General features: G+C 40.9%; 4 protein-coding genes across 5 annotated transcripts in view; 3 read left to right on the top strand and 1 right to left on the bottom strand.

Moving 5' to 3' along the window:
- Window positions 1-35,934: 35,934 nt before the first annotated feature.
- On the top strand, window positions 35,935-40,588 carry LOC122006679 (auxin-responsive protein IAA14-like). Its single transcript, XM_042562269.1, has 8 exons — window positions 35,935-36,018; window positions 37,246-37,371; window positions 37,468-37,580; window positions 38,899-39,019; window positions 39,585-39,804; window positions 39,937-40,078; window positions 40,194-40,255; window positions 40,369-40,588. The coding sequence occupies exons 1-8, from the start codon at window positions 35,935-35,937 to the stop codon at window positions 40,404-40,406; spliced, it is 906 nt and encodes a 301-aa protein (XP_042418203.1). The 3' UTR covers window positions 40,407-40,588.
- Window positions 40,589-46,082: 5,494 nt separating this feature from the next.
- On the top strand, window positions 46,083-48,871 carry LOC122006671 (uncharacterized protein K02A2.6-like). The gene is made up of 3 exons (XM_042562258.1): window positions 46,083-46,385; window positions 47,115-48,454; window positions 48,823-48,871. Exons 1-3 carry the CDS (start codon window positions 46,083-46,085, stop codon window positions 48,869-48,871), a joined length of 1,692 nt encoding a protein of 563 aa, XP_042418192.1.
- Window positions 48,872-59,228: 10,357 nt separating this feature from the next.
- LOC122038393 (putative disease resistance protein RGA3) lies at window positions 59,229-66,490 on the bottom strand. 2 transcript variants are annotated; one of them, XR_006127861.1, is made up of 4 exons: window positions 66,216-66,490; window positions 60,342-63,900; window positions 59,701-59,783; window positions 59,229-59,590 (listed from the first exon to the last, which is right to left on the bottom strand). XR_006127861.1 is itself a non-coding variant. In XM_042598124.1 (2 exons), exon 2 carries the CDS (start codon window positions 63,802-63,804, stop codon window positions 62,095-62,097), a length of 1,710 nt encoding a protein of 569 aa, XP_042454058.1. In that variant the 5' UTR covers window positions 63,805-63,900; window positions 66,216-66,490; the 3' UTR covers window positions 60,194-62,094. The 2 variants fall into 2 exon arrangements, 1 of the variants encoding a protein (XP_042454058.1); XM_042598124.1 differs by lacking the exons at window positions 59,229-59,590; window positions 59,701-59,783 and having other exon boundaries at window positions 60,194-63,900.
- Window positions 66,491-71,063: 4,573 nt separating this feature from the next.
- Window positions 71,064-72,089, top strand: part of LOC122012380 (RNA demethylase ALKBH9B-like) — a 1,320-nt gene continuing 294 nt past the window's right edge. The window contains exons 1-4 of the mRNA XM_042568898.1: window positions 71,064-71,281; window positions 71,370-71,455; window positions 71,551-71,862; window positions 71,980-72,089. The exon at window positions 71,980-72,089 is cut by the window's right edge and continues 294 nt beyond it. Coding sequence (XP_042424832.1) covers window positions 71,448-71,455; window positions 71,551-71,862; window positions 71,980-72,089 — 430 coding nt within the window. The 5' untranslated portion in view covers window positions 71,064-71,281; window positions 71,370-71,447. The remainder of the gene's footprint in view (window positions 71,282-71,369; window positions 71,456-71,550; window positions 71,863-71,979) is intronic.

The following is a 72,089-nucleotide window of genomic DNA, read 5'->3' as shown; positions in this document are numbered from 1 at the left end:
GGGTACTGTCTCATCAGCTCTGGTATTACGTCTTCTAGCCATGCTTATCTTCATCAACAACAACAAGGCTAGCATAAGATTACCATTCTAACCTATATCCATGCATACTTAGACTAAAGTATTTCTTATCATAATTAAAAGAATAGAGTAAGCATGCATACTAAAGCATTCCTTATCATAATTTAAAAGAAATAGGGTAGGCATAGAAATTCTTACTTGGAGCGGCAGGATGGAGGCTTGATGTGTGTGTAGTGGAAAGGCAGACCTGCTCTGATACCAAACTGTAACGCACGCCCTCCCCACCACTTAGAAAGGTGGGAGAAGGGCGGGGTTACTTGAAACATACATACATGCATATATGACAGCGAAAGTATATAAATCTTTTTAATTTGTACTTTTTTTAAAAAACAAACTAGACTAACTAAAGTATATAATCATGTTATCATAGAAGCATGTCCATTATCATAGAGCATATATCCAAACATATCATGTGAACCATGTATTAGCATTCATAACTTGATCTAACATCTACTACTTGCTACGTGATGCATGATGTTTTACTTGAATAAAGCATACTAACATGGAACATGAAAACATAAGTCTATAGTGGGCAACCACCAATAAGTATCATCCATCAACATTATGTAGCAAAATAAGATCATACGTAAAGTTTAGAATATATAAGCAATAAGCAAATCTATTCCACCATGCCATTGCCACACACATTCTTGCCCTTCCTGCTGCTCCCTTTTAGTTCAACCATTCTTTTCCTTTATCTGCAGTACAAGGGAAATTAAACTATAAGCACATAGGCTTAGTAAGATTCTTTCCTACTCACAAAACATAAATCATGCATCTAAACATAAAGTGGTGACATGTTCATTTAACCAACATCTAGATATAAATTTTTCTGCATGCTAGCCTAAAGTAGAGTCATACTCATGTAAGTAAATCATAACATAGCATGTGAGAGCTCATACATAAAATAGTAGCATGATCATCTAGGCATCATAGACATATTTTTCAAAAAACATCTTACTAAAACATAAAGAAAACATTTAGCATGAATAGTTATATGCAAGATGTCCTTTTGAAAACATGTATCATGAAATAAGCATATGCAAGATGTCCTTTGAAAACATATATATATCATATAAATACTTAAACATAATCTCATCATGAGGGTCCGACTTTGTACCGCATACATGAATTTACGCGCATCCTAAATAGATCCGAGGTAGCTAATCCCGAACCTATTAGGAACTATGCTCATTTCCTTGACCATCGACCTAGGGACACTTAGGAGCTCATCCCTTACTAGGCCCGTTTCTTTGACCATCGACCTAGGGGCAACTTAGGAGCTCATCCCCGGTACAAGCCATACAAAGTAAAATAACATATCATGTTTCTTATCATATCATAGCATATCATGTTCTTGTCATATCATATCATATCATGTTCTTGTCATATCATGAAGAGTGCTTTTAATCCCAACTTAAGGGAAACATCTTTTAGGCTTTTCATCATACATAAGTCTTGCATAACATAATGACATAAAGTGCACATAACATATAGCATATCATAGAAAAAACATACATGATGACATAAGTGCACATAACATTTAGCATATCATAGAGAAAACATATATGATGGTACAAGTGCACATAACATACAACATGGTGACAAAAAAATCCATATCACATCATAAGGAGTCATTATCATGCATGGTTGGGGTTTTGATTTTCCTACAAACCCTAAATCATAACTTGGCCGAAACTTGTAAGCATGATTCTAGTTTTCTTCTATCAACTTAAAGCATGAAACTTTCATACCATACTTAGTATAGCAAGAGAGACTCCTAATTGTTGGTGTGGGTAGCACTAACGGTCTAACCCAGGTTTTGATGAATGACAAATAGGTTAAGTTAGTTGTGTTGTTGTCTGACACTTTGATCAAGTATGCAGGAAAAGTCCAGACAGGTCGACGGGCTGACCGGATGTTTGGCACGAAGTCCAGCTAGGTCGACGGGCTGACCGGATAGCTAGCGAGAAGTCCAAGCGGGTCGACGGGCTGACCGGACGCTTGGCGAGAAGTCCAAGCGGGTCGACGGGCTGACCGGACGCTTGGCGAGAAGTCCAGCTAGGTCGACGGGCTGACCAGATAGCTGGCGAGAAGTCCAAGCGGGTCGACGGGCTGACCGGACGCTTGGCGAGAAGTCCAGACGGGTCGACGGGCTGACCGGACGTCTGGCAGGTAAGCAAGGTAAGTCACTGGAAGGGAGTGACTGTGAGGACGCGTTCCCGGGAAGGGAACATTAGGCGTCGATCCGGCTTAGATCCATTTCAGATATCTAAGTCGAGATCGTGACTAGATTCCGGTCTCGGAAAGACGGAATCTAAGTCATACTCTTTTTAATTATTTGTTGAACCTTAACTGTGCTGACAATCTGTTTTACAGGATATACATTTGCCTCAGACTAACTTTGTTTTGCAGGAAAAAGGGAGTTTTCTGGAACAAGGTGGTCCGGGCGCCCGGAGGGGATCCGGGCGCCCGGAGGTCCGGGCGCCCGGAAGGCGAATTCTATCCAGCCGAGTCGTCGCCACGTGGAACATCATGGTTTGTGCAGCTACGTCACATTCCAGGCGCCCGGAAGGGATCCAGGCGCCTGGAACAGCATATAAAAGAAGCCCCAGACAGGAGCTTCAGAACGAATCAATCAAGCTGAGAACTCTTCTACTGCTGGTCTTGCTGCTCAACGTTCAGTGCGACGCCAACAAAGCTCCGACACTACGCTCCGTTCTTTTCCCTTTTGTCGGTATTTGTTTTCAGTTTTCATTAGCATCTTTTTGTACTTAAATTGTAATTATCCGAATTGCTAGTGAATTGCCCAACGAAAGTACTCAAGGAGTACGGGCCTTCGAGTAGAAGTCGTCACAGGCTCCGAACGAAGTAAAACCATTGTGTCTATTTTACTTTTTCCGCTGCGCTTATACTTTGTAATTTTTGAATCGATATTCACCCCCTCTCTATCGAATCTAACGGTCCTACAAGTGGTATCAGAGCAGGTACCGCTCTGATTTGGTGCAACCACCAATCAGACAGGGGGTGAATTGTTTTTGTTCTTTTTTTATAATTAATTTTAAACTGGTGTTTTGTTTGTTGGGATTGCAAGGTTGCAAACATAGTCCCATATTGAAAACACATGGAAAAGATCATGGGTTTATAAGAGAAAGATATCTCCATTGGCATGAGGCCTTTTGGGTAGAGCCCAAGAGCAAAACCATGAGGGTTTAGGCCCAAAGTGGACAATATCATGTCATTGTGGAGATATCTAAATTCTTTTCGATCCTACAATTGGTATCAGAGCCCTGATTGCCAGAAGGTTTAACCACCGACTGTGCACAAGAGCTATGGTCTGATTGAACCATGTGAGTACAATATTGACCTCGAACAAAGAAAGTGGGGGCTCCTATGTTCGGATCAAGAGGACCACACACCAAGCAGGAAGTCCTAGTAGGTCAGGTGGACTGAGGGGCAGGAAGTCCTAGTAGGTGGGGTAGACCGAGGGGCAGGAAGACCTAGTGGGTCAAGGATCGGACGTGGGTGTTAGAGTGTATACTAAAAGCCTAGCTTTTGGTATAAACATTTATCTAGAAATAAGAATTACATTGGTCAAATGTCTACATTTGTGATAAATGTAGTTGTTCAATTAATTTATATTGTAGATAACATGGTGTGTGGTGTCACACACAGAGGATCATGTTATCAGTACCTTATAAATTATAAACAGTAGCTCACGACCAAAATGGAAAGGAACAAACCATTAGAAGGTCGTAGTGTAATTAGGTATCAGTTTATCTTGACTGTATAATTACACTAGTACACTTAGAGTGTATTGAGTAGGACCATTTGAGGTCGTTTCTTTTATACTGATTTTATAAAGAAATAAAGACCTCGGTTATTATGGAAGTGTGTGCTCTTAATCCTGATATAATAACAAGCACATATATTTGATATTTATTTCTTTAATTTATCAATGGGTGAGATTTAGTTTGATGAATCAATAAGCCCGATAAGTTGGGAAATGGTATCACTTATAGTGTGTGTTGTTGATTATAGAAGGAAACTGTGTCCTAGAGATACTAGGTTGAGAATGTCCCCAAGAGGAGCTCATAAGGATTGTCATGTTAAACCCTGCAGGTGGACTTAGTCCAACATGACGATGAAGTTGAGTGGTACTACTCTTGGAACTAGATATTAATTAAGTGAGTTGTCAGTAACTTACTTAATTAGTGGACATTTGTTATCTTAAACACAGGGAGACTAACACACTCATAATAAGAAGGAGCCCAAAATATAATTTGGGATTGGTGCGGTAGTTCAATAATAGTTCTTTAGTGGAATGAATTATTATTGATGAAATTAAGTTGTGTGTTCGGGGCGAACACGGGATGCTTAATTTCATCGGGAGACCAAAACCAATTCCTCCTCTCGGTCCCTATCGTAGCCTCTAGTATATAGAGATTTATACCCACCGCATACCCACCTTCTTACCCATCCAATGGGGCCGGCCAAGCTAGCTTGGAACCCAAGCTAGGGCCGGCCAAGTCCAAGTGGATGAGCCATGTAGGTGGTCGGCCAAAGCTTGGGTCCCAAGCTTAGGTGGCCGACCACTAGAATATTAAAAAGGATTTTTATTAAAATTATTTCTTATGTGGATATCATGATTTTAAAAGAGAGTTTAAAAAATTAAAAATTTCCTTTTATAACTTTCTACAAAAGATTAAGAGAAGAGATTAATCTCTTTCCTTATTTGTAGATTAAAGGATGGTTTTAATTTTTGGTAAAAACTTTCCTTATTTGTAAATCATCTACATGTTTAAAAGAGAGTTTAAAATTTGAAATCTTTCCTTATTTGTTGATTAAAGGAGGATTTTAAATTTTAAGAAAACTTTCAATTTTAATCATGTTCATGATTTAAAAGAGAGTTTAAAATTAAATATTCTCTTTTATAAGTTTCTACAAAATATTAAGAAAAGATTTGATATCTTTCCTTATTTGTAGATTAAAAGAGATTTTAATTTTTAGAGATAACTTTCTTTTTATCCACATGTTTAAAAGAAATATTTTAATTTATAAAATTTCCTTTTTATTAACCACCATGAAGGGAAAAATTATTTGAGAAATTTTTATAAATTTCTGAAAGCAAATTAGGAAGTTTTAATTCTTGTGTGAATTAAAATTTCCTTGATTTGTGGAATGGTGTGGCCGGCCATTGTATTTGTAAAAAGGAAATTATTTTTAATTAAATAAAATTTTCTTTTTCATGGCAAAATAATTAAGGAAGTTTTTAATTAAATTTCCTTATTTGCCAAGACCAATGATTATAAAAGAGGGGGTAGAGAAGGCTTCAAAAAGAACAACCTCTATTATTTCTTCTCCTCTCTTTTCCTCCTTGGTGGCCGGCCCTAGCTTCTTCCTCTTCTCTTCTTCTTATGGCCGGCGGCAACCTCTCTTTTGGAGCTCTTGATGGTGGCCGGTTCTAGCTAGGAGAAGAAGAAGAGAAAGGTGGTTTTGTTTCTTGCATCCCTTGGAGCTTGGTGGTGGTGGCCGGACCTCTACTTCTCTTGGAGAATTGTGGTGGCCGAAACTTGTAAGGAAGAAGAAGGTGCTTGGTGGTTCTCATCTCGGAAGATCGTTGTCCACACAACGTCCGAGGTTAGAAGAGGAATACGGTAGAAGATCAAGAGGTTTTTCTAAAAGGTATAACTAGTAATTTTTCTTTCCGCATCATACTAGTTATTTTTGGAAATAATACTAAATACAAGAGGCATACGATTCTAGAGTTTCGAATTTATTTTTGATATAGTGTTCTTTTGTTTTTCTTGTCCTTGTGATTTGATTGTTCTTTTCGGTTAACCTAAAGTTATTTTAGGAAATTAAATATTAGCTTTCTATAAAAGGTTTTGTCTAGTCGGTGGTGGTTGCTCCCATATCCAAGAAGGTCATGTGCCTCGCCACGTCAGTACTGGGAACCGATTATGGAAATTAATATTTAATGGAGTTAATAACTTAAGGTGACTTAGTCGAGCGTGTTAAGTTCCGCAGGAGATCCAAGTCAAAACCTAAAAGAACAAATAGATTAAGTTTTGGATCAAACGTGTTAAGTTCCGCAGGCGATCCAAAATTTAATTTAAAAGAACACATGGTAGCTAGGAAAAGGTTCAGACCTTTGTACAAAATTTTTGTACAGTGGAACCTCTAGGCTTTCCGAGTAGCAACCAACAATTGGTATCAGAGCTAGGGTTTTGCCTCTGTGTATTTGGTATTAGTTTAATTATGCACATGTCATACATAATTTAGGCAGGATAATAGTAGGATGTGCTAACTTTGTGGATGCAGGATCCAACTATTATGGCTTATAGTTTTATGTGTGTGATTGGACCCTTGGACATGTCAAGGGCATTTATATGTGTGTGCATGATTGTATTATAAAATCCAGGAGCTGTATTTAGTTTTATTAGGATTTTATTTTTGATCTAGATACATGTACATTCCTTTTATGGAATATAGGATCAAAATTGTAAAATTCTATTTATGTCGCGGATCGAATCTTGCAAAGCGTGGAACCTTCTAAGGACCAGAGGCGCAGCGGAACAAGGAGCAAGATGGATGCGACAGCTAGACCCGGTGGCGGTGGCCAAATATGGCAGCAACTTGGGATGACAACACACGGAGGACAACTAGAGATAAAAGCCATAATAGTTGAAAATTAGATTTTCTATTTATTGCTTTTATATTATGCTGTGTGTGCATGTTAGTTTACAAGTTTAGTAGGCTAGCATAGTTAAAATTCCTCATTAATAAATAACTAAGTGGGAGAGGGATTTTTAAGTAAATCCCATGGTCTCCATTACTGGTTTGTAAGTGATGCAAACAAGCTTGCGCGTTGGCTCTGAGTGCCTTCCTCCATAACGGATGAGCTTGTTTGCGGATCACTAGAACAGACTTCCATTTTTGGATGACTATAGGAAGTTAATTAAGAGCGTGTGATCTTCCCCAACGGAAGGGGCATAATCTTATTAATGGACTTAGTGTCAAGTAATGGTATACACTTAGATACATCTAATAGTATCCTCCCCATCGGAGTCACTGTTATTATTTGTGTGACCAAATGAAACCAACTATTAATTTGTCATAAAACTAACAAGATAATAAAATTAAAGGGTTAAAACCCCTCTTACAAATGACTGATTTTGTATACGTCCACACTAACGTGGCATACAAAATTAACGGTGTTTGAGATAATTTTATTTGTCATAAAGTTACGTTGACAAGATAGTTAATGGGTAAAACCCTCCTCTTACAAATGTTGATTTTGTATACGTCCACACTAACGTGGCATGCAAAATTCACGGTGTTTTGAGGTGTTGGTAAATTTAAATAGTATTGTTAGAGGAATCAATATTATTTTAAATTTAGAGTCTTGACCAAATATTTGATTAAAGATAGACCAACTATTAATTTTATTCGTCATAAAGTAAGGTTGACGAGATAATAAAATTAAATAAAATTTCCTCTTTGAATTTGTATACATCCACACTAACGTGGCATACAAAATTCATGGGGATTTTTAAGGAGTTGGTCTTAACCAAATATTTTTGTGATTCTTAGGAAGATGGTCAATCCCTAGCTGATATACTTTAGGATAGACTTAGTGGTCCCAATTATAATTGATTGGAAATAGAATTTGGACATTAAGGTAGACTGTCCTCTTAGAACTAAGAACAATATAGGTGTATTTTATTCATTAGTTGATACATGTTTAGTGGAGTTATCTACCGGTACCTAGTGTGTAGATATGGGAGCCACTGATCATGTCTGCAATTCATTGCAGGGTTCCAGGATACCCGACAACTAAATGAAAATAAAAAACACCGTCCACATGGGCACTACTGCAAAAGTAGCAGCTGTTGCAGCGGGAGAGGTTTATTCTCTAATAGGAATAAAATTTGGATTATTAGGAATTGTCTTTACATACTAAGTTTAGAAAGAACCTGATTTCAGTTTCTAAACTATTATAGAATAGATATTGTGTCTATTTTGATAACAAAGTTGTTATCAAGAAAAATAGGCAAGTTATCTATTCTGGTATGATTGGTTGACAATTTATAATCCAATAACTCCCATGATGCAACAAATGGAAATTAATAACACATCTTCTAACTTAAGAGAAAGCAACCTTCGAAAATGAACCAATTATATCTTTGACATCTAAGGCTAGGTTATATTAACTTAAGTAGGATTCATTGGTAGCTAATGAACTTTTGGGTTCATTGGTAGTGGAAATATTTCCAACCTGCGAGTCTTACTTGGAAGGAAAATAACCAAGAAGCTTTTAAATCCAAGGGGCATGGAGTCAAAGATATGTTGAAATCGGTTCATTCTGATTTGTGTGATCCTATGACTATCCAGACAAGAGGTAGTATTGAATATTTTGTCTATTTTATAGACAACTATTCAATATACAAATAAATTTACTTAATGTACCGCAATACTAAGTACTTTGATTAGTTCAAAGAGTACAAGGTTGATGCGGAGAAATGTTAAAGTAAATGTCACTATGGTAAGATCGTAGTGGCAAGTACCTCTTGGGAGAATTTAGGAGTCACTTATCAAAAGTAGGGATTCAATTCCAACTAACTGCACCTGGTACACCCCAACAGAATGGTGTAGTAGAAAGAAGGTAAAGGACTCTTATGAAATAATTAGATAGATGATGAGTTATTTAGAAAATTACCAAATTTGTTTTAAGGATAAACTCTGATAACGAAAGTGAACATAGTACCTTCCAAGTTAGAACTCTCTACTCATATAGAATTACTGAATAGGTGTAAGCCTATTTTGAAGCATATTCGGATTCGGATAGTCCAACACATATGCTGAAGAGAGACAATGATAAGTTGGACAGGAATTCACTTGTTTGTGGGTTATCCTAGAGAAATGAAAGTAGGTTTATAGTCTTAAAAATCAGAAGGTTATTGTTAGCATCAATAACCGATTTTTAGAAAAGGACTATGTAATAAACCTCATGCCCATAAGTAAATTTGTTCTTAAGGAAATAATAAAGGACATGTCTAATCTAGTACCAACTGTACAAGATGAAATATCACAAGAAACTGCAACACGTATCACAAATGATACACAATTGCAGAAAGTGCCTCATCGTAGTGGGAGGGTTGTTAGGCAACTTAAAAAGATTTATGTTTTGGGAGAGTTTTTGGACTTGATCCCTGGAGGACATGAACCTGATCTCCGGTCATATGATGAAGCACTCCAAGATAAAGATGCAGCATCTTGGCAAAGAGTAATGAATAAAAGAATTAGAATATATGTATTCTAATAAAATCTGGAAGCTTGTAGAATCACCAAATGGTGTAAAAGTCGTTGGGTGTAAAAAGGTCTATAATAGGAAAAGAGGGATAGACAGGAAGGTAGTAACTTTCAAAGCAAGGCTTGATGAAAAAAGAAACTTTTTCACTGGTAGTCATGCTTAAGTCTATCCGGATTCTTTTATCTATTTGGCAAGTGGATGTCAAGACAGCATTCCTTAATGGAAGTCTTGAAGAAAACATCCATATAAAGCAACCAGAAGGGTTCATTGCAAAGGGCTAAGAGCATCTTGTGTGTAAGCTCAATCAGTCTATGGACTGAGGCAAAGCTTCAAGGTCTTGGAATATCCAGTTTATCAAAGTAATCCAGATCTATGGATTTAGTAACCGGATAAGTCTTGTGTATACAAAAGATGTGATGGAAACATGGTGGTAATTTTTGTACTATACTTAGATAACATTTTTGGTAGTTGGAAATAATATCAAAATATTGTCAGAAGTAAAGGTATGGTTGTCCAAACAATTCGATATAAAGGACTTGGGAGAATGTATATATTCTTGAGATCAAAGTAATAAGAGATCACAAGAAAAGAATATTTTACTTATCCCAAGCTTCATACATCGGAGAAATCCTTGTTCGTTTTAAGCATACAAAACTCCAAGAAAAGTTTCTTACCTTTTCAGGATGGAGTAACTTTATCTAAAGATATGTCTCTGTAGACATCAAAAGAGATAAAGGAAATATAGGCAATTCTTTATGCTACGGCTGTTGAAAGCCTAATGTATGCTATGCACGAGATCAGAAATCTGTTTTGCCAAAGGCATAGTTAGCAGATATCAAAGTAACCCTGGACAAGGACAGTGGACTGCAGTAAAGCATATATTGTAGTACCTTAGAGGCACTAGAGATTATATGCTAGCTTACAAGACAATTAATTTGGTCCTTGTGGGTTGCATGGATTTTGACTTCCAATCGGATAGGGACAATAATAAGTCAACCTCGGGGTTTTGTGTTTACTTTAGGAGGTAAAGTCATAACTATGGAAGAGTGATAAGCATAGGTGTTTTTCTGGACTCCACCATAGAAGCTTAGTATATGGCAAGCCTCTGAGGTAGCTATAAAAGCTGAATGACTCAATAATCTCAAGATAGACTTAGATATGATTTCTGGTTTGTCCAAAGATTATTACAATTTATTGTAATAATATTGGTGCAGTAGCAAACTCGAAGAAACCATAAGTCTATAAAGGCAAGTAAACACAAAAGAGCGCAAGTACCACCCAATACAAGAAATCGTATAAACGAGGAGAAGTTGTTGCTGCCTAGATTGCATCAGGTGATGACCTATAGATCCTTCCACCGAGGTCCTTAAGGCAAGAGCTTTTGATGGACATGTTGAAGGGTTAGGAATCACCCAGGATGTCACTTGTTAATAAGTGTCGTTAAATGCCATTCGTCCTTAATTACAAGGAATTAAACTAAATGCATGATTATGTTATGGCATACATCAACAGAAAATAATTTTCAAAAGAAAATATCCTATTACTACATGATGTATGAATGTCATGACATGGTATTTTTGGATTTTCCATAATAAAACATGAATGCAAAAACTAGACATGATGTCATGGCATATGATGGGCAAACAATCATGGCAAGATTTAGCATAAATAAAATATACCTAGATTAACTATCTAAGTATCCTTAAAGTCTTATCTAAACTTACACCTTAAACCTAGATTGCCCTAAAGTGCTACAAGAGAATGCCAAAACCTAAATTGGCATTTCTAATTTCCTTGATTTAATGTATGCCAATTGAAAATAAACATGTCCTCAAATGTTGGCATATTCCATGTTTCCTCAAGAGTAGCACTTTTAAATTTAAGGCCCGGTTGCCTTAAATTGCCTAAGAACATACCAAAATCCCAACTTGATAGTTCTTATGGTTTTCCCAGTTTGTGCCATTTTAAGATAAAAACAATTTTCACCATTTGGCACATTTTACTCTTTCAAGGAGTAATCAATAATTCCATTTCATTTTCAAAGGTTAACAAAAACCTTGAAAATGCTCCTTGAGTGTCAATTTCCTCAAAGTTGGGTTAACTACCCTTCTAATCGGAGTTGACACTCTCTAACCCATCTATGGGGTAGAGAAAATGCTCCTAGGAACCCAACACCTATTGGTGCTCCTTGGATGCTCTAGGTACTCACTAGGGATAACTTCCCTAGATACCTTCCTAGTGACCTTGTTGGGCTTCTTAGAAGCCTTGGTCACATTTTCAAGGTCAACTCTAGGGATAACCTCTCTTGTGACCTTGTTTGTGACTTTCTTAGACTTCTTAGAAGTCTTAGTCACATTTATTGCAAAAATACTCTTAGGGATGACTTCCCTAGTATTTTTGGCTTGACCACTAGACCTAAGGTTTGTTCCATAACTATATGGAACTCTATGGTAAGAGGGCACATCCTTCTTAGCCTTTGGTTTGTATCCCAAACCTCTATGGCCATTGGATGGCTTTTGTACCCCTAAACCTAGGTTATGCTCATTTTGCCCTAATAGGATATTTTCCATCCTTTTTAGGGTCTTTTCCATTTTATCAAGTCTTGACCTCAAGACTTGATTTTCTATCACTAAGTCCTTAGTTTTAGATTTTTCATTTGATTCATGAGCATATTTGTTTCTAGGCTTGTATCTAAAATCCTTAGAGTTTTCGCCTAGATTTTTACCTACAATCCTAGCCTTAGGTGTAGTAGTTTTAGCATGAAAAGCTATATGTTTTTCTTTAACGCTATCATGCTTTCTATTTTCATGGTAAATAGCATTAAAATGATATAAATTTGAACTATCATGCTTTTTACCATAATGTAAAGGAGTAGGCTCATCAAATGTTACCTTCTTCTTTACCTTAGAGGCTCCCCCTTGACTAGAGCTTCCTCCATGAGCCTTGACCACCTTCTTCCCCTTAGGGCATTGACTTCGGTAATGCCCCTTTAGATTGCAAGAGAAGCACACGATGTGCTCCTTGATCTTCTTTGTTCCGGGGATGGTCTCCTTGGGCTTCTCCTTGCCCTTTTGTGCCACTTGGCCCTTCTTCTTGGCCAATTTAGGGCATTTGCTCTTGTAGTGCCCACTTTCCCTACACTCAAAACATATTATATGATTTTTATTTTTAATTGACGGATTTATACCTTCTTGTGTAGGGATGGCACTTGCTCCTCCATTTGATATTTCTTGAATTTTGGAGGTGGCACCATCTTCTTCTCTTGACCCGGATGTGGAAGCTTCTCCTTCTTCTTGATCCGGCGTCACCAAGAATTGCTCCCCCTCAATCCTAGAGGTGGAGGCTTCATCATCTTGAACATGAAACAAGGATTATGCTCCCTCCTTGTTCCCTTCGGTGCATTCCCTTGAGGATGAAGCTTCTTGGATTTCCTCTTCTTCGGAGGTTGAGCATCTCTCAACCTCGGAGTCCTCCTCTTGGTCTTGCTCCAAAGAGTCACTCTCTCTGGATTCTTCATGATCTTGTACAGTGGAGGGGATTTGTTCATGAAGCTTAGCCAATTTGCTCCAAAGTTCCTTTGCATCTTCAAATTCTCCAATTTTGCAAAGAATGGTGCTTGGCAATAAATTGACCAAAAGCTTGGTCACTTTGTCATTTGCCTCGCACCTTTGGACTTGCTCCGAGCTCCATTTGCTTTTCTTTAGAGCTTTGCCCTTTGAATTTCTTGGAGCCTTGAAGCCTTCCATTAGAGCAAACCATTGCTCTATCTCCATCATAAGAAAATTTTCGATTCTTGATTTCCAAGAATCGAAACTCGTAGAAGTGTATGGTGGAGCCACCCTTGTGTCAAATCCAAGCCCATCTTGGAATTGCATCTTGAAGTTGAGCTTGATAAAGTCTTGAACTTGAAGAATTTGCTCCAACTTCTTCACCCTCTAGCTTTTCTTGATATGTTTGCCCCTTCCGGCGGTGATTCCGGTGAAGAGCAACCTCGCTCTGATACCACTTGTTAGGACCAAAAGTAGCTGGGGGGGGGGGGGGTGAATAGCTCGTCGCGTTCGCTCGGTGCTCGGCGTTGCTTGTTCCTTCAAAGATGTGCAGCGGAAAATACAGAAACAAATACAACAACGCTAACACGGTTGGTTTACTTGGTATCCACCTCACAAGAGGTGACTAATCCAAGGATCCACACCAACACACACACCCTCCACTAAATAAAACTCTCCTTTATGGTAACTACCGAGGGCGGAGAAGCCCTACAAGACTCTCAGTACGAGAAGAAAGGAAAGGGAAACAAAATACAAGCGCAAAGCTTACAATGAGTACAGAAAACCCTAACCCTAGCTTCTCTTCTTGCCTTTGATCCGCCTCTTGACTTGGAAAGCTTCCAAGATCCTTCAAGAACTGGCGATCTGATCTTTGAGAACGCTGTGGAGGAGCTGGCGAGTAGTCTGGAGTGAATCGGAGAAGCGATGCCGCAGCCATCGAACGCCTGCAGCTATAAACGATGTCAACGGTCGGATCCCGATCGATTCGAATGTTCCCAATCGATCGGGGAGGCTTTGGATCGATCCACGGATCGATCCAGAGCTTCTGAAACCCACGGATCGATCCACGGATTGATCCGGTAGCAGCAGCAGCGTCCCAATCGATCCATCGATCGATTGGGACCTGAATCGATCCACGGATCGATCCGAGGCTCTCTCGGTTGGGGACGGTGCGGATCGATCCGATCGATCAGAGCCTCGGATCGATCCGCGATCGATCCAGTGCGGATCGATCCATCGATCGATCCAGACTTGATTTTGTCCAAATCCACGTCCCAAACCTCCCAACCCAACATCCGGTCAACCTTCTCCTGTTGGTATGTCATGCCTGGCATCGAGTCACTCCCTTGACCTGCTAGGACTCCCTTACCAAGTGTCCGGTCAATCTCTTTGACCCACTTGGACTTTTCTCTGTGCCAAGTATCCGGTCAATCCTTTGACCTACTTGGACTTTTCTTTCATGCCAAGTATCCGGTCAATCCTTTGACCTATTGGACTTCCCAACACCGGATGTCCGATCATCCTTGATCCATCTGGATTTTCCTTGCCCGGCTTCACTCACGGGACTTTCACCTAGCTTCACTCACTAGGGTTTTCCATCCCTAGCTTCACTCACTAGGACTTTCACCGGCTTCACTCACGGATTTCCATCCGCCTAGCTTCACTCACTAGGACTTTCACCGGCTTCACTCACCAGGATTTCCATCCGCCTAGCTTCACTCACTAGGACTTTCACGCTTCACTCACCAGGATTTCCATCCGCCTAGCTTCACTCACTAGGACTTTCTTCTCCTGGCTTCACTCACCTGCCTGGCTTCACTCACGGGACTTTTCTTGCCTGGCTTCACTCACCAGGACTTTCATTTGCCTAACATCCCGTTAGGACTTCCGATCAAGTATCCAATCAACCTTGACCTACTTGACTCTTCTTCAATCAATATCTTATTGTCAAACATCTAAACCCAAACCAAGACTCAGCTTGGTTACAGTCAACCTTGACCTGAGGGATATTGCACCAACAATCTCCCCCTTTTTGATGTTTGACAATACCACAATAACACTTACAATCCCATATGTAAGTTAGGCTAATCCCATAGCCTCCTTCTTCATGCCACTAGGTAATGAAAGCATAAATTAAGCTCTTCATTCTCCCCCAAAGAGGGCAAACTCCCTCTAGGTAATGAAAGCCTAACTTACTCCCTTTCATGAGTCCTTTCATTCTCCCCCTATGACCTTCCCATAGGTAATGAAAGCCTAAACTTAACCATACATTCTCCCCCTATTGGCACACATCAACCCATCGTTGGACACACATCAACCTATGCTCCAATTCTGGGTACACTTCAACAAATCCATTTGTTGAAGACTCTCCCCCTGAAGAGTTGCTCATCGTTGTTCACAACATCACTCGTTGTGATCAACACGATAATGAAGGTCCCAGACCCTTCATTTATCCTTAACTTCTCCCTCAATATAGACAACTACCCAACCTTGAGCATTATCTACCACTTGAGTGTCCACTTGAAATAATGAGGATATCCACTCCCCATTTCTCCCCATTTCAAGTTTCAATGCTCTACCTTGAGCAAATTCACAACAGAAGGTTAACCACCTTCCAAGGTTCATGAAAAATAATTTTCATGTCTTTAAAGAGTCCCTCCCCCTAAAGACATGGTGGTAACTTCTGTCATTGCACCAACAATGACTTGGAATCCCTAAACCTTTAGGAAACCCAAATTTTAGAAGTTTTGAGGTTTAAATGTTCAATATTTGAAACAACCTCAATCTAAACTTCTACTTAGTCTTCGTTAACCAATCCATCCTTGTTTTCAACATGAAAACACCCTTTGTATGTATACAAATGTATTTAAGGGGTTTGGAATGGTTACCTAGACTCAAAGAGGTTCAAAGATGCTGAAATCAGGCCTTCCCAGCCAAAATCAGCAACTTGGATCGATTGGAGTTGGGTTCCAATCGATTGAACCTTTCTGAATCGATCCACTGATCGATTCAGACTCCCTGGATCGATCGGCTGATCGATCCAGCGAGCTTCTGCTCGCGGGAATTGCCGTTTGAATCGATCCATGGATCGATCGGAGCTCTGATAGTTGCTGAAATTCCATTTCAGTCAACTTCAGAAACCCCTAGAAAATTCTACAAAAATCCAAAAATTATGAAATTTCGTGTAGACATTATTTAGGGCATACTTAATCATGGAAAAATAGCTTTCTATGAAAATACATCATATTTTCAAAGATTGACACAAACTTGAAAACTTACAAAAACTTTAGTGGTTTTCTTCAAGTTTGTGTCTAACTATTCAATGGTGATTACTATCAAAAGATAGCCTTCACCAAGGTTTTCCAAAAACATTTTAAAAACATTTTCAAAACCAATATCCCATCACATTCCTTGGGCTTAATGCACATGACTTGTACATTAGCTTTCCCAATGATGGGAAAACACATAACTATGTGTTTTGATGAATTTAAAACTCAAAAGAATGCACTAAATCAACATCTTGAGTTTTGTTCATCATCCTAACATCTCACTTGTATATAATATGGACAAAACACATACAAGTCACCTTAGAGGTCTTTGTGAGATGTAAAATTTGGTTTTGCCCTATTCTAGGGATCATGCATATCTATCTAGGCATTTTAGAGATATTAGACATCCACCCAGGATGTCACTTGTTAATAAGTGTCGTTAAATGCCATTCGTCCTTAATTACAAGGAATTAAACTAAATGCATGATTATGTTATGGCATACATCAACAGAAAATAATTTTCAAAAGAAAATATCCTATTACTACATGATGTATGAATGTCATGACATGGTATTTTTGGATTTTCCATAATAAAACATGAATGCAAAAACTAGACATGATGTCATGGCATATGATGGGCAAACAATCATGGCAAGATTTAGCATAAATAAAATATACCTAGATTAACTATCTAAGTATCCTTAAAGTCTTATCTAAACTTACACCTTAAACCTAGATTGCCCTAAAGTGCTACAAGAGAATGCCAAAACCTAAATTGGCATTTCTAATTTCCTTGATTTAATGTATGTCAATTGAAAATAAACATGTCCTCAAATGTTGGCATATTCCATGTTTCCTCAAGAGTAGCACTTTTAAATTTAAGGCCCGGTTGCCTTAAATTGCCTAAGAACATACCAAAATCCCAACTTGATAGTTCTTATGGTTTTCCCAGTTTGTGCCATTTTAAGATAAAAACAATTTTCACCATTTGGCACATTTTACTCTTTCAAGGAGTAATCAATAATTCCATTTCATTTTCAAAGGTTAACAAAAATCTTGAAAATGCTCCTTGAGTGTCAATTTCCTCAAAGTTGGGTTAACTACCCTTCTAATCGGAGTTGACACTCTCTAACCCATCTATGGGGTAGAGAAAATGCTCCTAGGAACCCAACACCTATTGGTGCTCCTTGGATGCTCTAGGTACTCACTAGGGATAACTTCCCTAGATACCTTCCTAGTGACCTTGTTGGGCTTCTTAGAAGCCTTGGTCACATTTTCAAGGTCAACTCTAGGGATAACCTCTCTTGTGACCTTGTTTGTGACTTTCTTAGACTTCTTAGAAGTCTTAGTCACATTTATTGCAAAAATACTCTTAGGGATGACTTCCCTAGTATTTTTGGCTTGACCACTAGACCTAGGGTTTGTTCCATAACTATATGGAACTCTATGGTAAGAGGGCACATCCTTCTTAGCCTTTGGTTTGTATCCCAAACCTCTATGGCCATTGGATGACTTTTGTACCCCTAAACCTAGGTTATGCTCATTTTGCCCTAATAGGATATTTTCCATCCTTTTTAGGGTCTTTTCCATTTTATCAAGTCTTGACCTCAAGACTTGATTTTCTATCACTAAGTCCTTAGTTTTAGATTTTTCATTTGATTCATGAGCATATTTGTTTCTAGGCTTGTATCTAAAATCCTTAGAGTTTTCGCCTAGATTTTTACCTACAATCCTAGCCTTAGGTGTAGTAGTTTTAGCATGAAAAGCTATATGTTTTTCTTTAACGCTATCATGCTTTCTATTTTCATGGTAAATAGCATTAAAATGATATAAATTTGAACTATCATGCTTTTTACCATAATGTAAAGGAGTAGGCTCATCAAATGTTACCTTCTTCTTTACCTTAGAGGCTCCCCCTTGACTAGAGCTTCCTCCATGAGCCTTGACCACCTTCTTCCCCTTAGGGCATTGACTTCGGTAATGCCCCTTTAGATTGCAAGAGAAGCACACGATGTGCTCCTTGATCTTCTTTGTTCCGGGGATGGTCTCCTTGGGCTTCTCCTTGCCCTTTTGTGCCACTTGGCCCTTCTTCTTGGCCAAGTTAGGGCATTTGCTCTTGTAGTGCCCACTTTCCCTACACTCAAAACATATTATATGATTTTTATTTTTAATTGAGGCATTTATACCTTCATGTGTAGGGATGGCACTTGCTCCTCCATTTGATATTTCTTGAATTTTGGAGGTGGCACCATCTTCTTCTCTTGACCCGGATGTGGAAGCTTCTCCTTCTTCTTGATCCGGCGTCACCAAGAATTGCTCCCCCTCAATCCTAGAGGTGGAGGCTTCATCATCTTGAACATGAAACAAGGAGTATGCTCCCTCCTTGTTCCCTTCGGTGCATTCCCTTGAGGATGAAGCTTCTTGGATTTCCTCTTCTTCGGAGGTTGAGCATCTCTCAACCTCGGAGTCCTCCTCTTGGTCTTGCTCCAAAGAGTCACCCTCTCTGGATTCTTCATGATCTTGTACAGTGGAGGGGATTTGTTCATGAAGCTTAGCCAATTTGCTCCAAAGTTCCTTTGCATCTTCAAATTCTCCAATTTTGCAAAGAATGGTGCTTGGCAATAAATTGACCAAAAGCTTGGTCACTTTGTCATTTGCCTCGCACCTTTGGACTTGCTCCGAGCTCCATTTGCTTTTCTTTAGAGCTTTGCCCTTTGAATTTCTTGGAGCCTTGAAGCCTTCCATTAGAGCAAACCATTGCTCTATCTCCATCATAAGAAAATTTTCGATTCTTGATTTCCAAGAATCGAAACTCGTAGAAGTGTATGGTGGAGCCACCCTTGTATCAAATCCAAGCCCATCTTGGAATTGCATCTTGAAGTTGAGCTTGATAAAGTCTTGAACTTGAAGAATTTGCTCCAACTTCTTCACCCTCTAGCTTTTCTTGATATGTTTGCCCCTTCCGGCGGTGATTCCGGTGAAGAGCAACCTCGCTCTGATACCACTTGTTAGGACCAAAAGTAGCTAGAGGGGGTGAATAGCTCGTTCGGTGCTCGGCGTTGCTTGTTCCTTCAAAGATGTGCAGCGGAAAATACAGAAACAAATACAACAACGCTAACACGGTTGGTTTACTTGGTATCCACCTCACAAGAGGTGACTAATCCAAGGATCCACACCACGCACGCACCCTCCACTATGAAAACACTCCTTTTCGGTAACTATCGAGGGCGGAGAAGCCCTACAAGACTCTCAGTACAAGAAGAAAGGAAAGGGAAACAAAATACAAGCGCAAAGCTTACAATGAGTACCGAAAACCCTAACCCTAGCTTCTCTTTTTGCCTTTGATCCGCCTCTTGACTTGGAAAGCTTCCAAGATCCTTCAAGAACTGGCGATCTGATCTTTGAGAGCGCTGTGGAGGAGCTGGCGAGTAATCTGGAGTGAATCGGAGAAGAGATTGCCGCAGCCATCGAACGCCTGCATTATAGATGTCAGCGGTCGGATCCGATCGATTCAATATTCCCAATCGATCGGAGGCTTGATCGATCCACGGATCGATCCAGCGCCTGTGTCGAGCGCTCCGATCGATCCACGGATCGATCCGGCGCTTATCGCGCTAGCAGCGGCCCCATCGATCCATCGATCGATTGACCTCTGGATCGATCCACGGATCGATCCGGCTAGCTCTCTTCGCAACGATCTTCGGATCGATCGATCGATCGATTGGGCTCTGGATCAATCGATCCGGTGATCATTTGTCCAACCCTAACTTGATTAGCTCAAGTCTAGGGTTCCCAAGCCCAACATCCGGTCAACTCTGACTTGTTAGGGCTATTCATTACCTAGCATCTAGTCACCCTTGACCCACTAGGACTTCCTTACCAAGTGTCCGGTCAACTCTTTGACCCACTTGGACTTTTCTCCTCATGCCAAGTATCCAATCAACCTTGACCTACTTGGACTTTTCGTCTCATGCCAAGTATCCGGTCATCCATGATCCATTTGGATTTCTACTCACTAAATGTCCGATCATCCTTCACCCACCTGGATTTCTACTGCCTGGCTTCACTCACCAGGACTTTCTCACTGCCAGCTTCACTCACTAGGACTTCCCATCGCCTAGCTTCACTCACTAGGACTTTCACCTGCTTCACTCACCAGGATTTTCATCTGCCTAGCTTCACTCACTAGGACTTTCCTATCCACCTAGCTTCACTCACTAGACTTTCACCTGGCTTCACTCACCAGGACTTTTCTTCTGCCTGGCTTCACTCACCAGGACTTTCATTTTGCCTAACATCCCAGTTAGGACTTCCCAGTCAAGTATCCAGTCAACCTTGACCTACTTGACTCTTCTTCAATCAATATCTTATTGTCAAACATCTAAACCCAAACCAAGACTCAGCTTAATTACCCAGGTCAACCTTGACCTGAGGGATATTGCACCAACATCAAGGACATCCTCAACGGGCTTCATGCAATAGACCACCAAATGGAGAACAGAGACTTAATAAGGTACGCTTTAAACGCTTTTCCACGTAATAGTTTGTGGACATCAATAGTGGATGCCTACAAAATTTCTAAGAATCTTTCTAACTTAAAATTAGACGAGCTGTTTTGTGAATTAGAATTACACGAACAAACTAATGCTGGAGCCGAGAAAGGTATAGCACTATTTACAGGTTCCTCCAAAGAAAAGAAAAGCAAGCCTGAACTTGAAGAAGACTCCGATCAAGATTCTGAAGACGAAGAACACCTGGTGAACTTGGTAAGAAAAATGTTCACCAGGAGAAAGAGGAGCTTCAGCAAAAAGGATCTTCAAAAGATCAGCTCTCCCTCAGAACAAAAGAACGTGACCTGCTACGGCTGCAACAAAAAGGGACATTACAAGAACGAATGTCCAAAACTAAAGTTCGACAAACCAAAGCCAACCAAAAAGAAGGCACTCAAAGCAACGTGGGACGACTCCTCGGACGAATCGGAGGAAGAAGAGCAAAAACATCAGAGCCACCTCGCACTGATGGCCCGCGAAGCCGAAACAGATAACGAGTCGGAAGATGAAGACGGGTCTGAACCCGAAACAAGCCACGAGTCCGTACTCGTTTCCGAAGGCCCGAATGAGGTATACTTTAATTTAAACAAAAAAATTTTTAGAATTATTTCCTGTTTAAATAGTAACTAAATTAGAAAATGTAAACAAATCACTTCTTGAGGAAAATCAAAACCTCAAGGAACAATTAAAGAATTCGAATCCAACTCAAGATCTAACACTTGAGGAAGAGAATTTATCATTAAAAAATGAAATAAACAATTTAAAAGAGATGTTAGAAAAATTCACAACAAGTTCAAAAAATTTAGACTTAATCTTAAATAATCAAAAAGCATGTTATAATAAAACCGGACTAGGATATAAGTCGAATTCAAATAAAACCTTCAAATCATTAATAACCCAATACAAGTCAACCAATCTACCTTGGGTTCCGAAAGCGTGTTTGACCACGCAAGTAGGACTTAATCAATATTATATACCTAAAGAAAAAATACATTATATAAAATTAAATAAACCAAACCAAAATCCAAAATACAAACCTAAATCAAATTCAAAATCTAAACAGTTTAAAAAACAACAAAATTATCACCAAGTTAACTATAACTATAAAAAGAATCGACACAAGCCTAAAACGAAAATCTAAATTAATGGCCAATAATTCAGGGGGAGGCTCCAGAATAGCTGGCACCTCCAAAACTAACCTACCCGACAGGGTAACCCAAAACTAACTAACCCGGCAGGGTAATTAGGATTAGTTAAAAAGAGACCAAGTTTAACTTGAATCATGGTACTGGTGAAATTTTTGGATGATAGTACGTTAGGGAAGCTTGGGCATCGCATGTCTAGAAAGATATGGCTTCGATCTGGTGCATTTGGCCAAGTGGAACTGACCGAAGCTACCCTTAAACGAATCCCAACCAGTTAGACCAAGATTTAGTACTAAGTTCCGTGGATAGGACTATTCGGAAAACCTCGAAAGGTTGGTTACTTCTAATGATGTCCTTGTGACTCACCAAGCTTAGAAGTTTATCTGAAGAATGCCTATTTGTGGAAACCAAAGCTAAGTCTGAATCTAACACAAGTTAAACCAAAAGTCTGTAATCAAACCAATTTCATCTCACAAAATCATAAGATTCCCTGATTGATAATATAGATCGGGTGAGATGAATAAGGCGATTGATAATATAGATCGGGTGAGATGAATAAGGCTTAAATTTTAATTTCAAATTTTTTAAAAATTAATTTCAAAATTTTTAATTTTAACTTAAAAATTAATTTCAAAATTTTAATTTTTAACTTAAAAAATTAATTTCAAATTTTTAATCTTAATTTTTAATTTTTAATTTTAACTTAAAAATTAATTTCAAAATTTTAATTTTTAACTTAAAAATTAATTTCAAAATTTTAATTTTAACTTAAAAATTAATTTATTTTTAATTTTAACTTAAAAATTAATTTCAAATTTTTAATGTTAACTTAAAAATTAATTTCAAAATTTTTAATTTTAACTTAAAAATTAATTTCAAAATTTTAATTTTAACTTAAAAATTAATTTCAAAATTTTAATTTTTAACTTAAAAAAAAATTAATTTCAAAATTTTAATTTTAAACTTAAAAATTAATTTCAAATTTTTAATCTTAGTTTTTAATTTTAACTTAAATATTAATTTCAAAATTTTAATTTTTAACTTAAAAATTAATTTCAAAATTTTAATTTTAACTTAAAAATTAATTTCAAAATTTTAATTTTAACTTAAAAATTAATTTCAAATTTTTAATGTTAACTTAAAAATTAATTTCAAAATTTTTAATTTTAACTTAAAAATTAATTTCAAAATTTTAATTTTAACTTAAAAATTAATTTCAAAATTTTTAATTTTAACTTAAAAATTAATTTCAAATTTTTAATGTTAACTTAAAAATTAATTTCAAAATTTTAATTTTTAACTTAAAAATTAATTTCAAAATTTTAATTTTAAACTTAAAAATTAATTTCAAATTTTTAATCTTAATTTTTAATTTTAACTTAAAAATTAATTTCAAAATTTTAATTTTAACTTAAAAATTAATTTCAAATTTTTAATTTTAACTTAAAAATTAATTTCAAAATTTTTAATTTTAACTTAAAAATTAATTTCAAAATTTTAATTTTTAACTTAAAAAATTAATTTCAAAATTTTAATTTTAAACTTAAAAATTAAATTTTTAATCTTAATTTTTAATTTTAACTTAAAAATTAATTTCAAAATTTTAATTTTTAACTTAAAAATTAATTTCAAAATTTTAATTTTAACTTAAAAATTAATTTCAAAATTTTTAATTTTAACTTAAAAATTAATTTCAAAATTTTAATTTTTAACTTAAAAAATTAATTTCAAAATTTTAATTTTAAACTTAAAAATTAATTTCAAAATTTTTAATTTTAACTTAAAAATTAATTTCAAAATTTTAAATTTTTAACTTAAAAAATTAATTTCAAAATTTTAATTTTAAACTTAAAAATTAATTTTAAATTTTTAATCTTAATTTTTAATTTCAACTTAAAACTTAATTTCAAAATCTTAATTTTAAACTTAAATTAATACATGCTCAAAAGACTAACTTCAAAATCCTACTTACTGTAGGAAACCAAGTGGATTTTGGACAGTGGTTGCTCCAAACATATGACTGGAGATCACACCAAGTTCACTCAACTCACTTACAAAAGCCTAGGAACAGTTGCCTTTGGAAACAACGGCAAACTCAAGGTAATTGGTATAGGTAATATTGAATTAAAATTAGACTTTATAATTACAAATGTCTTACTTGTTGAAAACTTTAAATATAATCTTCTAAGTATAAGTCAATTGTATGATACTAGGTATAAGGTCAAATTTCTATCTACAGAATGCTCAATCAAACATCTAGATAATCCTACCATAAGCCTAAAAGGTTTTAGAAAAGACAACATCTATGTCATCAACTTAATCATTTCTTCCATTAAGTGCTATTTAACACAAAAAGAAGAAACTTGGTTATGGCATAGGAGAATGTCTCACACCAACTTTAGAAATATAAGTAAACTAAATGGACTTGTAAAAGGTTTACCGAAGTTACCTAACTTAGATTCAACTATATGTAATGCTTGTCAACAAGGAAAACAAACTAAATCAACCCACAAACAAACAAATCAACCACAAACTAACTCAATCTTAGAACTTCTACATTTAGATCTTTTTGACTCCCATGGAGTCAAATCCATTAATGGAAACTTATATTGTTTAGTAATTATAGACGATTACTCTAGGTTTACTTGGGTAAAATTCTTAAAACATAAAGATGAAACTTTTGAAATTCTTACAAATTTTTGTAAACAGATTGAAAACGAAAAAGATATTAAAATTAAAAGAATTAGGAGTGACAATGGGGGAGAATTTAAAAATCACAACTTTAACAGTTTTTGTCTAGAAAACGGTTACCATCATGAGTTCTCATGCCCTAAAACCCCCCAACAAAATGGAATTGTAGAAAGAAAAAATAGAACCTTACTTGAAGCTTCTAGAACAATGTTAAATGAGTATAACCTACCTAAATACTTTTGGGCAGAAGCCGTTAGTACAGCCTGCTATGTACAGAACAGAACAACAATAAATAAAACTCATAACAAAACGTTCTTCGAAATGTTTTATAATAAACAACCAAATATAAAATATTTTAAGGTATTTGGGTGCCCAGTTTTTATCTTAAATACAAGAGAACACTTAGGAAAATTCACCTCTAAAATTGAAAATGGAATTTTTGTAGGATATTCCCTAAATAGTAGAGGCTATAGAATTTATAAAAAGGTTACCTTAAAAATTGAAGAAATTACTAATGTAAAATTTAAAGAAACTAAACAAGACATAGAACCTACACAACCACCAGAGTTTGTTCCAGAAATCAACCAAACTCTAAGTCATGAAGAAGAGGAACAACATCAAGAGAATCAAACTCCTAAAACAATAAGGGTAAACCCAAATCATCCAACTGATCAAATAATTGGTGACCCAGACTTAAGAGTTCAAACCAGATCATCTTTTAGAAACCTAAGTCAAATTTCATTAATTTCAAAAATAGAACCTAAAACTGTGGATGAATCCCTACTAGACCCAGATTGGATTATAGCTATGCAAGAAGAACTAGCCCAATTTGAGCGTAATGAGGTCTGGGACCTAGTCCCACCACCTAAGAATAAGAAAATAATAGAAACAAAATGGGTATTCAGAAACAAACTAAGTGAAACTGGGGAAATTACTAGAAATAAGGCTAGGCTGGTTGCCAAAGGATTTAGTCAAGTTGAAGGACTTGACTATGACGAAACATATGCCCCAGTAGCCAGATTAGAATCCATTAGAATGTTACTAAGTTATGCAACCCATAAGGGATTTAAACTATACCAAATGGATGTTAAGTCTGCCTTTCTTAATGGACTAATCAAAGAAGAAGTTTATGTAGGTCAGCCTCCTGGTTTTGAAAACTTAGAACACCCTGATTATGTTTTTAAATTAAAGAAAGCTCTATATGGACTTAAACAAGCACCCAGGGCGTGGTATGAGAGGCTGACCACCATCTTACCTCTAAAGGATTCAAACAAGGTCAAATTGACCCAACCTTGTTTGTTAAATCATTCAAACATATTTATTGCCCAAATATACGTGGATGACATAATATTTGGCTCAACAAATTCAAAATTTTTAGAAGAATTTATAATCTTAATGGAACAAGAATTTGAAATGAGCTTAGTGGGAAAACTAACCTATTTCTTAGGATTACAAATCAAACAAACAAATGAAGGAAACTATATTTCTCAACATAAATACACAAAATAATTACTTAAAAATTTTGGAATGGAAAATACAAAAGAAATAAAAACACCAATGGAAACTAACAATCTTAGATAGTGACCCAAATGGAAAACCAATTGATTTAAAATATTATAGAAGTGCAATAGGTAGCCTACTGTACTTAACTGCAAGCCGACCTGATATTTTATTTGCAGTTAGTATGTGTGCTAGATACCAAACTTGTGCTAAGGAATCCCATTTGACACAGGTTAAAAGAATTTTTAGATATCTTAAAGGAACAACAAATGTAGGAATCTGGTATCCTAGGACAAATAATTTTGAACTAATAGAGTATTCTGACTCAGATTATGCTGGATGCAAATTAGACCGCAAAAGCACAAGTGGTGGATGCCAATTATTAGGTGCATCACTTGTTAGCTGGTTTAGTAGAAAGCAACACAACTGTCTACAACTGAGTCAGAATACATAGCTATAGGCGAATGTGTTGCACAAATATTATGGATGATGCATACTCTAAAAGATTTCAACTTAAATATCACAAATGTAAAAGTATTAATTGACAATATAAGCTCAATCAACTTAACCAAGAATCCTGTGCACCATTCAAGAACCAAACATATTGAAATAAGACACCACTTCATCAGGGATCATGTTACTAAAGGCGATATTGAACTCAAATATATTGAGTCCAAATCAAATTTAGCTGACATTTTTACAAAACCTCTCCCTGAAAGTGAATTTAGCAACTTACGACGAAAATTAGGGATGTGCTTAATAGACTAGGATCTTTCAAAAATACTTTCAAAAATGATTTTACCAACTTATAGGCTAAACTTGTTTGTTTTCAAACTTTCCATTTTTAGACTTTCAAAAACAGTTTTGGCCTTAGACTAGTTTTGAATCCTTAGAAAGCATGTACCCATAGGTCTAGTTCTTGAGCATCTCACCAACACCTTAGGCTTACCTTGCTTGTGTTTGATAAACATAGAAAGGGGTGAGATGCATAGGCCAACTGTCAGGATGCTTATTCCAGTGCATCAGCATAAGTCTGGACGTTAAATACAATTCAGATATTAATCAGATTAAAGTTCATCAGTCAAGTCAAACACTGACTGGTTATAATTAACTTAATCTGACTAACCAAGTGAAAGCTACTATCTTCTGATAGTTAGTTAGTACCTAATTGGTTAGACAGCTGGTTAGAGTTAAGCATCAAGTTCAGGGGGAGAATTAACTCAAATTTTGTGTGTTTGAAAAATGCTTTTTAAAACCTAACATATGTTTGAACACTGATTTACAAAAAGTTAAATTTAACTAAATATTTGAAAAATGTGAAAGTTTAATCCCACCTGATTTTCAAACCTGATTTGAAAAGTTAACTATTTCAAAATTTAGTTCTTATCAAATTAGCCTTAAAAATTAATTTTTGACAAAAAATTTTTTCTTGAAAAATTACTTAATTTTTTTTTGGTTTGAAAAATCAAAGTTGAAAAACTTACCTTTTTGAAAAGTAGATAAAAATTTGAAAAACCTATTTTGAAAATTTCCACACGCTTGAGAGTTAAACTTGATTAACTTTAAACTTTTCAAAACTACTTGTCTCCCCCAAGTCAACTTGACTATTTTTTAAACTTGATGTTAAAAATTGCACTTTTATCTTTCAAATTTTGAACCAAACCTAGATATCTTTCAAAATTTGATTACCTGTTACAGTAACTCTTCACTATGATTGTTTACCTTTGTTCATTTTTTTTGATGAATGCCAAAGGGGGAGGAGGGTTAGGTGGTTAAGTTAGCTAAACCAATTTAAAAATACAAACTAACAAACTTTAAAACCACATAAATGTATGTTGTTTCTTGCATATGTTTTCACTAACTTAATCAGGTTGTCATTCCATCAAAAAAGGGGAGATTGTTGGTGCGGGTAACACTAACGGTCTAACCCAGGTTTTGATGAATGACAAATATGTTAAGTTAGTTGTGTTGTTGTCTGACACTTTGATCAAGTGTGCAGGAAAAGTCCAGACAGGTCGACGGGCTGACCGGATGTCTGGCACGAAGTCCAGCTAGGTCGACGGGCTGACCGGATAGCTGGCGAGAAGTCCAAGCGGGTCGACGGGCTGACCGGACGCTTAGCGAGAAGTCCAAGCGGGTCGACGGGCTGACCGGACGCTTGGCGAGAAGTCCAGCTAGGTCGACGGGCTGACCGGATAGCTGGCGAGAAGTCCAAGCGGGTCGACGGGCTGATCGGACGCTTGGCGAGAAGTCCAGACGGGTCGACGGGCTGACCGGACGTCTGGCAGGTAAGCAAGGTAAGTCACTGGAAGGGAGTGACTGTGAGGACGCGTTCCTGGGAAAGGAACATTAGGCGTCGATCCGGCTTAGATCCATTTCGGATATCTAAGTCGAGATCGTGACTAGATTCCGGTCTCGGAAAGACGGAATCTAAGTCATACTCTTTTTAATTATCTGTTGAACCTTAACTGTGCTGACAATCTGTTTTACAGGATATACATTTGTCTCGGACTAACTTTGTTTTGCAGGAAAAAGGGAGTTTTCTGGAACAAGGTGGTCCGGGCGCCCGGAGGGGATCCGGGCGCCCGGAAGGCGAATTCTATCCAGCCGAGTCGTCGCCACGTGGAGCATCATGGTTTGTGCAGCTACGTCACATTCCAGGCGCCCGGAAGGGATCCAGGCGTCTGGAACAGCATATAAAAGAAGCCCCAGACAGGAGCTTCAGAACGAATCAATCAAGCTGAGAACTCTTCTACTGCTGGTCTTGCTGCTCAACGTTCAGTGCGACGCCAACAAAGCTCCGACACTACGCTCCGTTCTTTTCCCTTTTGTCGGTATTTGTTTTCAGTTTTCATTAGCATCTTTTTGTACTTAAATTGTAATTATCCGAATTGCTAGTGAATTGCCCAACGAAAGTACTCAAGGAGTACGGGCCTTCGAGTAGGAGTCGTCACAGGCTCCGAACGAAGTAAAACCATTGTGTCTATTTTACTTTTTCCGCTGCGCTTATACTTTGTAATTTTTGAATCGATATTCCCCCCCCCCCCCCCCCCTCTATCGAATCTAACGGTCCTACACTAATAAGCATAAATGAGGTTCTAACCCTAATATTCAACCCTTGGCCGAAACCTCTAGAAGCATGATTCTAAATTTTAAATGAAACATAAGGCATGGAACTTAAACTAACAATATATATATAAGATCATACATCATGAGGAATCATAAACGAGCATAGTTAGATTTCAAAACTTTTCCTAAGCCTTTCATCCATTCTTGGCCGAAACTTAAAGGGTAGGGTTCTAGGTTTGTTTTTTTTTTTTTCATAACATGAAGCATGAAAATTTAAACTAACCATATATCAAAGATCATACATCATGAGTAAGCATAAACAAGTATAGTTAAGTTTCAAAACTTTTCCCTAAGCCTTTCATCCATTCTTGGCCGAAACTTAATGGGTAGGGTTCTAGGTTTTTTTTTTCATAACATGAAGCATGAAGACTTAAACTAACCATATATCAAGATCATACATCATGAGGAAGCATAAACAAGCATAGTTAGGTTTCAAAACTTTTCCCTAAGCCTTTCATCCATTCTTGGCCGAAACTTAAAGGTAAGGTTCTAATCTTTTTAATACAACATGTAGCATGAAAACTTAATTTAACAACATCTAAGAGATCAAACATCATGAAGAAGCATAAACAAGCATGGCTAGATCTCAAAACTTTGCTCTAAGCCTTATATTCAATCTTGACCGAAACCTAAAGGTAAGGTTCTAAACTTTTTAGTACAACATGTAGTATGAAAACTTAAACTAACAATATATAAGAGATCATACATCATGAAGAAGCATAAACAAGAATGGTTAGATTTCAAAACTTTGCTCTAAGCCTTATATTCAATCTTGGCCGAAACCTAAGGGTAAGGTTCTAATCTTTTTAATACAACATATAGCATGAAAACTTAAACTAACAACATATAAGAGATCATACATCATGAAAAAGCATAAACAAGCATGGTTAGATTTCAAAACTTTGCTCTAAGCCTTATATTCAATCTTGGTCAAAACCTAAGGGTAAGGTTCTAAACTTTTTAATACAACATGTAGCATGAAAACTTAATCTAACAACATCTAAGAGATCATACATCATGAAGAAGTATAAACAAGCATGTTTAGATTTCAAAACTTTGCTCTAAGCCTTATATTCAATCTTGGCTGAAACCTAAAGGTAAGGTTCTAAACTTTTTAACACAACATGAAGCATGAAAACTTAATAACCATAGGTAACCACAAATCCTTATCTTGGCCGAAACTTGCAAGACAAATTCCTAGGTTTTTCAAACAACCTTTAAACACAAAGCATACGAGAGCTACTTGTATTGCAGGTGAGGGAATACTTACATCCTTTCGCTAAAAAAATACCCTTGTTTGAGAAGTTTGCCTAAGAAGAAGATCCCCTTTAGCTTGGTTTCGGCAAATGAAGGAAAATGGTTGGGAATTTCGGTGGAAGAAGAGAGGAGGAAATAGAGAGAAGACAAAATGAACTTTTCCCTTCCTTTCTCTTATTTATGCCAAAATGAAGGAAGAAGGTAAAACCATCTTCTCATTGGGAAGGAAGAAGGAAACTCAAACTTCTCCTTTTAAGTGAAGGGGCCTTCACCTTAACTACAATCTCCCTTCTTTTCCTAACAGCACACCCCTGCTGGGGCTACTGGTTATCACTTGAAATCACTTACCAAGAGGTTCAAGGTTCAAACCTTGCTTATGCCTCTTTTTGGTTCTATTTCCTTTTTATTTTTGAAAAATATACATAAAGTCTATTTTAATCATGGAAAAATTCATAAAATTGCTAGGTATCCTATGGGTGTTACATACGGGTCCCGTCTAGATGAATCGTAAATCGAAAGCGATGAGCCTCCTGAAGTAGCTCATGTAAAACCGGGTGAGACTGAGGTACGCATAATCTTCCTCGGAAATATAATACCCTCCTCATCTCGTGTGAACTCGGTCTGCTGCCCGGAAGTTATCTGGCGGCCTATGGACTATAAATACTGATCTCCGATCTAGGCCTCTTGAATCCTCATCCTGATCGACGATTGAGTAACCATGGTAACCAGAATACCCTGCTCTGTCCGTCCCTGCTCCTCAAGGCCTAACTCGGAAAAACCCTGAATTAAGTCTATAACTGAAACTCGGCGGCAAGCCAAAGTCCCTCTGAACTTCATGCTGAGTGCATCGGCAACCACATTAGCTTTTCCCGGATGATAGCTAATGGTACAGTCACAATCCTTCAGGAACTCCATCCATCTCCTCTGTCGGAGATTAAGTTCCTTCTGAGTAAAAATATATTTGAGACTCTTATGATCAGTGAGAATCTCAAATGTAATACCGTACAGATGATGCCGCCAAATTTTCAAAGTAAAGATAATAACGAACAACCACGAGTCATGTACTGGGTAGTTCTCCTCATGCTCCTTCAACTTCCGAGAAGTAGGAGACTACCCTGTCGTGCTGCATCAAACATCACCCAAACCCTGTAGAGATGCGTCGGTATAGAGCATGAATCCGTTCTCTCCAGAAGGTAAAACCAAAATCGGAGTCGACACTAGTCTCCGCTTCAGCTCCTGGAAGCTGGTCTCGCAATCCTCAGTCCAAGTGAACTTCACGCCTTTCCTGGTTAGGTGTGTAAATGGCATATCAATCCGAGAGAAACCCTCAACATATCTCCGGAAATATCGAGTCAAACAAAGGGAGTTGCGAGCTTCCTCTATAGACTCCGTCTACTCCCAACGGTAACAACCCCTATCTCCTGTGGAACCACGGTATACTCCTACTGGTGATCGTGTGTCTCAAACATCTCATAGAAGACAACCAAAATACGCACGACTGATCTTCATATATAGACATTTCCGTCGAAACATCTCTAGAACTATGCGAAGATGGTGTACGTGACTCACCTCGGATCCGAAATAGATCACAACATCGTCAACAAAGACAATGGAAACCGATCCAAACATCCTAGGAATATCAAATTCATCGAGTCCCTGAAAACATCTAAGGCTCCACAATCCCTAATGGTAAAACCAAGACACATAATGTTCGTATCATAGACATTCCTAACCATAAGATCCCCGACAACAAATCAGGAATCTGATCACCGATGATATAAATCACCAAAGAATAGCTCCTCCAGTGTGAGAGCAACGCTCCATCACACGAAATACCACATATGTGGGAGCAACGCTCTACCATAAGAAATCCTCCATATGTGGGAGCAACGCTCCACTACAAATAATCCGAAATATGTATCTACAATAAATATGGGAGCAATGCTTCGCTACACGCAATCCACAATATGTGGGAGCAACGTTCCACCACAAACGATCCATAACATGTGGGAGCAACGCTCCACCACAACAATCCAAAATATGTGAACAAGACCTCAAACTATCCAACTAAAGACTACACGAGATCACTCAACCACATATCACTGTGGTAGCTAGGGGTATCACAATCTAGTAAGCAAATCAAATCCATCGTCAACTCCATCAACATCGTAGTGGGTCCCCCCACTAATAAAAGAATTAGTTGACAGAGCAATACTACAATGACATAGTGTAGACACTGCATATAAGTAGAATCATCATAACGCTACCAACAATACACCTGACACACGTGCACACACAACATAGGTATGATCAAAATAATCCTCCAATTAGTACACACCAAACATACTCATAACATAGGTAAAAATCAGTGTGATACCTCCAACATTACATATCGAACCCGTGTGCATAAATCATCATAGGTATAATCGACAATACACCTCAAACAACACTCACATGACATATATACACCTATGCCAAGAGTATAATCAACGTAATACTTCCAACAAATCATAATCGACACAAGTGTACACATAGAACAAATATAATAAACAAGATACCTCGAATATTACACCAAACACATCTGCACATATCACAACATAGATTTAATCGACAAAATACCTCTAATAAACCAATCAGACCACTCAGGTATAATCTACTAGAAACCCACAACAATCATAACTGGAAAAATATACACCCACTACATGCAATTAGACCGTCCATCATAACACTCCTACAACACATAATAATCATATGTACACACCACATAGATATGCAGAATCAGCATATTTAATCCAATCAACCTGATATTTCCTATGCTACCTTTTATGTTATCCAACTAGGTACATACAGTTTAAAATTAACGTACCCATGGAAAAGGATACATCGATCCTCTATAGATTGACCAAACTGATAATGGTATACGGCTAATTCAGTCTTTCCCCACGTCAATACAAGCCATGTACTCAATGTGCTGAAGATATCCAACTAAGAACGAATAACCCAAAGATCAGCATTTTTATAAAATAGAGTAAGTTGATCCCTTGCTGATCGGACCAACCAAAACAATGAATCAGTGATTGACTATCTAAATCTAACAAATGTACGTTAATCCTCTGCAATCACAAAGGTATATCGATTTATGACTACCCAAGTCGACAAACGTAAATCAGTATTCTACTGACCGATCTAACAAGAGTAAATCAATATTTACTGATGAAATTAACTAAGATAAAATGGTATATTACTTGGCTAGGTCAACATGAAGATATAGATACTATCCACTACCCAGCTAATAATAGCAGAGGCTGGTATGTGCCTCAATCTGCTAACCAACTAGTAGTAACAGAAACTAAAAATTACTGGTGTATGATATGAAAAATTACCAGAAACTGTAATCCTTGATCTCTAATAGGGTCAATCATCAGTGGCTAACCCATCACATGTAATATAGCTACAACATCAAATAGATACCAGATACAAAGTGCTATTACATGCCATAATTATCACAGTCAACAATGCATTCACTAACAGAAAGGTAGGATAACGGTATACCAACATACCTCCTATAGCTTGGAGATGTCCTGCCGCTGCTAGGTCCCAAAACTTGAAAAAGTCACATCGAGAAGACTAAAACACGAAATCTGAAATACGAAATATAAGACTCGTAAACCGAGCTCTGATACCAATAAATTGGTATCAGATAAATCTCGAAAATCCAGAACACATAGCAAGTATCGTATACCTGCTCTGATACCACTAACTTGTCACGCCCCGAGGGAGTCCCTGTCCGAAGAAATTTCGGCAACACCTCCCCTGTACGGGTGACAATCTGAAACATTTCTACATACATAATATACCTTAGCCACAGGCGGCTGGAATATACACACAACCACGCAGTTTATATGCAGCCTACTCGGCTGATACAACAAAAATACAGCCACGCAGTTATATATAAATTTAACAGCCCACTCGGTTGTACCAAAATCAAACACAGCGGAAATCCAATAGACAACACATATAACTATAAACAAAGACTGCTAGCCTTCTAGGCTTACACCACACAACAATACAACACTCCGGAAACAAAACCGGAACACAAAGTCAAATACACACGTATCATATACCAAGATAAAAATAAACAAAATTTCGGAGACTGGTCTTCTAATATGACGTGGGGACCGGCAGGTAGGATACTCCAAGCAACTCCATAAACAGCCAGGTACCTGAAAAAAATAGTGTCCACGGGGGTGAGTTCAACAACTCAGCAGATACCAGTTGACATGTATAGTAAGATATAACATACAGTAATAACTATGGAGTACAGACTCCTAGACAAAAGCTGGAAATGCACAATAGAATAAGCTGAAGAGAACTGTACTCACCAGGGCCTCCTATCAGAATAGTCAGGTCGTCAGACCGAGAGTATCATAAATCCTGTATGCATGTCAAACATATACATCCATCCAAATGCATCATATAAGTGCAACAAACACAATCAGTATATGCATCAATGCATATGATGCCAATGACATGGTCACCCCTGACGCCAATCAGCCATCTCAGACACAATGATGAGACCGAGTGGGTAGGGCTGTGATAACCGTGCACTCTGACGTCACTGCTTCTGATGAGTGACCGAGTGGACGGGATGCTGTCGGAGTACACCTATCCTCCTACCCCAAATCATAAGTGGGGGAGCACAATGCTCTCATCTCCCGGTACACGATGACGGGGAGGGATCTCGGCGTGCTACCACGCTGCAGTACACTACCTAAGAGCGTCCCAGCGGAGCACCACCGAGCAAACTGACGTGCTACCACGCTGCGTCACACTACCCATGAGCGGACCAACGGAGCACTGACAGTGATAAAACTGGCGATGTGCTCAACAATAATGGAGCAGACTATCGCGCAGCATGCAATCATGCGAATGATGCATGACACTAAGCATGGCAATATCCTGAACCAATCCACATATATATAAAATGTGTACCCTAGTATCAATAAGTCATATCCGAAGATCTAAGGTACACAAGACATGTATGGTATAAATAAAAACCTGGGTCCTGAACATAATAAGGCATGGTATGTCACTGCCATATGAGCATATATATAATTATGTGGATACTAACATAAAATACATATCAGGTGAGTAAACAAGCATGTAACAGGTATCCTGTAGAGACATATCGAAACAAGAACGAACATAATTATTACTAAAAGCTATAACCTACTAAACATATCAACATGACATTATCATAGATAAGTCAAGGTACCCGCCTCCGATAAGAGGATTGTATCTGGTCCAACCCGACGTCGAGATGCTCGTCTCGCGTCAAAGTCCTGTGTCACCAATATATACATTTTTATTAGCTAAAATTCAATAAATAGCTAAATAAAATCCCTACGACTAATTTAGGATAAAACACTAATCACATCATCCAACTACAATATGTATCCAAATTCCTACACCATACCTCAAGCTCAACCGCTGTTGAACACAGAACAAGGTGAGCTGATTGCTGTTGGAAACAAGGTATACCATAGCAAGACCTCCTTGCTGAAGTTTTCCCCACAGCGCACAACACTTGGCTGGAATCCTACCTACTCAACAGATCAAGATGAGATCAACAGGAAGATCACAGATCAGAACAAGACTAGAGATCATTAATTCAAGCAACAATCTAATTCCAGTAATAACCTGTCCTCACCACCTCTTCCTCTTCAGTAGCTACCAAGAGTCATGGATCGGGCAGAGTCAACAACAAGCTACTGATGCAATGGTAGCCGGAACCAACCTAGGTCACTGCCTTCCAGACAATGAGCTCACGTCAACACCATAACCAGACTTAATACCCAGATAAACGGCTAGGGTAGAACACCTACCTTTCAGCTTAAGATGTAGAAATCGATTACCCCCTGCTCGGCCGTCGATCCACTGGAGGAAAGGTAGGCTGGCGGTGAAGACCAAACTAGGGAACAGAAAGATTTTGATCAGGCGCCTGAGATGCTAGCCGTCGGTGATCGAATATTTGGGCAGAGCGGGGTACGTTGGGTCTGATTTGGTGGCCGACACTGCTCTATGCGACAACGGCTCTCGGCTCTCGGCGATCTACGACAATGGCAGAAGAGGAAGCTCCTCAAATCAGGGAGCTAGGGCATAGAGGAGGGGGCCGGCGGTGTCGGGCAGTAGCGATGTCGCGATGGAGAAGAAGCAATCGACTTCTCTTGGCTCTCGTCGGTCGGCGAAGATGGATCGGCCAAGAGGAGGCACTAGCGTCGTGGGATCGGGGAGGAAAGTCGACAGTCGACGTCGCTAGGGCACGACCAAGGTGGAAGAGAAGAGGAAAATCTAAAGGAGGCGGCGTTTGAGATCAACGAAGAGAAAGAGAAGAAATAGGAGAAGAAGAAATCGTCGCATGCGGTTTTGGGGAGGAGACGACGTCGAGAGGTAAGGCACGGGGAAAGGAAACAGGGAAAAGAAGAAAAAAAGAAAAGAAAAGAAAATAAGAAAATCAACATTTCCTCACTTAAAATGGGGTAGCACAAATAGGCTTTCCCGGGTCCCGTTTTTATCCCCGTAACCTGAGCCATACGATCTTCGAAAAATTCCAAAAAAATTCTAAAAATTTCGGAAAATTTTCTTATCATTATTCGTCATTTTGTGATATTTTACATGAAGAACAGGTTTTTTTACTCAATAGTTGGTTGTCCTTTAACTTCGTTGATGAAGGAGCACTTTAAATACTGAACCTTGCAACAGATTCCACAGTCGAGAGTTGAGAACTCTGCCCTGCTGAAGCGACTTGCCAACATCAATCAAAAGTACAATGAAGCTGCTGTCGACAATAGGATACTCAAAGCGAATGTGGAGACTCTCAGAGCTAAGGCAAAAAGTTATCTCAGTTTCACATTTGTATGCCCTCAGTACTTTTCGTTTTGATCTATGCGCAATGCAAGTTTTTAATCTTATTATTGTATTCAGGTGAAGATGGAAGAGGACGTAAAACCGTTAACCGGAATGACTCTGTTCTACTCGACAATCGCAGACATGTCCTCCGCCAATGGTATAGTTCGAGCACCTGCAGAAGTGGATCTGTGGTGTAGTTGCCCGTGTAACTTCACATTAACATTGCTCCTAATTCAAATCACGTCGATAACAAATTATGATAATCCCAACTATTTTGAGTCGGTTAAGATTTTTATATCTTCATTCAACTCATTGAAAGCAAGAATCTTACTAACTAATTGCTTTTTCTCCTAGATCTAATCTTAATTGTGTTCATTAATTAATCCACACACTAATCCACATGATATTGTCTCCAATCTAATAATATATGCCTTGCAAATATATTAACATTTCTTAAAAGATGCATTTAATTAATTAATTATAATTTTAAAAAGATGATTGTACTCATCCTAAATGTCCTTTATAGTCTGTCCGCATGTTATGTGAAAGAAGATAAATTACTAAGTCAAATTATAACTGATCGTCAAATAATTAAAGAGTGAGAAGAATTTTTTTCCCTTGAGACATGCGTTCATCATAAATTGACTCCTTACTTGATTGTAATAAAACTGTCATTTTCTAATCAATTTGATGATACTGTTTGAAGAAATTAATTCCTTATCTAATTATAATAAAATTGTCACTTTCTAATCAACTTGACCATGCTTGTAAGAATAATTAATTATAATTTACTTGACTCTAGAACCAGACAGAATAATAGCATCGAGACCACAACGTTAGGATATCTTTAATCACCTCTTAGTCCTTAATTATTCAACTAATCCATTAATTAGACGAGGATTTGACTTGGTTGAGGCGCGACCCGGTTCACATGGCCCGACCCAACATCTTCATATAAAATCTCCGCACACGTTCCCGCGACCGCTTGCCCAATAAAATATTGTTTCCTGTGTCGGACCTGGCGCGGCGCCCCGCCCCATTGTCTCCCATGGGCCCGACGCGCTTTCCTCACCGAGTGCGTCAAGCGGACGCCCTGTTTACCTTACGCATCTCCAATGTTCTCTCACTCGCATTGTCTATGATGTGCTTATGCCGGGTCCAACATATTTCTAACTAATGATTGTGAAGGTGAATAGGTTTGTTGGCTTTCTAGAGTTAGAAAAGTAAAAAATGCTAGAGATCCAAGCTTCTTATATCGGTCTGCGATAGTAGTGATCGAATCTAAAGCAGCAAATTTGAGAGGAGAAGAAGATGTTTTCGTGATTTGAGATCGCGGTGGAGTGATCGTAGACAGAATGGCGAATGGATTGGGGTTGGAAGAGACGGAGCTGCGCTTGGGACTAGGACTCGACGGAGGAGGAGGAGGGGAAGACGAGGGCTCGAAGAAGAGGGGGTTTGAGGAGACCATTGATCTGAAGCTTCAGCTTCATATGCCATCCGACTCAGAGAAATCAGAGGCCACCTTGGAATCTTCCGACAATATGGTGAAGAAGATGCCGAGCCTGATGAACCTTGCCTCGTGGGGTGGTGGCTGCGGCGTCCACCCGGAAAAGCCACCTGCGCCCAAGTACGCTTGATTCTATGCCGATTAGCTTAAATTTTTAAATCTTGCTGGTTTTACTTTAATTTAAGACAAAATTCATGCTTTCTGCATGTTTTATCTCTATCTCTGTGTATACAACCTATGCATCGTGCTTTGGGGAACATGATCAACTACCATTTTTTATGCTTTAATTAGAATTATTTAATCTTTTCTAAGTTATGGCCATGAAATTTGTCTTATTTTCTTTCAACCCATATAGAAATTTGTTAGCATTTTTGTCTTTCTTTTGGATAAATGAAGTTTCCTTTTCTTTTAGGTGACCTTACACCAATTAGAAATTTTATATCATTCTTACTTCACTAACAACATTTAGCTCTAAATTCACACAGAATTAGCGGGTTAAGAGATTTTCTTGTTCACGCATTCACTTGATATAGAAACTTGGTGAACTGAATATTTGAAACAAATGTTGTACTTCAGCTACAAAGAAAATTTTCAATTCTCGGTGTAATTATTTTGATTTGTATAGTATGATCACCAAAGTTTTAGTTCAGTTATGTTCAAACAGTTTTAGAATGCAATTATCAAGGTACAGGCTGTGGGTTGGCCGCCAGTGAGATCCTTCAGGAAGAACATCCTCTATGTTCACCCTGAGAAGCATGTCTGCGACAGCAGTAATTCACCAGCTGCCTTTGTGAAGGTGGGCATGGATGGTGCACCGTACCTGCGCAAGGTGGACCTGAAAATGTTCAACAGCTACCAAGAGCTCTCCATGGCCCCGCAGAAGATGTTCAGCTCCTTCACCACCAGCACTCGTATGCGTGCATGCAGTAGGTTTCACAAAATACTATAATCTGTATACAAAACATCTGAAAAGCATGAGGATCGGTATGGAAACTGTGAGTTCAATCAAAATTTTGATATCTTAGCACACTTAACAGGAAACTCTTGCTCTCCAGGAATGAGTGAGAGGGACTACATGAACGAGAGCAAGGTGATGAATCTGCTCAATGGATCTGACTATGTCCGAACCTACGAAGACAAGGATGGAGATTGGATGCTTGTTGGTGATGTTCCATGGGAGTAAGCTTCATTGACCGACTTTCACATTGCATTTCAGAAATTTATATCACCATTATGATTTCTTAAATTTGTATCATCATTTACTTTGTTTCAAAATATAATTATTATAATCCAGGATGTTTGTTGAATCGTGCAAACGTTTGCGTATCATGAAGGGATCAGAAGCCATTGGAATCGGTTTGTATCTTTGTTATAAATCTCTGAACCAATCAACTCCTAATTCTATACCTGTATCTAGCAAAAAAATTCGATATATCAAAGGAACTTAATATTGGTCTCTCCTATTGCAGCACCAAGAGCCATGGAGAAGTGCAAGAACACAAGTTAAAGATTTGTTCCACCAAGTAAAATGACAAAACGCAAATTCACCTCTGGATTTGGATCAAGGCATATGCATGTGTGCTTACATATTTCCCAAGTTTATTTAAGTTTGTTCATCATGTTTTTTTTTATTATTAAAATAGTTTGTTTATCACCTTTATGTATGGACAGTAAGAAATGCTACTTCAAGACGGCTGCTTCCGTGTGACCCAGTAAATGGTGTTGGCTTGTTTAATTAATAACTGTTCTGCTTATTACTAGATAATTAGTGCAGTGTTTGTTGCTAGAATTAAAATAGGGAAATATGATGAGATTCTCGGCGCTTGGTCCTCTTTTAATATTGCAAGGCCAACCGGAAGTGGGGGCAAAGTTATGTGCATAGTTATGGAGTATCTGATTTAGGTATTTATAGGCATAGGATACTAATCTTTTAGCCCTTAATATTTTGTCGATTAGGCAATTATGTTGGTGCTCCTTAGGGAGTGTAAATGAACTAAGTTACTCATGAGTTAATCAAAACTCGATTCGATAAAAGTTCATTTGAGCTCGTTTAATGAAACTTGTTTAGATAAACAAATCAAGCTCAAGCTTCACAATACTCAGCTCGTTAGCTCGTAAACATGTTCGTTAGTAAGTTCATGAATCAACTTTTAAATAAAAAAATAATAATTTTGATATTGAATTTATAGATTTTATACTCTACTTATAAAAAAAATATAGATAAATATATTAAATTTATTTATTAGAATAAAATTATAAATTTTAATAAGAATATTATAATTTCTCTAAATATATAATTTAATTTTTAATAAATATTTAAATTTATAATTTATATTTATTAAGCTCGTTTATGTTTGATAAAAACTCGAATAAGCTCGTGAGCCATGGATATATTCGTTAAATAAAGCTTGATCTCAGATCGATTATAAACGAGTCAAACTCAAGCATTCAAAAGTTCGGCTCGATTACACTCCTAGTGCTCCTTGATGAAGCAGCCGATTAAATAGCATAGAGTTTGATGCTCTGAAGCTTCTGAAGGCAAGGGAATAAATTATACAACTACTTACACCAGGGATTGAAAATAGCATGAGAGAAGAATCATTGATTACATTGTCCCCAAGATGGCAAAAGACGAATACGCTCGCCCCCAACGCCCCCGCCAACCCATCTCAGGGCCAACACGGAGGAGGTAAATCACGGACGGCTACTAGCCTTTGGAATAGTGACTAGCACATAAGGGAGGTGATACGGTGCATGATTGTGGGGTCCGTAAGATGATGTGATTGGGAGTCAAGACCACAGGACGGTCTGAAGTCAAGATTACGTGGAGGTTAGGTAGGTCAGAAGTCCAGCCCCCGTGGAGGTCAAAAGTCAAGCTTACGTGGAGGTCAGAGGTCTAACCCCCATGGAAGTTAGAAGTCAAGCTTGCGTGGTTGTGGTCAAAGTCTCAGTTGACGTGGCAGTCAAAGAATAGGATTACAAGTTGGACCAGACTCATCCTCGATAGCAATCAAGAACGGGGCTCACCGGCCTCGATAGCAATCAAGAACGGGGCTCACCGGCCGGGTACAGCTGAGAGCTGGACCCACAGGGGCGGGTACAGCTGAGAACTAGACCCACGGGTTAGGTACAACTAAGGGGTGGGTCCACAGGCCAGATAAAGGCGCAGAAGGAAAGGCCTCGGGCGAAACACAGAAGGTCGGAATACAGACCTGACGTACAGGTCGGGACATACGAACCATGGAAAACAACGGACAGATGCAGGTCGGGATACGGACCTGGTGTACAGGTCGAGACGTACAAGCCATGGATAATAGCCGACAAAAGCAAGTCGGGACACAGACCTGGCTTACAGGTCAGGAAGTATAAATCAGAGATAACAATAGACAGATGCAGGTCGGGATACAGACCTGGCGTACAGGTCGGGACATACGAACCATGGATAACATTAGACAGATGCAGGTCGGGATATAAGCCTGGCGTACAGGTCGGGACGTACAAGTCATGGATAACAGTATACAGATGCAGGTCGGGATACAGACCTAGCGTACAGATCGGAACGTACAAGCCATGGATAATAGTAGACAGATGTAGGTCGGGATACAGATCTGGCGTACAAGTCGGGACGTACAAGCCATGGATAACAGTAGACAGATGCAGGTCGGCATACAGACCTGGCGTACAGGTCGAAACGTACAAGCCATGGATAGCAGTAGACAGATGCAGGTCGGGATACAAACCTAGCATACAGGTCAGGACGTACAAGCCAGGAATAACAGTAGACAGATGCAGGTCGGGATACAGACCTGGCATATAGGTCGGAACGTACAAGTCATGGATAACAGTAGACAGATGTAGGTCGGAATACAGACCTGTCGTATAGGTCGGGACATACGAACTATGGTTAACAGCAGACAGAAGCAAGTCGGAATACAGACCTCGGAGTATAGACCTAGTGTCCAGGCACTATAGGACAAACAAGCAAGCCAGGGAATCGTAACTACCTGTCAGAGAATAATCAGCGTGTCAGGGAATATGCTAATAGTCGGGGCTCATTACCCCTTTGGTTCTGTCGCCAGCCTATAAGGAGGTGTCGCGTGTCATTCACCGCCAGACAAAGTCTGACAGCCGACATTCCCTGACACCCGCCAGGTCCCAGAAACATCCGTGGTAGTATAAAAAGGGGTATTTTGTCCCTTATGCAGGTACGCTCACTCGTCGTTTCTTACTCGTCTTTACTTTTCATCCTTTCTCTGTATTTTCTGGGCAAAAAGTACCTGACTTGAGCGTCGGAGGGCCTGACCCGGGGACTTTTTTCCTGATTTCTGGTCTCTAACGACTCATGGGCTCGTCTGAGTGTGCGCAGAGCCGCAGTGTCATCATCCTGGTCATCTTTCTTCGTCATCCGCCCATGCGAACCTTTCCGAGGGGTGCCAGGTAGATCAGACGCCGCGGCGACTTTCTGTCAACTTCCAGTACATCAAGGCCCGCCTTCATCCGACTCAGCTTCCGGACGGGATCAAATTTGGCGTCGTCTGTGGGAACACAATCACCTGTTCCGGAACGTGAAGATAGAGGAGTCTGGCCGCATCAATGTCACCATGACCGCAGGAGAGTACGAGCTCTTCAAGGAGGCCAAAAAGCGAGCAGCCTCCAAGAAGCAAGTGACTGTCTCGCAACCGCGTCAAGCTCCTGTTGAAGCTTCCAAGGAGCCCATCCCTATTTCAGATCGAGGTTCTAAGAGAAAATAGCCCAAGGGGTTTCCTCAGGTTCCTTACCGCGAGCCTGACGTGGGGTATTATCAGCCAGGACCCCATAGCCTCAGCCTTAAGAAAGAACAACCTCAAGCCTCTATGGCCGAGAGTTCCCTACCTAGAGACTCGAGGAAAGGGAAGGCTCTCATCATACCGGAAGTGGTCCCGGAAGATCCGGACGAGTGAGTACCTTTCTTGGCCAGGATTTTGAATGAAAAATTTCCTAAGGGCTACAGGGCCCCGTCGATCGGGGAATATGATGGGAGCAAAGACCCGGAAGATCATCTGCGCAAGTTTAAGAATGCAGCTCTGTTGCACCAATACAGTGATGTTGTTAAGTGTCGGGTTTTCTTGAATACTCTAGCTGGTTCGGCACTAAAGTGGTTTGATGGGTTACCACAATGATCCATCACCTGTTTCTTGGATTTCAAGACGACCTTCCTTCGTCGTTTTGCCAACAGTAAAAAATATCAGAAGACAAATCATTGTCTTTTCACTCTTAAGCAAGGGTCCACCGAGCCTTTAAGAAGTTATATCAACCGCTTCAATCAAGTGGCCCAGGATGTCCCCACCGCCACTTCGGATATTTTGATGAGTTATTTCTCCCACGGATTAGGAGAAGGAGAATTGTTCAGAGATCTCATCAAAAATCCCGCTCAGAATTTTGATGAGATGGTGGAAAAAGTTGCTTGCTATATCAAAGTAGAAGAAGCACAGGCGGCCCGAAGGAAAACCGAGAGACCGCCTCCATCTACCAACAAGCCGGAAAGAAAGGTACCTCCCCCACCTCCTCAACTTTTGCTGCGCGCTCGGGAAACCAGACCTACTTTCCATCCCAGACCGGAGGTTAGACCAGCCCCCCGAGTCGCAGCTGTGCACGCTCCCCGACCTGGACCGTGGAACACTCGGTATTACACCTATCATCGTTCTCATACTCATGACACTAATCATTGTTTCTAGTTCGCTCGGGACTCTAAGCGGGCTGCAGTGTTAGGCTTACCGCCTCCCGAGCTAGCCCCTCAAGTACTCAAGATGATGGAGGAACAGCGAGCTGCGGTTGGACAGACCAGGCAACCCGCCCCGACCTAGCCGGGCCTATTGCTCATCAAGCAGGTCAGGGGAAAGAGCCAGAAGGAGCGCGGGAAGCCGAGAATAGAGGCAACGTCGTCGTCTGAGAGATTGGAATGATCTTTGTAGGGCCAACTGATGGAGATTCGAGAAGAGCGCGCAAGTCTCATGTACGTCGCTTGGAGGTCCACACTGTTGGATGCAGCCAGGAGCAGGCTTCTGGCCCTGTCATCAGCTTCGGGCCAGCAGACCTGGAAGGTCTGGAGCTGCCTCATGATAATGCACTTATCATCAAGGCCATTATCGTCAATAGCCGAGTGGCTCAGGTTTTCGTTGATACCGGGAGCTCGGTTAATATTCTGTTCAGAACTGCATTCGAGGAGATGCAGATCGATGTCACTGAACTCCAACCTGTGGCTACGTCTCTATATGGATTTACAAGCAATGAGGTGAAGTTAATGGGTCAGATTAAGCTGGCTATATCTCTGGGCACCGAGTCGTTGGTGCGCACAAGGAGGAGCACTTTTATAGTGGTTGATTCCCCCTCCTCTTATAACGTCATCTTGGGAAGACTTGTTCTGCATGAATTTAGGGATGTTGTTTCTACCTTCCATCAAAAAATCAAATTTCCCGTTGGCGAGCAGGTTGGGGAAGTCAAGGGAGAGCAAAGGGTCTCTCGCCGATGTTATATCGATATGGTACAAGTGGAGGCTAGGAAGAATCAAAGGATGCAAGATGGGGGCGTCCATGCTGTCCAAGAAGAGCCTTTGCCTATGGCTGAAGAACCCATCCCCTGGGAGGAGGTGCAACTATACGCTGAACGACCTGAAAGTCTAACTCGCTTAGCAAGCGACCTTTCTCCTCCTCTCAAGGAAAAGTTAGTCCAATGCTTGATCCATAACCGGGGTGTCTTCGCCTGGTTTACAGAGGAGTTACCTGGGGGCAAGCCTGAGGTAGCAGAGCATAAGTTACATCTACTACTGGACTCCCGACCAGTCAAGCAAAAGAAAAGAAACTTCTCAGCCAACTAGAACAAAATAATCAGAGCCGAGGTGGATCAGCTCAGGAAGGCAGGCCACGTTCGAGAAGTACAGTTCCCATCCTGGCTCTCTAATGTGGTCTTAGTAAATAAGCCCAACAATAAGTCGAGAGTATGCATAGACTTCCGAGACCTCAACCGAGCTAGTCCCAAGGATTACTATCCTCTGCCCCGGATCGATCAGATGGTGGACTCAACTGCCGGTTGCGAGAGGATCTGCATGTTGGATGCCTACCAGGGGTATCATCAGATTCCTTTAGCTGTGGAGGACCAAGAAAAGGTTAGCTTCATTACGGCTGATGGTACCTTCTGTTATACTGTCATGCCCTTCGTTCTCAGGAATGCAGGAGCTACGTACCAAAGGATGATGGATAAGATCTTCCGGGAGCAAATCGGGCGCAATGTGGAGGTTTATGTGGATGATATACTCATTAAGTCCCCTTTAGCCGTGAACCTGATCAAGGATGTAGAAGAAACCTGCAAGACTCTCTGGCAATATGGGATGAAGCTGAACCCCTTGAAATGTTTGTTTGGGGCTAAAGGAGGAAAGTTCTTGGGCTACTTAGTGACCGAGCGGGGAATAGAAGCTAATCCAGAAAAGGTTCGGGCACTACGTGATATGCAGGTTCCCTAGAATTTGAAGGAAACCCAGAAGCTGGTCGACAGAATAACAGCCCTGTCAAGATTCATTTCCAGATCTACAGACTGGGTTGCTCCTTTCTTCAAAGTGCTCAGGAAGGCCTCCAAGTTCTAATGGGATGAAGAATGTACCCGAGCTTTTGAGGAGCTGAAGAAGTATTTGGAGGCTCTGTCATCTTTATTCAAGCCAGTTGTTGGAGAACCATTATGAGTATACTTATCTGCCACCCCCGAGGCCATAGGGGTTGTGCTTGTTAAAGAACATGATAATGTACAACGGCCAGTGTATTTTTTCAGTCATCTATTAAAAAGGGTCGAGGCTTGATACACGGCCCTCGAGAAGTTGGTTTATGGATTGGTCCTTATGGCTTGACGATTAAGACCTTACTTCTTAGCACATCCTATCACAGTTTTGACCAATAGCACCATGAGAAGAGCCCTGACTAATGTAAAAGTTGCAGGTCAGCTTATCAAATGGGTGACAGAATTAGGGGAATATGACATACAATACCAGGCACGCACAACCATCAAGGCACAGGCCTTGGCAGATTTCTTAAAAGAAATTCATCAAACCAACTCTGAAGAAACCTGGAAGGTCTATGTGGATGGGTCGACAACTCATCAAGGAAGCAGTGTTGGGATCTTGTTAATATCTCCCCAAGGGGATATACTCCAATTGACTGTCCGATTGAATTTCTGAGCCACTAACAATGAGGCAGAATACGAGGCTTTGTTGGCAGAACTGCAGGCAGCCTGGCACATAGGTGTAGCCCGGGTAATCATCTACTCAGATTTCCAGCTAGTAACTCAGCAAGTGACTGACAACTTTATAATAAATTGTGATAAGTTACAAGTATACCGGGAAGCATATGAGAAGATGAAGGAAGAATTTGCAGAAGTTACAGTAACTAAGATCCCCAGGGCAGAGAACGAAAAAGCAGATGAGCTAGTAAAGATGGCAAGTTCCTTGACTACTTGGGTGTTGGACCGGTCAACGGCACAAACATTCCTTATAGCTCAGATAGATTTACAAAACAATAGAGAAGCAACTATTGATTGGCGGGCACCCATGATCAGTTATCTTAGGCAGGGCATCTTACCGAATGACCCAGAAGAATCACGGCTGGTCAAGAAACAAGCCCATGCATATGTCATGATCGGGGATCAGCTATACAAGAGGTTCTTCTCTAGGCCCTTACTCAAATGCCTGGGTATGGAGGAGGCAAACCAAGCCTTACGAGAAATACATCTGGGATGCTGTGGCAGTCATGTAGGCGGTCCGACATTATCTCGCAAGGTACTCCTGGCCGGGTATTTCTGGCCTACTTTACAGAGGGATGCTCACAAGCTGGTAAATACCTGCCTGTCCTGTAAAAAACATCAAAATTTAACACATCGACCGACGACTCTGCTGAGAACATCTATAGTCTCGTGTCCTTTTTATCAATGGGGCATGAATATTGTGGGACCATTTCTAATGGCCCCGGGTCAGAGACGTTTCTTATTGGTGGCGGTGGATTATTTCTCTAAGTGGGTGGAAGCAGAGGCCCTGGCCAAGATCACAGAAGATGTGGTCATCCAGTTTCTATGGAAAAATATTCTTTGTAGGTTCAGCATTCTGCACAAGTTGGTATCAGACAATGGGAGGCAATTTCAAGGGCAAAAAATTCATGCCTGGTGCAAGGGATTTGGCATAACGCAATCCTTCGCATCAGTGGCATACCCACAAAGAAATGGCCAGACCGAGGTAGTTAATCGAGAAATAGTACGAGATCTGAAAGTTAAGTTGGATCATGTGGGAGGTAATTGGGTGGAAGAGTTGTCAAGCATCCTATGGGCTTATCGTACAACACCCCGAGAAAGTACCGGTCTGACACCATTCCATCTAGTTTATGGGAATGAAGCGGTAGTACCCATAGAGATTGGAGTGTCGTCGGTCAAGAGGACATTATACGATGAAGGAAACGCAGAGTGGCGGCTAGCTGAACTGGATCTCATTAGTGAAACCCGCGATAGGACGACAGCCCGGCTGGAGGCCTATCGACAAAGAATGAGGCAAAATTATAACAGAAGAGTAATTCCTCAATTCTTTGGGGAAGGAGATCTGGTCTGGAAGCAAGTTAAGTCTGTGGGAGATGTGACCAAGTTAGCACCACAGTGGGATGAGCCTTACAAAGTAATCAAAAAATTATCGTCTAGAGCTTATTATTTACAAGATAACTAGGGCAAGAAGTTAGATCGACCATGGAGCGCTAACTACCTACGACCTTACAAAGTCTAAAGAAGCGTATAAAGAAGAATAGGCCGGGTTGTCACATATTTGACAGACCGGGGTAGCAGGCCGGGGCAAAAAGCATACCAGATAGTGCAATAAGAAGATATGTTAGAGCAGAAATTGTATATCCCCATATTTCTTTTGACAGATTAGAAAATTCTAGCAAAGTAAACCTCAAAGTGCTAATGGATGTGTAGGAAGAAAAGTAATAAAGTATTACACAGGAAGTCATTAAATCACATTATATACAGACAGTCAGCAATGATCATTTGAAAGGAGCAAAGCATCATCCAGAATCTCTTTAAGGATCCAGTCATGATCTAAAAACTCAGCAGGAGGAGCTTCTTTTAAGTAGCCCTGTTCGTAGAGTTGTCGCAAAGCTCCTGCCACACCATAAATAACCGCTGAAGAGAAACGTTGTCCTGCTTGCGTACAAAACTCTGGAGAGCGCAGGTACAAGGTGTGGCTCTGTTGGCAGTGGTTATTCTCTCCTTCTTTATAGACGGCCAGGGCTGTAGACACCCCCTCTGTAGTAGCGCGAGCTTGCGACAGTTCAGCCCGGACGGCCAGAAGTTCTGCTGCCTGAGATGTCAGTTGGGCCGTTTGGGATTCCAATCTTTTGCTTTGCTCTTGTGCTAGGGTTTCGGTGGCGCGTAGCTTCTGGGTCAACTGGTCAATGACTCGTTGATGCACCAAAGCTTGTTGATCCATGTGTTGCTGGTGCACGACATCGACCTGGGTTTTTTCTTCTTGAAGGTCTTTAAGCTTGTGGTTAGCCCATGCCAAGGATACTTCCAGATTGGTCTTCCTTATGGTCAGATTCTTTATTTTGGCTCTCAGGGCATGACTAGCCTGCGCAGGGTCATTCAATTGAAGCTCCAATTCTGTTACCATGTCTCGCAGCACCTTATTTTGGTGATGAACAGCATGGAAGGATTGGTTTATTATCAGGGACTCTGCACAGGCCTGGGACATAAAGGAAATATCTGATAAGAACATGGAGGATAATAGCTGTGGTAATCATGGAAACTTACCTTGATATACAACTCTGAGAATCTATCCATCTGGGCAGGGGAGGCAAGAGTTCCATCTGCTGTATACTTTCTTCCCATAAAGTCGCCAAACGACCTTTCATTGTGAAGGAGCTGGTGGGAACATTCTTCCATGACCTTAACTTAGCCTTAGAAGGAGCAGTGGTACGATAATGGTGATGAACAGGTGGTGGTGGCTGTGAAGGCCCAACGGCTAAGCCAGAAAGCCCAGCAGCTGACCCCAAAGGAGCTGAAGGGGGCATATGAGAAGGCTCTGGAGGTGAGGTAGTTGAGGAAGGGTGAGGTGATGGGCCGGCTTCGGTGCTCTGATGCTGTTGCAAGGCAGAATGTTGAGCTAGCGGAGGCTCGACCGGAACCTCGGGTGGAGCAGGAGGAGCATCTGCATGGCTCGGGATAGGAGTTGGGGTTGCAATAGGAGGCGAAGGAGGAGTGGTGGTTGCAACAGGAGGCAAAGGAGGAGGAACAGCAGAAGGGCCTGAGTTTTGGCTAGGATTGGGGGCTCTGCGGCGAAGTCTCTGAGCCAAAGGTTGGTCATCCGAGTCAGAATCTTCGGAAGGTAGCCGAACCCTGCACCGAGAAGAAGAAGGGGCATCACGACCCAAGCAGTCATTTACAGAACAGGCCCGACGAGCCGCCTGAGAAGCTTCTCTGAAGGCAGGGTTGGCGTAAGTGACATTGGCTGATCTTCGACCGCGACCGCGACCAGGGCTGGAGGTTGGTCGGGAAGGATTAATTGATTGAAGAGGCTTCGGGGTGAAGGGTCGGGTTGTAGGCAAGGCCCGGGGACGAACAGGGGCAGAAAGCCGGGGTATAGGTGAAGTCCTGGGATGAGCGAGACGAGCAGAGGCAGATTGAATAGTAGACGAGGCTCTGCGTGGAAGACTGGGTCGAGGATTTGCAGTGGTAGCCATACCGACATGGGTCGAAGTCGAGTAGGGGAGCGATCTCCTCTCTAAAATAACTCGACTGCGCCGCATGATCTCCATGTCACTTATAGGAAGAGGTTGAACCTCTGAAGCACGGGTTAAGACCTCAGCTGTACAAGATAGAGTAGGAGGTCAACTACAGTAGGAAAAATAAAATGCATGAAGTTATAAGAGAAATAAAAGAAAAGCTTACCCAGGGAGTGAGGCATCTCAGGAGTAAGATAGCTCAGGCGGAAATAGGATAGCAATTCCTCAGATAATAAACACGTCAAGTTCAGCTGGCATCCTGCTAAGCGAGACGAAGCATCTAAATAGGAGGTATCAAGATGAAATTCCCCTAGTGCTGGGGTCGGGGGAAGTGACGATTGCCATTGCAGGGGCCACTCTACCTCATGGGGAAATCGAATGAAGAAGAATTTGCTCCTCCAGTTCGGTTCAGAAGGTTGTAGGGGTGAGAAAAAAGCAGTCCGAAGGCGAGGCTGGAAGCGGAATGAGCCTTCTTCCTGTTGCCGAAGGGTGAAGAAGTAGTGGAACAAAGGGGAAGACAAGGATAGCTCGCATACTTCGCAGAGTACTACAAATCCACAGAGAATCCTTATAGAATTCGGCGTCAACTGTCCCAGGGGAATTTTGAAGTGGCGGCACACGTCAGAAAAGAAGGGGTGAAGAGGGAGACGGAAGCCGGCCACAAATTGTTCTTTAAAGAAGGTGCAATATCCATCAGGAGGAGCAAAAAATTAGTGCACTCCGGTGGAGATGATCACATGTGCGTTATCTGCAACTCCATAGGTATATCACAGATCATCCCGGTCTAGTTCGTCGAAAGTGGATGAGTCAGGAAAGTACATCGCCGCCAGAGAAGACTGATAGGAGGAGGATGCCATGTGAAAAGAAATAGAAGGAGAAGAGATCAAGCGGGAAGCTATCGACGCAAAAACAGAGATTCAGGACTAGTAATGGATTCAGGCGGGAAGAAGAAGAAGACGTGAAAAGTCTGGAGGCAAAAGCGAGAGGAGATTATTTATTGCCGCTGGGCGGAGGGGCAATTTAGTCAGGTATCATCCACCGGTTCACAATAATTGGCGGGAGCAAAGAGGGCCGATGGATCTTCCTTGAAAATAATGTCCAAGGGTATATCTGGAAAAGTGTCAGCGCGAAGTACGAGGAGATAGCTTTCGGGAAAAGACGTAACAGTTTTAAGTGTTTTATGAACTCTTAACCCTCGCTCTCCTAGTCTGGTCTTAACCCTCACTTTCTCGCTCTGATATTATCATGTACTGGATTAAGGTGGAAGAAGCAGACCGGGGTGTGTGGTTGAGCCGGGTCGGTCAGCGGGGAAAGGGGAGTGAAACAAGTCGGGGTAAGGAAGTGAGTCCCGACCAGGGGCAGTGAAACAGGTCGGGGTAAGGAAGTGAGTCCCGACCAAGGGCAGTTAACACTTGAACCAGAAGGTTGAAGTACACCTCCATATCGCCACGGTTTATATCGGTCGGGAAACATACAAGGCAATTGATAAGAAAATGAGCTAAGGAAAAAACAAGCAGTCATGTCATATCATAAGAAGGTTAAATAGTCCAAGGCAAAGACAAATCCGAAATTACAGGCAAATAGTTTGAGCGAAAGTTTGGCAGTTTCATTTTTACATTACAGTTCAGCATCAGTAGGAGGCGCTGGAAGAAGAAAGAAGTCGTCATCATCCTTAAAGGTAGGATACGACTCAGCGGGGAGCTCGTTCATCAAGCGAGCAGTGTCCAGGAAGTTTTCCAAAGGGGCGGAGTGAAGTAGACCCTGCTCAAACATTTGACGAGCCCCACCGGCCGCTCCGCTACAAAGCATAAGGTTCATCAAACCTCCAATCTTCCTCAAGAAGAAAGGAGATGTGACGTAGGATAGCCTGTATGCTCTTAGACGACCAGCTTCTCCCGCCTAATAATCTGCCAGCTCTGCCCGGGCCTTCTCAGCATCGGCTCGGGCCAAAGTCAAATCTTTTTGACTTTGGGAAGCATTCTCCTGAGCCTTCAAAAGATCGGCCTGCATTGATTTGAGGGTTGCTTGGCTGGCCTCCCAGCGACTTTGGATGACCTTCTCCCGGTCGGCACTGGAAGCCAGCTGACCCTGAACATCTGTTAAACTTTTCTGAAGAGTCTCTTGGGTTTCTTGCAGACTCTTCAGATCAAAGGATAGGGTGGTCAACCAGGCGTCCTTCTCATCCAATTCAACCACTAGCGAGCGACGTCGTTCCGCCTCATAAGCCAGTTTGGACTCGTTGGTCTTCAGAGACGCCTCCAAGGTCCTTATCTTGTCAAAAGCTACGTGGGAGATGTTCCGAGCAGACTCTGCAAACTCCCCAATTAATCCAAGATACCCCGCCAAATCACCGGGCGTGGGGTTGAGTGGATTGCAGGGAGTCAGCGGTAGCTCCAATTCTTGAAGTCGAGCCTTCATCCCCTCATGCTCCCTCTGCAAATTGGCTGCGTATTAAATCGCACTCAGGCCGGCGGAGCTGGCCTGCATAAGACGTAGAGGAAAGGATTACAAGGAATTCTTGAGGAAGAGCCCTGAGAAAAGAAAAACTCACAGAGATTATCTGGCGAGAGGCGTGATCCAGCCCCTCCATCGACAGGTTGTTCTAAAATCTTCGATTGCCAGACTGCCAAGACGCGGCTAACCCGCCCTGTAGCTGAACTAAGCCAACAGCGGGAGGAGCCTCTTCCACAGCTTCTTCGGCGGCATCGAGCTCGGTGGAGGAGGGTAGGCGCCATGAGGTGGTGAAGGAATACTTTTTGGGGATTCTCCCCTGAGATCGAGAAGTGGAGGCCGGAGCGGATATAGGCAGCGAGACAGATAAAGTTGTCAAGCTCCCGGGTTGGTTCATTACAGGAAGAGGGATCTGCCCGGGAGAGAAGGTTTGAGCAGGAAGAGAGGCCTGCTCAGGAGTCAGAGCCTGACCGGGTGTTTGGGCTGATATTTGGGGCGACAGAGTGGGAACCTCTGGTCCCAGAGCGATCTCTCGGTCGGGAGTAATAGCCTTGGCCTCTGAAGATTGAGAGGCTACAGATAAACGCTGGCTAGAAGGAAGGGGCGGAGGAGACGCCTGAACCGCAGGAATAACCTTCTTCCTTTTGCGCTGGAGGCGTAATCGTTTGGCAGGAGGGGGAGAAGCAACTCATTCTTCATCGGCCTGTTCTAATGTGGCCAGGTCTTCCATTGAGGCAGCATCCAAGGGAAGAGTGGGGGAAGCTTCTTCCTGGGCTGGCGCAGTAGGGGCAGATTGTGAGGAAGCTATCAAGCCCTATTTAAGCTCCAAGCTCATGGCTTTCAAAACAGATAGAGATTGTTGTTTCATATTCGAAGAATAGGCCCGGAGCATAGCAGCCTCTGCAAAGTGAAAGAGAGATACCTCAGTTAGAGAAGAATAACAAGAAGGAAAATAAGGTCTTACCTAATAGAGCCCCTATCTCTGTAGGAACTGGGTTGAGCCCAAAAGAATACAAAAACCTTCCAATAGTATTATAGACAAGCGAACGCTCACGTCTTGTAGTTTTTCTGAAGCGGCGTTGCAGGAAGACTGATGTTGGTGCACAGGGAGGTTAGTAGGAATGTCAGAACGTCATTGGGTTGGCTCGACCAAGGGGTCAGGTAATCTAATGAAGAAAAAAATGAGATTTCCAACCTTTGTTAGAAGAGGGCATGTTAGAAAAGAACTTATAACCAGGTCTAGCTTGTATCATAAATACACCTGGTTCAGATCGTTTGAAGGAGTAAAAATGATGAAATAGCTGAGTGGTCAGGGGGATTTAATATATGTGGCACAGAATGACGGTGCCGCATACAGCTCTGAAGAAGTTGGGAGCAAATTGAGAAGGGCAGATACCAAAGTATTGGCTCAGGGAGGAGATAAAGGGATGTATGGGAAAACGAAGGCCTCCTAGAAGCTGATCCTTGAAAATGGTCATGAAGCCTTCAGGTGGCAATGCAGGATGTTCGCTGGGTGTAGGAACACGAAGTTCGTAATCCTCGTTAAGTCTCAGGTTGGATCGGATCACGAAAAGGTCATGGTCGTCTATGTCAGAAATGTAGTGCGAATACCAAAAGGAGGCCTTACCGTCCGCCATTATCAAGGTGAGGAAGGTTGAAGAAGAGGTCAGTTGAAAGGGGGAAGAGCACCAAGCGTAAGAAGTCGAGAAGGGGAAGGGTTGAGACACCAGAGACAGCAAAGCAGCGAGGGGGCGAAGGTAGTCGAAGCGCTCAAGGCAACGACGGTGGACTGCCTTTAGGGCTTATAAAGGAGGTTTTCCTAGGGAATATCGAAAGAGGAGTCGAGTATATTTTTGGGTAAAGCGCCCAATGTTGTCCGATCACAGAACGACATGCTCTTATGGGAAGTCGTGTACAAAAAGGAGTGGAGTCGGCGGCGTCATACGGCGTAAGCAATAAAGGCATGGGACAGGTGTCACCCCCTAGGAAGCGTATTAATGATGGACATGACAAGGAAATCATGAGATGAAGCGGGCGTATGGAAACGCCTGCCACGCGATCTTCTCGGGAAGCGGTAAAGAAAATTGTCGGGAAATAAATTCGAATGTTGCAAGGCCACAAGACATCCTTTTCCTGAAGGCTGAGTAAGATCTTAATATATTTTATCTTCACAGTACATCTGAGACTGTATATCTCTTGACTGCAGACGAGGTCAAAGCGGTCTCTTCCAGCAATCCCTGGTCGGGAAATCGCCCCCAGGTCGGCAACCTTCAAGCAATCCCTGGGCGGGAACTCACCTCCAGGTCGGCAACATCTATTCTCGAACGGGCTTCCTTAAGGAATTCCCGGTCGGCTGTTCCAGACTCTCGCCCCAGTGTGAGTTATAATGAGCAAAGCTCTCATGCCCAACGACCTTCCCGATCGGATGTCCCAGACTCTCGCCCCCAGGGCGAGTTATAAGTGAGCATGACTCTCACACCCAACGACCTTACCGGTCGGTTGTCCTATACTCTTGCCCTAGTGCAAGTTATAAGTGAGCAAGGCTCTCACGCCCAACGACCTTCCCGGTCGGCTGTCCCAGACTCTCGCCCCAGTGCGAGTTATAAGTGAGCAAGGCTCTCACGCCCAACGACCTTCCCAGTCGGCTGTCCCAGACTCTCGCCCCATGCGAGTTATAAGTGAGCAAGGCTCTCACGCCCAACGACCTTCCCGGTCAGCTGTTCCAGACTCTCGCCCTAGGGCGAGTATAAGTGAGCATGGCTCTCACGCCCAACGACCTTACCGGTCGGTTGTCCCAGACTCTCGCCCCAGTGCGAGTTATAAGTGAGCAAGGCTCTCACGCCCAACGACCTTCCCGGTCGGCTATCCCAGACTCTCGCTCCAGTGCGAGTTATAAGTGAGCATGGCTCTCACGCCCAACAACCTTCCTGGTCGGTGCAATGATTTTCTTGGTCAACACTCCTTATATTCGCCGAAGCAAGATACAACAAGCTAAGTTCTCGTACCTGACTGGTCAGTAAGCCATATTTCCAGGGTTTCTGCTAAATATAAAATTTCGCAAGCACATTCTCAAGTGTCTCAGTTGCTCTGGCCGGGGGAGCATATGTTATGAGGTAAGAGGAAGGTGGGGTAAGCAGGTTATCCTTATTATTTTTGCTATTTTTGCTAGAAATATTAGAGAAACGCAGGTGTTTTATAGAAACATAATGATACCCGAGCAAGAGGGTGTGGGGCTACACCATGAGTGGAACTCAAGAAACATGTTTTATTCCGTTAACTAGGGGTACATTTTTTAAGGGTTTACATTGCTGCCAGATTCAGAGGCTTGATCCTTTCTAGCTAGATGAGCTTGAGCTCTAGTTAGATCTTCCTTAATAAGATCGATGGCACGCTTCAGTTGCCCAATAGTTTCATCTTTAATCCATCCTTCCTCTTTCAGGAGAGCCACCTCATCCTCATGTTTCATCTTCAAATAAATAATATAGTGAACCTGGCTCTGGAAGTCCGATTGAGCTTTAAGCTTGAGAGCAATTTCGGCCCGGGTTCTGGATTTGGCGGCCAGCCAGAGGTTTTCCATTTCATTAGTAAGGGACGCTTGAAGATCTTTGCTTGCAGTCATCTCCAGCAAGGCTTCCTCCTTCCGAGCCAATAAATCCATCAGATGGGCAATTTGCTGAAGCAAAGAAGCAGGTTCGCTGGATTTCGGTGTAGGTTCCATAGAGGCTGGATGCTTCATTGACAAGAGGGCAACTTGAGGAAAAGATGAGGAAGATATACTCGGACCTCTTATAGTGAGGAAGAAGGTGAAGGGATTTACTCGGAACTTGAGCTGACATTTGGAAAACAGTGTAGATTTATAGGAGAGGAATAAGCTCGGAAATTGAAGAGTCAACATACACACAGAACAATCCTGTTTATCTCCTAGGACGGCGAGAAATTCTGAAAAAAGGTAGACAAAAAATAGGTCGGCAGAGGACGCGAGAACCAGGTCAGGTAACAAAGGGACTTGGGTATAGTCAGTCGGACTAGAGCCTCTTTCGACTAGACTTGAGAGGGAGGCTTGTGATACGGTGCATGATTGTGGGGTCCGTAAGATGATGTGGTTAAGAGTCAAGACCACAGGACGGTCAAAAGTCAAGCTTACATAGAGGTCAGGTAGGTCAGAAGTTCAGCCCCCGTAGAGGTCAGAAGTTAAGCTTACGTGGAGGTCAGAGGTCTAACCCCCATGGAAGTCAGAAGTCAAGCTTGCGTGGCTGTGGTCAAAGTCTCAGTTGACGTGGCAGTCAAAGAATAGGATTACAAGTTGGACCAGACCCATCCTCGATAGCAATCAAGAACGGGGCTCATCAGCCGGGTACAGCTGAGAGCTGGACCCATAGGCCGGGTACAGCTGAGAACTGGACCCACAGGTCAGGTACAGCTAAGGGGTGGGCCCACATGCCAGATAAAGGCGCAGAAGGAAAGGCCTCGGGCGAAACACAGAAGGTCGGAATACAAACCTAGCGTACAGGTCGGGACATACGAACCATGGAAAATAGCGGACAGATGCAGGTCAGGATACGGACCTAGCGTACAGGTCGGGACGTACAAGCCATGGATAATAGCGGACAAAAGCAGGTCGGGACACAGACCTGGCTTACATGTCAGGAAGTATAAATCAGGGATAACAATAGACAGATGCAGGTCGGGATACAGACCTAGCGTACAGGTCGGGACATACGAACCATGAATAACATTAGACAGATGCAGGTCGGGATACAGGCCTGGCGTACAGGTCGGGATACAGGCCTGGCGTACAGGTCAGGACGTACAAGCCATGGATAACAGTAGACAGATGCAGGTCGGGATATAGACCTGGCGTACAGGTCGGAACGTACAAGCCATGGATAATAATAGACAGATGCAGGTCAGGATACAGACCTAGCGTACAGGTCGGGACATACAAGCCATGGATAACAGTAGACAGATGCAGGTCGGGATACAGACCTGGCGTACAGGTCGAAACATACAAGCCATGGATAGCAGTAGACAGATGCAGGTCAGGATATATACCTGGCGTACAGGTCGAGACGTACAAGCCAAGAATAACAGTAGACAGATGCAGGTCGAGATACAGACCTGGCGTACAGGTCGGAACGTACAAGCCATGAATAATAATAGACAGATGCAGGTCGGAATACAGACCTGTCGTACAAGTCGGGACATACGAACCATGGATAACAGCAGGTAGAAGCAGGTCGGAATATAGACCTCGGAGTACAGACCTAGTGTCAAGGCACTATAGGACAAACAAGCAAGCCAGGGAATCGTAACTGCCTGTCAGAGAATAATCAGCGTGTCAGGGAACATGCTAAAAGTCGGGGCTCATTACCCCTTTTGTTATGTCGCCAGCCTATAAGGAGGTGTCGCGTGTCATTCACCGCCAGACAAAGCCTAACAGCCGACATTCCCTGACACTCGCCAAGTCCCAGAAACATTCGTGGCAGTATAAAAAGAGATGTTTTGTCCCTTATGCAGGTACGCTCACTCGTCGTTTCTTACTCGTCTTTACTTTTCGTCCTTTCTCTGTGTTTTCTGGGGAAAAAGTACCTGACTTGAGCATCGGAGGGCCTGACCCGGGGACTTTTCCCTGGTTTCTGGTCTCTAACAACTCGTGGGCTCGTCTGAGTGTGCGCAGAGCCGCAGTATCATCATCCTGGTCATCTTCCTTCGTCATCCGCCCGTGCGAACCTTTCCGAGGGGTGCCAGGTAGATCAGACGCCGCGGTGACTTTCCGTCAACTTCCAGTACATCAAGGTCCGCCTTCATCCGACTCAGCTTCCGGACGAGATCAGGAGACATTTATCTCAGAGATTACATTGCCCCCAAGAATCATAATAGATAAGAAATCCGTCCGTGATTTATCTCCTCCGTGTTGACCTTGGGACGGGTTGACGAGAGCGCTGGGGGCGAGCGTATTTACCTTTTGCCATAATAATAGATAAGAAATCCAACAAAGATGAATGCCACATACAGCTTAATTAGAGACCAATCATGATGAAATTTATAAAGCATTACCTTCTTGATTTTGGAAGGTATCGTGTCTACCAAGCCTTTGTTTATGATAATATTGTCCAACAAAAGTATCAGACAGTGGTCCATCTTTATGAATTTCTAAAAAAAAAAAATACAAGAAAAGAACCTAGAACATCATAGGAAATAGAACAAGTTTCACTAGAGCCATTCCATCGCTTATTTAATTGCAACGAACAATACAACTCAAGAAACCATATAACTCTTCGAACGTAGGTGCATAATTCAGATGCTTTATGTCCTCGGTGGGCGTTATTATGAGCGCAACAATTATCATTCTTTTTTTATTTTCCTTTAAAGAAACCATTGGATGCATAACTAGTGCAAATAAGCATCCAAGTTAGAAGATGTAGCATAGACAACATCAAAGTTTACGAGCTGAGATGAGCTACAAAAATAAAGGATCAACAAGTTATTCTGATAGAAAAAAGGAAGGTGAGTAACAAAAGGGTAAGATTAAGAGATTCCAACAAAGCAACTGAGTCGTTAGGGTCTAACCTTCTAATTATGCAACAAGTCGGAGAAGACAACATGACTATTGTCCCTTGTCAAAAAGGATTCCATCCATCCGTTAGGTGCTTCTGCAAACAAAGTAAATTAGTGAAATTGCCAATTATTCTTCTTGCATACTACTATTCAATTGTAGCTAACATATTATATTTATATATAAATAAACATTAGATTCAGGTTTTAACAGAAAAAAAAACTAAATACAAGCGGCCTGATTACAAAAGAAGAGCAATCGTTTAAGAGACATCAATGAGAATCCCATGTGCAGAGTGACATATTGATCAAAAATCACAACTATAAAACACTTCAATTCAATAAAAAGACAGTCACATGCACAAAACTTCCGTTATTCGGGGTTCCAAGAAAAAATTCATTATATGTAATCTTACCCTATATTTTACAAGAGACTATTTTCAATATTCAAACCTGTAACCTTTTAATCACAAAATAATAATTTTACTATTACATCAAAACTCTCATTCTACAAAGTACTTCAATGACTGAAAAAATAATAATAACAAATTAAATATTTGAATTAATAACTAAAAGCAAGTTAAAACCCAAGTTGTTATATCCAGTTACACGTGCTACCAACATAAAGTCATACTGTGGAAAAGTGAAGGACATACCTGGCTCTGAAGTTTGGAACAAGCTTCAACAATCAGATTTCTCAGTCGCCCCTTCACTTTCAATCCCTCTGGAACAAATGATAGCGCGGAGCAACCAAATACGCACAAAGAGTTCAAACATGACTGTTCGAGCCAAATGGGCAAGGCTTCCAATTTGTTACAATTTATTATTGTCAATTCCTTTAGGTCGGTAATCTTCGTTAAACCATCTGGTAGACTCCTTAGTTCTTGACACCCAAATAATTGTAACCTATGGATTCTCCAAAACTCCGACCAATCATTGAATTTAAAAGAAGGCATTAGCATCTCATTGCTCAACCAGAGTTTCAATTTCAATTTAGAAGAGGTTGGAAATGACAGATGGAATTCCCTGAGCTTTGGCCATTGAATTAGGGGCAATTCCTCAAGTTTGACAAAATAATCAGCCTTGATCCATCTAGCATAATAATTGGCTTCGGCCTCGGCCTCGGCCTCAAACCGACTGGTAAAAGAGTTGGTCTTGACTTCGGCCTTGGCATGTCTGACAGAATAATCATCCTCGGCCTTTGCCTTGACCTGGGCCCAGGCTCATTCCTCGGCCATGGCCCAAGCCTCAGCCACGGCCCAAGCCTCGACGTCGGCCTCGGTCACGACCATGCCCCCAGCCCAGGCCCGAGCCCGAGCTTGGCCCTCGACCTAGGCATTGGCCCGGGCCCAAGCCTCAACTTGGGTCCGGGCATCGTCCCTGGCCCGTTCTCGAGCCCTGGCCTGTTCTCGAGCCCTGGCCCATTCCAAGTCCCGGGTCCTAACAAGGGTCTCGTCCTCAGCTTGAGCAAAGGGTCGTATTAGGCCCAAGGCCAAGATCCAGGTCTCGGCCCGAGCCTCGACCTCGGCCCTGGCCTCGGCCTCAGCCCAAGCCTCGGCTTCAGTCTCAACCCAAGCCTTAGCCTCGACCTAAGCCCGGACCCAAGCCTCTGCTTTGGCTCGGGCAGTAGTGGCCTTGACCACGACCTCGAAATCGGCCTTGGCCAAGACCAAGGCCTTGATCTTGGCCTCTACCTTGATCCATCGAAGTCTCCTTTTAAAATATATAGGTAGGTCCCACTTCTCTAGCATAGGCATTTCAGATAATGTAAATCTCTTCAATCCATAAAATGGAACTCGTCTGCCCATCTCGTAGAAGTCATCGTCTATCACCCTCACTAAATCAAAACCACTTATCACAACCTCCTCAAGCTGACGTAGCAACCCAAGTTCTGGTAGTCTCTCACATCTCCTAAGATTAACTAGATGAATTGTAGTCAGTTTATTCAGAACAGAATCTCTATCCATGATCAACCAACTTGGGAGTTTTATGCTCATGTACGAAACGATCCGTAAGACCTTCAACTCTTCTAGGTTACGGTGGAAGCCTTGGGTTAGTTGCAGTGTGGGCTCGAAAGTTCCTTCAGCAACCATATCATTCCACCATGCCCAATGCAACATCAACTCATTTAGATGTTGATTCTCCTGTAAAATAGTGGGTTCAGTCTTATCCTTTTCTTTTGCTTCTGCTTCTGCTAATACTAATCTTTCAAGGTGTTGTATATGCAGGGATTCAAGATTTGTAAGAGCTCGTAACTCTGAGAACATGACATTTCCAAGACCATCCATAGCATCATATCCCAACAACACTTCTAAGTTTGTTAATTGCCTAATTCCACTAGGCATTATAGTCAACGATGCACATCCATGCATATTAAGCTGCATCAAGTTCTTCAAGTTGCTCAAATCATCAGGCAACTTCGAAAGCCAACAACAACCTCCAACATCCTAATTCTTTCAAATTCACGAGGCGAGTGATTGAATCCGGCAACTTCTGAATCCTCAAGCAGCATGACAATTTCAAAATCTGTAATTTTCTAAGCTTGTGGATTTGTCTTGGAAGCTCCTTAAGCTTTTTGCAAAGTGATAAAATTAGAGCACACAAATTACTGAGGTTACAGAGGGATTCAGGCAGTGTTTCTATCTTGTTCTCCGCAAGGTTGAGGTATCTCAAGCAATGCAATGTGCTAACTGTACTAGGGAGGTCTTGAATCATGATAGCTCTCATATGTAACGTACATAAACAAGTGAGATTCAAAAACAAACCTTCAAGCTTCTTTGTTTCTATCTGATAAATATGTCCTTTTTTCTCTTTTCTATGCAAAATCAAAGTTCTCAGCTTATTGGCTACCCCCGCCACTTCAATGGCCTTTTTAGATTTTAAAATATTTTTAGAATTGATAAACAAATGCAGATGGCGACACTGAGGTGGTATACTTAAATCTTCACCAACCTTCATTCTGAAAAAGCATTGATCTAAATTGAACTTAAATGACATGATTTGAAGATTCCTCTTTAGCCTTGTATTTGTTAGAGTGTCCTCAGCAATCAACATATAGAGCACATCTTCATCGTAGCTTTCATCTTTAGATCCTTCGAACAATAACTTGTAAAGAGAACTTCGTGTATCCTCAATTGACCTATACTGTTGGTGCACCGACAAAAAATACTTGTGTAAATGTTTAATGTTGAACAACTGATTAGCTAGTTCTCCCCACTGACTCTTGTCTCTCCACCTAAACATGAGGCCCATACACTTTGCTCCTAGATAATCACCACTATCATAATCTTGTCTAAATTTCTTAGCAAGTGGAATTAGTATATCAGTAACAGTTGGAGAAGCCTTCTCTCTGTGAATATTGTTATTACCTTTGATTGGACGAACAAATGTTGCATACCTTAATAATATTCTTACCCATGCATCCTCACGCAGATGGTTTAATATGTACTTCTTGACGTTGAATTCTCTTCCATCTCTATTAAAAATATACCCAACAAGGATGACTTTGCTCCCCGGTGCACCACAATGAAGGAGATTCAACTTAAGTTCCTCCCATTTGTATTTCAAAACATCACTTATACAAACATCATCGAAGATGAGCAAGTATCTATCTCCACCAAGATGTTCATTGATAAGTGGCCAACAATTGACGTTCATACATGGTTTCCGGGTCAATAATCTTGCAATTTCTATAGCGATCATGCTGCTATTGAAATCTCTAAAAGATGAAGCATCCAACCATATTCGATGTTGGAAATGTTGGCGCACCCAAGGATGATGGTAGATTTTGCGAGCCAAGGTTGTCTTCCCAGAGTATTTACTACCATTAATGGCAATGATGAAGGGTTCATTTCCATCTTCGTCACATTGTTGTTGAAGGAGGTCTATGATTTGGTCTTCGTCTTCCCTTCCTATCACCTCCTCACTCAGAATAGTTGCGTAGTCATCATGGCTTGGATCCATGGAATCCAGCGTCTCCACCCAGAGGCCAAAAGCAGCCCCCCTCTTAACTAGATAATTCAACAAGCATGCTGTCTCTTTGAGCTCTAGTAGGATTGATCGACACTTGTGTGTTGATTGGATGTTGTTGTTGATCGAGACATGTAAGAAGTTGCTCATCTTCCTCTTCTTTTCTGCTTCATCTTTTTTATTCGGCTAGCAGTCCAGGATCCTCTCCAGTAGGCTATCCACATCCTCAAGGGTCACACCCACATCCTGTGGAAACGTAGGGAAGAAACCAGAAAAGATAAATAATTGCTTTCTTTTATTGATCATTATCTTAGGCTAACCACCTATTTCTAGAGATTGTCAAGATAATATATGAAAAACATTATAATAAATATGGTGATGTGGTTGGAATGACCGACGCCATATGACATACTTAGGACTCAACATGTCAACATGATGCACCTACATGGTCCACTCCTGAGCTTGAGTGGGTGACTCTCTCGAGTGACCGAGCTCGAGGGGGCTGAAGGCACTGAACTACAGTAGGACATTGTAGCATCTTGAGCATTGTAGTGACTTGAGTATTATTGTAGCTGCGCAGTTATGTTCACAATTATAAGAAGGCCTCAGTTGTAGAAATAGAAGAACACCAATTACAGAATATACAGGGTTACAAGGAGGAACATGTTATTGAGTAGCATCACCATTAATAATGGCGCTAGTTAAAGAAAAAGGTGAAACAGTTACAAAGGTGCATAATAACACCAAGTATAAAAGGAGGCATGCTGATTATAAAGGGGTGTTTGTTATAGATCTTGTGAGCTTCTTCCCTCCCTATAAAATGGTAACAATGTCAACTTAGAAGATATGAAAAATCTTTTAGTTCCATCATTTTCGCTTTTATACTTTCTTCTCTAACTCTTTTCTTGTTGTCTAATTTGAGCATTGGAGGCGGCAGACCAAGGTACGCCTTAACCCCTCTGTCCGATCCAGTAGAAGCCAACCTAGTAGGTGACAACCCGATATAATTTGACCCAATAGAACCCGACCCGACAGAAGTAAACCAAGCGAGAGCTGCATCAACATGAGCCATCGCATCCTTTGATCTCATTCCATATTAAATCGGCACTGTTTGTAGGAAGTCCGAGCTGAGACATTATGATGAGACACACCTGAAGAAGTCATGAAGAAAGAGGAATTGCTGGACCCCAAAGTAAAGAAACTTAGTCACCCTTGGAAGGCCTTCCACCTCTGACCTATCACTTTAGGTGTCGGGTATTCTATGATCTTATTAAAACGTCTTCTAGTCTTTTTATAGTTGTTGGAAGTTATATCTTTTAATAAAAATTTGCTTTCAAAATACTTATTTATAAGAATATATTTCTTCCATTAGGGGCAGAGTCGTCTCTTAAAAACTCCTTTGTGAGGGACATAGTTGTCTCTTAAGGACTCCTCTATTAGGGATAGAGTTGTCTTTGACATTTTCCCTATCAAAAATGGGATTACCGTGTAAAAGCTTTCCTTTGTTAGGGAGAGAGTCACCTGATGGTTGGTGGGAAACTTTTGTGGGGTTGGGCCAATCATCCTAGGATCGACATTATCCAGTCTAGTTAATCATTTTTTTTTGTTAGGGAGAGAGTCGCCTCCAATATTTCCCCCGTCAGGGATAGGACCTCTACTTAAAAGCTTTCCTCTATAAGGTACAAAGTCGCCTTTGACATTTCCCCCATTAGGGATGTGGTCTCTATTTAAAAGTTTTTCCTTGTCAGGAATATAGTAGCCTTTGACATTTCCCTCGTTAGGGACAAGGTCACCATTTAAATTTTTTTCCTCTATCAAGAATAAAGTCGCCTCTGACATTCCCTCATTAGGGATGTGACCACCACTTAAAAGATTTCTTTTATCAAGGATAGAGTCGTCTTAGACATTTTCCCCTTTAAGGATGGGGTTGTCACTTAAAAAGCTTTTATGTGTCAACGACAGAGTCTCCTTCTAAGATGGCATTTTCTTTGTCAAGGACGAAGTCGTCATTTACAAGCTTTCCTCTGTTAAAGACAATGTCACCTCTGACATTTCCCCTATCAAAGATGAGATTACCACTTAAAAGCTTTTCTTCTATCAAGAAGAGAGTCACCTTCTATATTTTCCCCATCAGGGATGTGATCGCCACTTAAAAGCTTTTACTTTATTATGGAGAGAGTCGCCTTCAATATTTCCTCCACCAAAGACAGGGTCGCCACTTAAATCCAACCAAATTCCTATGTTAGGAACATAATTATTACCCCCTCTATCAAGCACAGAGTCATCAGATCTAGGTTATATCAACTTCTCTATCTTATGATTTAAAGCTATTTATATTGAAAAGCTAACTACATAATAACTAATTACATGACTTGGTAATAGCATAGTTGAAATATTTGAAAATGTATGATAAAAGAGTCTAGTTTTTGAGATAAGTTGGATGAAAGAAGGGGGAAAAAATAAGATTAGGTAAATAGAAACAATGACTAATCAACCATGTTGTCCTTAGGCATGTTTTCAACAACTTTCTAGAGGCTTAATTAGGAAATCAAGGGAGGTACCTGCTGGTGAGTAGTTCGCTTCCTAAAATTGTCTGATGGGTCCGTTTAAGCCTGGTTTGAGAAGAAATGCGGATCAGGCACCAAGCAAGTCATAGAACTCTATTGAGCTTAAAATTCTTTCTTCTTGCTCGCCCAACATCCCTCCTCAATATCTTTATAATCGGCTAATTCTTTCTTGTGGCACTCCACCACAAATGCCACTAGCTCTAGCTAACTCTTAGTCTCTAGATATTTACTCTCCACCTCTCATTGGAATTTTTCTTATTCCTCCAGACTTGTGTGGAGGTGAATGATTTGCTTTGAGAAAAGGGTAGCCTCGTTTTAAGTAGAGTAGCTTCCACTGTGGTCATTCTTATCTCCCAACTTTGTCGCTCTCACTTTATTGAGTGCTTGGCCTCCCGGCTTTGCATTTGATAGTAGTTCTCCATTAAATGTGGGAGTTGGCTCAGCAGTTCTTGTTGAGAAATTAAGAGCTATCCGAATGAATTAAAGTCTATAGATTTAGAAACTATGAGAAACTTATAGCCTTGGAAGTCGGATATTGTTCTTAAAACTATGAAGAAGGCTAGACAGTGAAATAGAAGACTCCGACCTCACTTTTCTTATAGTAAAAAAAAAAATAGTGAAAGATGGTTGGTGTTAGAGGAAGATGATAGAAGTTAAAAACAAATACAACCCCATGCAGAAGTCGAAGAGAGTTGGGGCTAAATGTGAAAGTATGGAGACACTTTTTTGAAGGAGGGAAGGGGGAAACAAAGTCCACCAACCATTTGCCCATAGAAGAAGGAAACATAATTTGTAGGGGTTGGTGAGGACATTGAGATCATCTGGGAATACAAATCCTATGATCAATGTTAAAAGTGGTCTGGGACAAGCTTGGTAAATTTCTGAGTGCTTAATAGATCCTTCTGAGTCATATTCAGAGTAAACCCAACAAAGTCAAGCTCAGATATGATGAGGAAGTTACGGATTAGAGAAGGTGTTAGTTATTGGCATGGTGTCGATTACGCGGTTGACAACAGACGCGTCTGTTATGCCATCAGTAAAGGCATGCATGAAAGAGTCATGTCATTTACAAGAGTAGGTAATGATATCGCTACCAATAATAATAAGTCATGACAGTTATTTTCTGACTGTTGTTGCGAAGGGGTGCCCATTAAACTTCCTGTGCGCTCTCTCTCTTTACTTATTCTATATAAGGCAACACTATCAATAGGAGCAAGGAGAGGTTGAAATCAATTTATGATTATTATCCTAGACTACTATATTTATCATCATTATCCTCTGGCAAACACAATAGAGAGATGTTGAACGTTTGAGTTTGGTTGTCAGTTTATTGAAACATCTTTTCTGACTAGACTATATGACCAATCAAATTTTCTAAAGTAGACTATTAGGCTAATCAACAATGCAATAGATTTGATATTATTCTAAACTTTGCTTTTAATGGAAGAGGACAACAACTAGAAGAAGGAGATGAGGTGTTGTTGTTGATATTGGAATCCGATCTATTGCTACAAAAAGAACAATAGAGATGGAGACTGCAAGTTTACTGCTGTTGAATTTTTGAATAGGGTAACGAAATTGGTGATTTAGGAAAAAGAAGAAGAGTTATGGCTGCAATTCTGGTGGCTAAAATTGAAGAGAATTGAATTATTTGTTGGTGATTGCTGGAGAAGTTGAAGGAGGGTTGCTGGTGGCTAGAAGATAACAAAGATGTCATTGATGTTGGTTAAATACTGGAAGACAGGCTTGAAGGGACAAGGGATGAAGTAGAAGAGGTGGAATTTACTGCTGTTAATGAGAGAGTGAGAAGATTGTTGTTGGAAGAAGAGGGAGGAAGAAGCAGAGGTGGTTGCGTCGGTTTCATGGCTTTGATGCCATGTTCGGGGAGAAGAAAAAAAAAAAATGAAATATGTCACCTTGGTAGCCCTCCTACAACTGTCTCATATCATTGAGAGAGAGTAAATAAAAAAACCGAGCAAGTCACCATATGAATGGGTATTTCAATCGTCTTCGTCGAGAATCAACCCTTACGATCAATTTTGCAAATTTAGTCATCACATGGGGGCTCTTATACCATGTTGAAATGTAGAGAAGTAATAAATAATTATTTTCTTTTATTAATTATTTTATTAATTATGATCTCCATTATTATAGAAATAACAATAAATACGATTGACGATTGTGATTGCAATCTATTGGAGGTGATAATGTTTATACCAGACAGTTCAGCATCAGCAACTCTAGTTAGATACATATAGGTAAATCATGGAAAATATTTTTTGCCCTTAGTATAATGGCCTTTTATGGGGAGGTCAGACGCAACGGGATATTTTGAACCCACAATTGCAATTGCAATTGCAATCTAGACATGATAAGTGATCAACAATGGAAATTATATCTAATTATTATCCTAGACGATTATATTCATCATCATTACCTGCATCCACTTTGCCACATCACCTTTTGAGCACGAAGAGCACCATCCATGAGGAAGGAATTAATGGCCCAAAGGTTATCCCGAATCATCTCCAAGTGATTTGAGATGCCGAATGCCTTACCTTGTTCTACCATCTCGGGTGTCGACAGGGTCTTGTGTATGTAAAGGTCCAAGGTAGCGTAAAGCTTTACATTTTAATTTCTGGTTGTTCTTTAATTGATGCTGGCTAACATATCAATGAATGCATGTACGACAAGTCTACATATATGCGTTACTTGCACTTATTTAATTATATTGATGTTGACCAACATATCAATTAATGCACAAGTGTAGCTGCATATGTGCGTTACTAATTGCTGAAGGCTTTTACCTTTTACAAAGTTGCGTCATGGATGCCTATTTAGCAAGCAACAATATCTGATTATTTTTCACACTACTTTATAGCTCTTGCATTGCTTGCTCATGCTCGAATAGAGCATAGTCCATGAATTTAAATATATGAACGTTAATTCAAATATACACAAACATCAATTTATATAAAACTAAGTTAATCAAGAATTCAAAAGTGCAATTATAAGCTAACTGAATTAAAATAAAAAAAGGAATCCAAATTGAGCCCAATTAGAAAGGCACAATGGAGCAAAGTTCCTGTCAACGATTGCTACAACAATAGGAATATAATTCGGGCATGCACAATTAGCCATAATAACTTATAGTTAGAGTCGTACAAAAGTGAAATAGTTTTGACCAAAAGTATTATACGTGTATAATAATTTTGAAACTTCTAAATATATATAATAGTTTCGATAGTAGATTTATTTAGAAAATGTTGGCCAAACTGGTAAATGTCTCTCCGTAGTTTTACTATAATATTTATCAACATGTTATGTCAAACATTCATATAACAATGTATGAATCACATGTGTTTATTAACCACGTGAAGTAATATCCATATATTGATCAAAATCTATCACGGTAGCAGGGTATCATGATTAGGTACTCTAATGATAAATCAAGAATTTAGAGTTTGAGATTTAGCTGTGGTGTATTATTAGAAATTTTTCTTTTTAATGGGTAACGGATCTGAGAATGTTGACTATTAAGATGGGACACGCGGGGTGTGAGCTCGAGTCAAGGGTGGATACAGAGACGAGGTCGATGCTGAGTAGCCCTAAGGATAAATGAGCTCAGCGACTGTGGCCGAGTCGGAGACGAGGTCAGTGCCTGAGGCAGAGTTAGAGACGAGGTCAACGCCTGAGAAGGAGTCTGAGACGAGTTCGACGACTGTGGTCGAGTCATAGACAAGGTTGGCAATTGAGGTTGAATTTGAGGCAAGGTTGGCATTTGATGTCAAGTCAAGGATGATATTGACGATTGAGGTTGAGTCGCAAATAGATGACTTCTCCATGGGCAAACTCGGTTCCTTAGGATGAATCTACTAAGCAGTTTGACTAGACCCAAGTCTCTTCTAGGCTAAGTTCGATATTATTTGTGTCACAATTAACCCGCCTTGACTTTTATTGACAACTCAACACAATTCTTGACCACACGGGACAGGTGAGAGCTGCAGACTTCCGCCACATCACAAGCCTTTCTAACTAAGCTAGTTGAACGAGGCATAATCCTATTGACTACATTGTACTGAGTTGTCATCTACCTACCAAGCTTGATGTTCAAAGTACTGAGCTGAGGTGTTGACATTTCATTGGGATAATTGGATCAGTCCTTGTCATCAGGGAGATAAGGCATCATATTTAATGAACGTGATATGCAAGATCTCTATCGCCCTTATAACGGGTGCACTATACTATCATAATAATGAGCTACATGTGCTATCTTCCTTGAGCCTCAAGCAAATTGATTGCTGAGAGATATGAGGCTGACGTTGATTCAACAAATAGATCGGACGACAGATTGCTTTACCAACTTTTCTACTCTTTCATCCAACAGTCGTGCTTGAATTGTTGTAGGGGCCGAGGGGGCCAGATCTTCTGGACCAGGAATCTCTGGTCCCTCCCTGAACCACACAGATGATATAAAAGTCTCCTTCACGTGCAAAGCACGTGGACGCCAACGTCCAAAAGAACCCTAGCCTCTTCCAACTTCAGCGTCGCCTCCCTCGACGGATCGAAGCGCCTCTGCCACATCCGCGGCAAGATGCACAAGAAGGTTTGGACCGCTGCCGGGGACATCATCCTCGCCGGCCTCCGAGACTACCAGGACGACAAGACGAACATCATCTTCAAGTATATGCCTGACGAGGCCCGTCTCCTTAAGGCCTACGGTGAGCTCCCTGAGAACATCCGCCTCAACGAGGGCATCAGAGGGCTCAACGAGGAGGACGAGGGCGGTGCCGATGACTACATCGAGTTCGAGGATGAAGATATCGACAAGATCTAAGGTAGTAGGATTTTCGGAAGATGATGATTCAGAGGAGATCAAAAGGTCTTGGATGGGGAAAGGAAGAAGGATTTTCAGAAGATGGAGAAGGTTCACGGTCGGCTGGTCAATATTCTCGAGGGGCTCGGGCTCCACGTCGGAGTTTTTAGCCCCGCCGAGCAGAAACAGATTGTGGATTGCATCTATGCCTTCCAGAAGAAAGGTCGGAACAGTGAGCTCAGAGGTATGGATCACCATTTCATCTTACGTTTATTCCTGCATTTTGATAATAACTCGCGTTGTTCATAAGGTTAACTGGTATTTTTGTTCAGAACGAACGTATTCGGAGCCGAGGAAATGGATGCACGGTCAAGTTCGGATAATAATTCAGTTCGGTTGCTGCTACAATTATGCAGTGGTAATTTTACAGCTCTTGTAATTTATAGTTATTTTACTGTCCTTTTTTTGTGTGCGTGTTTTGTTTTTGCTAAAGCAACCATTTTTGATTTACAGGACAAAGCATCGCAACCCTCCAGGCATAATTCGCGACGAACAAGTCGATCCCATTCCCCCTTTGCTGAAATTTATAATCAAAAGAATGGTAGCATGGCGAGTCCTTCCCACCACATGCATTCCCAACAGCTGCATCGTGAACATTTATGACAAAGATGATTGCATTCCTCCGCATATCGACCACCATGATTTCTTGCGGCCCTTCTGCACGGTTTCCTTTCTGTCGGAGTGCAATATTCTGTTTGGGACAGAGCTGAAGGTGCTCGGCCCAGGAGAATTTTCCGGCTCCACTGCTATACCTCTGCCTGTTGGGTATGCACTTGAGAAATTTGCTATATTTCTTCTGTTTTTGTTTCCCACATTTTTCTGTAACCATCTGTTGATTGTAAATTTGTTTATGCTTACCATATCGTTTGGAAATCCTTGCAGCTCTGTGCTTATTCTGAACGGAAATGGAGCTGAAATCGCTAAGCACTGTGTGCCCGCTGTGCCTTCAAGTATAACCCCAACCAATTCAATCTGGATGACTTCCCTCCTCT

The sequence above is a fragment of the Zingiber officinale genome, chromosome 1A, assembly GCF_018446385.1.
Source record: "Zingiber officinale cultivar Zhangliang chromosome 1A, Zo_v1.1, whole genome shotgun sequence".
Lineage (NCBI taxonomy): Eukaryota > Viridiplantae > Streptophyta > Magnoliopsida > Zingiberales > Zingiberaceae > Zingiber > Zingiber officinale.
The sequence above is the reverse complement of the archived record's forward strand: the minus strand, read 5'-3'. Positions and strand labels throughout refer to the sequence as shown.

Bases quoted from the DNA above. Each gene is read 5' to 3' on its own strand.
- LOC122038393 (XM_042598124.1), bottom strand. From the start codon at position 63,804: ATGAGCAACTTCTTACATGTCTCGATCAACAACAACATCCAATCAACA.
- LOC122006679 (XM_042562269.1), top strand. From the start codon at position 35,935: ATGTATCCAAATTCCTACACCATACCTCAAGCTCAACCGCTGTTGAAC. The intron at 37,581-38,898 runs GTGGTGTAGTTG...CATCCGACTCAG, and splicing joins GCACCTGCAGAAGTGGATCT to AGAAATCAGAGGCCACCTTG. The intron at 40,079-40,193 runs GTAAGCTTCATT...ATTATAATCCAG, and splicing joins GTTGGTGATGTTCCATGGGA to GATGTTTGTTGAATCGTGCA.
- LOC122006671 (XM_042562258.1), top strand. From the start codon at position 46,083: ATGCCCTTCGTTCTCAGGAATGCAGGAGCTACGTACCAAAGGATGATG. The intron at 46,386-47,114 runs GTTCCCTAGAAT...ACTAACAATGAG, and splicing joins GGGCACTACGTGATATGCAG to GCAGAATACGAGGCTTTGTT. The intron at 48,455-48,822 runs GCAAAATTATAA...TTCTTTTGACAG, and splicing joins GCCTATCGACAAAGAATGAG to ATTAGAAAATTCTAGCAAAG.